Below are 72,089 nucleotides of genomic sequence, written 5' to 3'. Positions count from 1 at the left end.
AACAGGTGACACTGGTGAAGTAATAATGAAGACTCAACAAGGGTAACAAGGGGGCGGGGTTACGTGACGAGACAACGCAAGCACATGGCCAAACAAATGGCCATGTGCTGCACATGAAACATGGGCCTGTCATGATTCTGCCGCAAGACAAGAGAAAATCAAAGACAAGAAGGCAGAATCATGACAGAACCCCTCCCCTAAGGAGCGGCTTCCAGACGCTCCCTAAGGGAACACTAAACACGTGACATGACAGACTGAGACAAGGACACAAACCAACAAAACATGACAAACAACAACAACGGCAAACATGAATAAACAATGACAGGATTGGGGTGGAAAATCAAAAACAACAAACAAGGCAGGGGAGGTGGAGACAACACAGAGTTCATGGGGGGCAGTCCAGGGTGGATGGGAGGACTGGGGGGAAACACAAAGTCCTTAGGGGGCAGTCCAGGGTGGATGGGCGGACTAGGGGTCTTGGGTGGACAGGACGAGGGCTGACGGCGAGGGGTCCGGGCAGACATGGTTGGGGACACACGAGGGGATGACTTGGGGGAAACAGTCCGAGGCTGGGAACTCACAGGGGTGCTATCTGACAGAGGAACAGAAACAGAAAGCAGCGGGACAGGAATCTTGACGGGGGACACAGGAGGCGACACACCAGGAGATAAGACAGGGGATACTGCGGGTGACGATGGAACAGAAACGAAAACAGAGCTCCCCGAAGACGGCTCAGAATTAACGCTCCCCATCACAGAATCGGGGAGATCGTCGTCAGCAGCCAACTGGGGTACGGTGCTCATGGCAGCTGACTGGGGTACGGCGCTCACGGCAGCTGACTGGGGTACGGCGCTCACGGCAGCTGACTGGGGTACGGCGCTCACGGCAGCTGACTGGGGTACGGCGCTCACGGTGCACTTAGAATCAGTGGACTCAGGACAAGACTTGACTGACTTGACGGGGACTTCAAGAATCTGGACAAGACGTTTAAGGTATTCAGACATTGTCTCGGCAGCGACGAGGACAGGCATCTTTTGATGAGCAGAAACCGACCGCAAGACAGCTTCAGCAGCTGAATCGGCCGCTGCTCTCTCTGCAGCACTCACGACTGCGGGCTCTGGAACAGCGCTTGCAGGGGCGGGCTCTGGAACAGCGCTTGCAGGGGCGGGCTCTGGAACAGCGCTTGCAGGGGCGGGCTCTGGAACAGCGCCTGGGACAGCTAGAGATGAAGAGCGAGAGGCTCCCTTTCTCCTCTTCTTTCTCCTTGAACGCGAAGCCGAATCTGTAGCTGGGCTAGCGACCAGTTGGAGATGTTCAGCTGGAACCGTAACAGGAACAGGGATGGCGTTCTCGGGCAGCGCTGACTCGGTCGAGGAAGACTCAGACGGGGAATCCCAGGAAACTCGTCTCCCTCGTTTACCATGGAGAACAATGGGAACAGAAGAGGCCTCAGGAGAAGAAGTGGAACCAGCCTTATCACCAAGGGCAACAACGGCCAGGACGCGACCCTCTGGGATCACAGGAAGCTTGGCAGAAGGTGGAGAGGACAACCACCATTGTTCCCGGAGCTCCGACTGCCACTTGAGAAGAGACACACTGTCTGCTGGGTTCAATGTTGGCTGGTTCATTCTGTTATGTGGAAGCAGGAGAGAACCCAAACGCAGACAGTGTGCAGATATTAACACGGTTTTATTAAGACAAAAATGGGAAAACAAAACCCACGATGGGGTAAAACAAGGCTGGTGGGCAAAAACAAAGACAAAACTACACTGGACTGAGACTAGACAGCTGACTAGACAAATAACTAACAGCAACAAGATCAGGACTTTACTAGGCAGAGTTCTTCACAAATACTCACAGGAAGGTTTTCATTCAGGTAAAGTATCACGGAATACTCAGAATCAGAATCAGAATCAGAATCAGAAAGAGCTTTATTGCCAAGTGTGCTTGCACCCACAAGGAATTTTTCTTGGTACTGAAGCTTCCAGTGCACATATACAAATACAAATACAAATACAACAAGAACATAGTAATACAAATTCTAAGAATGAAAATATATAAAAAATAAATAAAAATAGTATAAAAGTAAAAAAGTAGGGTCACAGTTGGGTTTAGTCTGAATAAACATTTACAGATTATGAACATATTTACAGTATTTTGAGTAGTATGAATAATATAAATATCACCTGAATTAGAGAATATTACACTAGACAGTGGGAGTCTAGCGCATGTTACAGATTATAAACATATTTACAGTATTTTGAGTAGTATGAATAATATAGATATAAATATCACCTGAGTTTATTGCGCTAGACAGTGGGAGTATTGCACTTACAGGCATATGCTTTGGGGGGCATGTTAAGTGTTCAGAAGGGAAATGGCCTGTGGAAAGAAACTGTTCCTGTGCCTGGAAGTTCTTGTGGCCAGTGATCTGTGTCGCCGTCCTGACGGTAACAGTTCAAACAGGGGGTGTCCAGGGTGAGTGGAGTCTGTGATGATTTTACCTGCTCTCTTCCTCACTCTGGAAGAGTACAGGTCCTGGAGGGTTGGCAGGGGGGCACCAATAATCCTCTCTGCAGTCCGGACTGTCCGTTGTAGTCTCCTGATGTCCGATTTGGTAGCTGAACCAAACCAGACAGTGATGGAAGTGCTTAAAACAGACTCAATGACGGCTGAGTAGAACTGGATCAGCAGCTCCTGTGGCAGATTGAACTTCTTCAGCTGGCGAAGGAAGTACAGTCTCTGCTGGGCCTTTTTCACAATGGAGTCAATGTGATTTGCCCACTTCAGGTCCTGGGAGATGGTAGAGCCCAGGAACCTGAATGACTCCACTGCTTCCACAGTGCTGTTCATGATGGTGAGAGGGGGGAGTGCTGGGGTGTTTCTCCTGAAGTCCACGATCATCTCCACTGTTTTGAGTGTGTTCAGCTCAAGGTTGTTATAGCTGCACCAGACAGCCAGCTGTTCAACCCCCAGTCTGTAAGCAGACTCGTCACCATTTTGGATGAGACCGATGACAGTGGTGTCGTCTGCAAATTTCAGGAGCTTGACAGAGGGGTCTTTAGAAGTGCAGTCATTAGTGTACAGGGAGAAGAGCAGTGGGGAGAGAACGCACCCTTGGGGGGCGCCAGTGCTGATGGTGAGGGTCCTGGATGTGAGTTTCCCCAGTCTCACTAGCTGCTGCCGGTCCGTCAGGAAGCTGGAGATCCACTGACAGATTGTGGATGGCATGGAGAGCTGAGTCAGTTTGGCTGTGAGAAGATCAGGGATGATGGTATTGAAGGCCGAACTGAAGTCCACAAATAAGATCCGTGCATAAGTCCCAGGTCTGTCAAGATGTTGCAGGATATAGTGCAGTCCCATGTTGACTGCATCATCCACAGACCTGTTTGCTCTGTAAGCAAACTGAAGGGGATCCATCAGGGGTCCGGTGATGTCCTTCAGATAGGCCAACACCAGTCTTTCAAACGACTTCATGACCACAGACGTGAGAGCGACAGGTCTGTAGTCATTAAGTCCAGTGATTTTTGTTTTTTTGGGAACCGGAATGATAGTGGAGCGTTTGAAGCAGCAGGGAACTTCACACTGCTCCAATGATCTGTTGAAGATCTGCGTGAAGACTGGGGCCAGTTGGTCAGCACAGGCTTTTAGACAAGCAGATGAGATGCCGTCTGGGCCTGAAGCTTTCCTAGTCTTCTGTTTTTTGAAGACTCTGCTCACGTCCTCCACACAGACCTTAAGCTCAGGTTGGATGGCAGAAGGGGGGAGGAGAGGGGTTGCAGGAGGTGATGGTGGATGTGTGAAGTGCACATCAGGGCGGGTGTGAGGTGTGAGTCTGGGCTTCTCAAACCTGCAATAGAATGCATTGAGAGTGTCAGCCAGTTGTTGATTCTCCACAGATGGGGGGGATGGTGACTTGTAGTTGGTGATGTTCCTCAGGCCTCTCCAGACTGATGCCGGGTCGTTGGCTGAAAACTGTTTTTTCAGCTTTTCAGAGTAGCTTCTTTTAGCAACTCTGATCTCCTTTGTCAGTTTGTTTCTGGCCTGGTTATACAAGATTTTATCCCCACTTCTGTAAGCATCCTCTTTGGCATGACGAAGCTGTTTGAGTTTCCCAGTAAACCATGGTTTATCATTAGTGAATGATAAGAATGTCCTGGTAGGAATGCATGTATCCTCACAGAAACTGATATATGATGTTACAGTATCTGTGAGCTCATCCAGATCGGTGGCTGCAGCTTCAAAAACAGTCCAATCAGTGCAATCGAAGCAGGCCTGTAGATCCTGCTCTGCTTCGTTGGTCCATCTTTTTACAGTCCTTAATACAGGTTTAGCTGATTTCAGTTTCTGCCTGTAGGTCGGTATAAGATGAACCAAACAGTGATCAGAGAGCCCCAAAGCTGCCCGTGGGACGGAGTGATACGCATTCTTTATCGTGGTGTAGCAGTGGTCCAATATATTACTGTCTCTGGTAGGACATGTAACATGCTGTCTGTATTTTGGCAGTTCACGGGAGAGATTTGCTTTGTTAAAATCCCCAAGAATGATTAAAAGAGAGTCTGGGTACCTTTGTTCCATTTCAGCTATATGTTCAGCCAGCTGTTGTAGCGCCGCGCTCACACACGCGTCTGGAGGAATGTAAACATTCGCGAGAATGAATGAGGAAAACTCCCGCGGCGAGTAGAAAGGTTTACAGTTTATGAAATGCGCCTCTAAATTAGGAGAGCACATCTTCTTCAGTGTTGTTACATCTGAACACCAACTTTCGTTAATGTAGAAACACAATCCACCACCTCTCGTTTTCCCCGTTAGTTCCGCGATGCGATCCGCTCGGAACAGCTGGAAGCCCGGCAGATGTAGTGCGTTGTCCGGTATGGCTTCACTCAGCCAGGTTTCAGTGAAGCACAGAGCAGCGGAGTTTAAAAAATCCTTGTTAGTGCGGGTGAGGAGAAGAAGTTCGTCCATTTTGTTAGGAAGAGATCGGAGATTCGCAAGATGAATACTGGGTAGTGCAGTGCGGAGGCCGCGCTCGCGGAGTTTAACCAGCGCGCCGGCGCGCTTCCCGCGTTTGCGTCTGACCGCGCGTTTGAACAACACTGCTGCGCCTCCAACGAGAATGTCCAGTAAAACGTCTGAGTAATCAAAATCTGTAAAAAACTTGTCTGGTGTGTGTTTCCTAATGTCCAGAAGTTCGTCTTTGGTGAAACTGATAGGAAAAGAATGACTAAACGCAGAACAAACGAACAAAAACAACACAATGACTGGAGAGCTCCACACCGAGGCAGCCATCCGCGGCGCCATCTTGATCGTGAATAACAATGAACCAGCACAGGACGCGCTTCCCGCGTTTGCGTCTGACCGCGCGTTTGAACAACACTGCTGCGCCTCCAACGAGAATGTCCAGTAAAACGTCTGAGTAATCAAAATCTGTAAAAAACTTGTCTGGTGTGTGTTTCCTAATGTCCAGAAGTTCGTCTTTGGTGAAACTGATAGGAAAAGAATGACTAAACGCAGAACAAACGAACAAAAACAACACAATGACTGGAGAGCTCCACACCGAGGCAGCCATCCGCGGCGCCATCTTGATCGTGAATAACAATGAACCAGCACAGGACAGCAAACACAAGGGGATTAAATGGGGAACTAATGATAGCACAACAGGTGACACTGGTGAAGTAATAATGAAGACTCAACAAGGGTAACAAGGGGGCGGGGTTACGTGACGAGACAACGCAAGCACATGGCCAAACAAATGGCCATGTGCTGCACATGAAACATGGGCCTGTCATGATTCTGCCGCAAGACAAGAGAAAATCAAAGACAAGAAGGCAGAATCATGACAGTATAATTTATGGTAACAGAGATTGTTTTGGCTTTATAGCGGTTCTTTAATAAAGTTATTTTCCAGCTAAAGTTAGATATGATTGATTCGCTTCCATCGCAACGATCATTTGTTATTAAATTAGGGGCCGCTAAGACGACACCATTCTCTCTACACAGACTTTAAACGTGAACCTGTGAGAAACGCTGATGGCGTTCAGATGCGCATTTAGAATGGGTTCTATAGTTATGTGCGTTTGAATATGTGTGCAGGTTTGGAATTCACTATAAACCAAGCCTAAACAAAGTACTGGTACCGTATACATTTTGATACAGAATTTTATTTTATTTTATCAATTCGGGGTAGGTACGCGAAACGAATTTCCCGACAACACTTTATCTGTAGAGTGGTAAAGGGATCCTCCATAGGGAGAGACTAGTTGGCACTTCAGCACTGCGTTGTCATCGGTCCAGGCGAAGGTCCTTCGTCAGATCTGGATACGGCCTGGATCCGGCAGGCTGCAGAAAAAACCTCGGGATAAACACAGACACTAAAATTAGCGTAGATGCCATTCTTCTCATGATGTAATGAGTACATCAGGATTTATGGGAAGTGTTCCCGGTTCCGGCTGACCTGATCTATGCAGCCTAACATTAAATTATAGTCTATAATGTATTATGTGAATGCTAGGTCAGAGAGATGTGTCTTTAATCTGGCTTTGAACTGACAGAGTGTGTCTGCTTCCCGGACAATGTTAGGAAGACTGTTCCAGAGTTTTGGTGCTAAATAGGAGAAGGATCTACCGCCAGCAGTCGATTTAGATATTCTAGGTATTATCAAGTGGAGTTTTGAGATCGCAATAGACATGAAGGACTATAATGCGTTAAGAGCTCGCTCAAGCACTGTGGAGCTAAACCATTTAGTGCTTTGTAAGTAATCAGCAATATTTTAAAATGTATACGATGTTTAATAGGCAGCCAATGCAGTGTTGACAGAACCGGGCTAATATGGTCATACTTCCTGGTTCTGGTAAGAAGTCGAGCTGCTGCGTTTTGGATCAGCTGTAGTTTGTGTAGTGGCAAAAACAATGTTGGGTTTTTCCTGTAACCCCCTGTTATTGTTTCCAACCACCTGGAGAATGCGAGTACAGGGTCAGACTCACAGCCCAAATCCAAGAAAATCCAAGAGTGTTGTTGTTGAATGTTTAGCGATATTTATTGCAAATAAAAATAAAGTACAAAACAAACATGAAAACTTCCTTTGTAGCGCTTGGAGTTCAGCTTTCTCCTACAGGCCAAGCTCCAGTAAAACAGATCCAGGCCGAGGTCAAAGACTCTGGCTGCGTCCGAAACCGCATACTTCCCTACTATATAGTATGGAAAAAGCAGTAGGCGAGCGAATAAGTATGTCCGAATCCTTAGTATCCATAAAAGAGTAGGCGAGAATTACCAGAGTGACGTACTAATTATCGCGAGATTCGGGCGTACATATACTTATAGTGCGTCCGAATATTCCTACTTTCCTACTATATAGTATGGGAAAACAGTACGTGAACGAATATTCCTACTTTCCTACTATATAGTATGGGAAAACAGTACGTGAACGGAGTAGTATGTCCGAAACCTCAGTACTCATAAAAGAGTAGGCGAGAAGTTCCCGGATGGCTTACTGCTTCAACCCAGATTTTGAAGAGCTCGAAGATGAATACTTTTCTATCCCAGGAGGCCACGCGAGAGGATACATCATTATCAAACATCGCAGAGATCAGCGACGCGGGTGCTTTCAAATGTGAGTAAACACGGGTCCTTGTGTTAAAATTGCATGTGTTGAACTACTGTAGAGTAAACTGTTGAATTGTTGAAGGTGTAAAGACGTTACACAGTGTAGTATAGTTGTGATTTTGCTGTAAAAACACGTTTTATTATGTATAACGTTAGCTAACAGGCGAGCTCCAGTAAGGACACGTAACGTAAGTTACGTCTCTAAAGTGGATTTACATAAACCATATACATCCTAAAGACACTTATTTTAAATGTCTATTTACTTCTGACAGGAAAATCTTCTGTAAGTATTGCAGAAGAGCACATCACAACATGAAATAGACATCTGAGTGATGAATGTGTGCTATTATGTAGAACAAATCTATAAAGTAACTAAACATAAGTTATCTATTTTATTTGTCCATTAGTACTGTTGATAAATTGAGGAACATTTATGTTGGATAAAAAGTTAAAACAAGCTCATAAATCACAGAGGTAATGTGAATCTTGTCTGGATGTTACAGGGTAGATGAACAGATGTGTTTTTATCCGGTGGAGAGTGGCTCATGAAGCTGAATGCTGCCATCAAAGGCTTTGAGTGAGTATACCACAGAAATTAATAACAATAACTAATTATTGTAATTTCAAACAGAGCTATTACAGCACTTTTCTGATTCTTGGTTTCTGTGCATTAGCTGCAGATCTTCTGTGGTGGAGCAGGACCTGCAAGGTAAGATGATGGCGGCGTTTGTGAAAAAAAGTGGTTTTGTCTTCTAAATAATACTGAAATCATATGACATTGTGTGGTTAAAATGACTGCTTTTGTGTTATGTTTGTGCATTTTGTAGAATCTGAAATGTCGCTCAGGCTGGTGTGAGTGCTGAGGATGAGGAGCCCAGAGCTGAATCCTGGAGATGGTGCCATGAGTCCCTCCATCACTCCACCTGCCCTTACGAGACCCTCCATCACTCCACCAGCCCTTACGAGACCCTCCATCACTCCACCTGCCCTTACGAGACCCTCCATCACTCCACCAGCCCTTACGAGACCAGCCCTTACGAGTCCCTCCATCACTCCACCTGCCCTTACGATTCCCTCCATCACTCCACCTGCCCTTATTGCCTCAGATTGTGAAGCACAACACAACACGCAACAACCTCAGCGCCTTCAGCCTACATACATGATTGTAGTTTGAATAAAGCTTTGTTTCATGTGTTGACTTGTATATGCATTTGTTTATTGTGTGATGGTGACTTTCATTCATTCTTTTACTAATTTATTAATATTTCTCATTGTTGTCAGTAAATACAATATAATTATTTAATTAATGCTTTATTTAATTGTTTGAATGCAAATGTAGATATGTTCACTATATACTTTTTACTACTATTTTCAGTAAAAAGTAATATAATTAAGTATTGGTCAGCATTTATCGTTGTTATTATTGTATGTTTTGGGGTGGGATATCAATGCAATTCATTCTGGGGTAATATTAATTTTTAATATTAATGATACTTAAATTTATTTGAGTATAAAATCAACAGTTTTCTCCAAAGGCAAATCTTTGCACAGCTGCCCTTTGTGCAGACATTACAAACGCTGAGGAAACCTGTTCTAGGTAGGGCTGTTGAGTTGCTGATGTTATGAGGTGTATATATATATATATATATGTTACGAGGTCCGACAAAAGCTGCACCACCACAGCCAATTTTCGACCCGCACAATTCAACTAAACACACAGGGATTTAGTTCAATCATAGAGCACCTTAACCCCGCCATAAGATGCCCGGAGTCTCATCTCCCGCTTCATTAATTAAATAATATAGTAAGCCATCGAAACCAAGAATTATATTAAGAAAAGTATTTATTTATTACATAAATAAAGGAGACAAAAAAAAGGAAAAGAAAATAAGCGGAATACCTCAGGAGGGGGAAAAGCCAAAATAATAAACCAAACTCAGTACTATCTACCGCATTACACCTCTTTCCTTCTCAAAACAAAGAATAAAATAAACAACACAGTCTTACCTCCCTGCTAACCTCAAAACAGGAGAAAACGGAGGAAAAACAACAAAAGGCGCCCACCTCCCTACATACCTCTCCTTTTGTTACACAGGTGACTCAACAAGTTTTCACATTATAAATACAAACAAGGTTTCAAATGACGTCGATGATACAAACAAGCTTAGAAGACAACTTAAAGTAAACCACGAAGCCGGGAGAGAGGAGAACTCGTGGAGGAGACATCCAAACACGCTTAAATCAAAGCCGCCATGCCACTTCTGACGTCATCGTAATGCCGTGCACCTGTACGCGCTCTAACAAGCGCCACTGGGAGTGGGAGAGAGAGAGAGAGAGAGCCACAACAAAAACACATGCAAAAACACAACAGAAAAATAACATCATTCATCCAAAATCATTAAATTAAATAATGTAACATTTCTCCCCACCAAAGAAAGAGACAAATTTATTTCGTCTCGTCTATTTACAAATGGCATTTTCAGGACTAACTGCTCTGGACAGCGCATCAGAGAGTACCATCTCCGAGCCACGTTTGTGAACAATTTCAAGATTATATTCTTGAATGACCAGGGACCAACGCATTAAACGTTGATTTAAATTTTGCATACGGGACAGGAATACCAACGGGTTATGGTCTGTATATACTTTTACAGGGAAAGGGTTAGCGCTTAAATAAACATCAAAGTGTCGCAGGGCTAACAACAAAGCTAAAGCCTCTTTTTCCACTGTACTATATCGACGTTGACTGTCACTGAATTTTTTTGAAAAGTAACAGACTGGCAATTCCAGATTAGTTTCTGATGTCTGTAATAATACAGCTCCCGCAGCAACCCCACTTGCATCCACCTCAAGCATAAAGGCTTTAGAAAAGTCTGGCGCGGCCAAAATCGGAGCTTTGCACAGATGATCTTTTGCCCCATTAAAAGCATTTTCACATTCTGGTGACCAGACAAACTTTCGACACGACTTTAAAAGATCTGTCAATGGCGCCACCAGTGTTGCAAAATTACGACAGAATCCACGATAATAGCCCGTCATTCCTAAGAAGCGGCGTAACTCTCTGCGATTAGAGGGTCGGGGCAACTCTGTAATGGCAATTATCTTTGCGTCAACTGGTTTCACTTTCCCTTGGCCTACTTGTTTTCCAAGATATGTAATAGTGGCTTTAGCAAATTCGCATTTTGCCAAATTCACAGTCAACACTGCATTGGCCAAACGAGCAAACACGATCTCTAATGACTTCATATGTTCCTCCCATGTAGGGGAATAGATAACAATGTCATCTAAATATGCTTCACAGTCCGGTACATCCTGCAACACTAACCGCATTAGGCGTTGAAAAGTTGAGGGGGCGTTTCGCATGCCGAACGCCATTACAGAATATTGACCAAAAAAGTCAGGCGTTACAAAGGCAGATATTTCAGCAGCTCGCGGCGTTAATGGCACTTGCCAATATCCTTTTAGAAGATCAAGTTTTGTTACAAACTTCGCTGGGCCGACCTTATCGATGCAATCGTCAATCCTTGGGAGTGGAAACGAGTCAGGTTTTGTAACAGCATTGATCTTTCTATAATCTGTACAAAAACGGAATGACCCGTCAGATTTTGGTACCAGCACACAAGGCGAACTCCAAGCACTCTGGCTCGACGCAGCCAACCCATTCTGTAACATATACTTGACTTCAGATTTCATGATCTCTCTTTTTACAGGATTTACCCGATAAGGATGTTGCATAATCGGACTTGTGTTCCCCACATCAATATCATGAAATAAAACATTAGTTTGCGATGGAACATCATAGAAAATAATAGGAAATTTCTCAATCAAAGCTATAACATCGGCACGTTGTTGCTCGGACATGTAGTTTAAATATGAACTCAAATTCTGCAAAATATTAGAATTTTGCAGACTTCCTGTTGGAACGGAGACAGTTTCCACACTATCCTCCTCACTTTCCTTTAGTGCTGAAACTACAGCTACGGGAACTGGCACAGTTTCAGGTTCAACCGCCGATTTATTTCCTTTCTCTCTTTCATGATACTGTTTTAACATATTAAAATGGCATGTACGCAGATCTCTTCTGCGCTCAGGTGTACGAATCACATAAGTGGTATCATTCAACTTTCTCTCTACAACATACGGTCCGGTGAATCTATTTTGCAGTGCTGAACCAGGGACAGGTAGTAAAGCCAACACCAACTCTCCAGACTTAAAAGAGCGTTGAACAGCTCGTTGATCATATTGGGCTTTCATTACTGCCTGAGCCGAAGTCAAATTTGCTCTGGCTAAATTACATACATGTTTCAAGCGCTTGCGAAAAGTATCGACATACTCGGAAACAGACCTTGCCACAGGTTTAGTAGCCAGCAGTTGCTCACTTAAGAGCTTTAAAGGTCCACGGACAATATGTCCAAATACCAGCTCCGCGGGACTAAACCCAAGAGAATCTTGCACGGACTCTCTAATAGCGAACATAAGCAAAGGAAGACTTTCTGCCCAGTCACGTCCAGAATCCAAGCAATGTGTTTTTAACATTGTTTTGAGCGTTTGATGAAACCTCTCCAACGCTCCTTGCGATTGAGGATGGAAAGCGCTCGAAGTGACATGTTTAACTGCAAGATCGTCCATTACCTGGTTGAACAATTTTGACGTGAAATTAGTTCCACGATCGGTTTGTATCACTCGTGGTAATCCAAAATAAGAACAGAACTTTATAAGTTCTTTAATCACTGTTTTGGCCTTCAGATTGCGTAAGGGCACAGCTTCTGGAAAACGCGTCGCTGAACACATAAAGGAAAGAATATATTGATACCCCTCCCGTGATTTAGGCAACGGACCCACACAATCCAAAATTAACCTTTCGAACGGTTCCCCCATTACTGGTATAGGGCACAGGGGAACCGGTCGAACGACCTGGTTAGGTTTGCCTACCAGCTGACATTCGCGGCACGACCGACAATAATTCGCAACACTTGTTCGCAATCCAGGCCAGTAAAAATAGTGAGACACACGTTGGAAAGTTTTATTAACTCCTAAATGACCACCCATTATATGATCATGAGCTAACTTTAGAACCGCCGTTCGAACTACGGAAGGTAATACAATCTGATACCTAGGGGCCAAATTAGCTTTTTCATTTGCCACCGAATTCCACTTGCGCATTAAAACGTCGTCGTCCCAATAATAACCGGTCCTGATTCCATCTAACTTGCTTTTGTCAGATACTGCTACATCTACACAACTTGCTAAGGATGAATCAGTTTTCTGAGCAGCCACAAGTTCTGCTCGACCTAACCGAACTATCGGAACTTCAGCACCAGCATCCTTATCCAGCTTAACCGCAGTGTCCACGGATAATGCAAATTCGGTAGGACTCGAACGTACAAGAAATGAGTCAGACAAATCTACCTGATCTTCATATTCACGCGTCTGAGAACGTGTCACAGCACAGACGGGAAACACGTCCGGATACTGCAAAGATATTTTCGAATCACATACCGGAATTGTAGTCACAATTGGGGAAGGAAAAACTTTACCTCCCGCTAGATCATTACCGAGGATGACATCAACATCATCCACCGGAAGTTTTTCACAAACTCCCACATTCACCATACCCGTAACCAAGTCCGTTTTCAAATAAACAGAATGAATTGGAAGTTTAACACAACCTAACTCTATACCACGAACAAGAACGTCCATTCCAGTGTACGTATCAGCCGAGAGTGGCAAAACTCCCTTCCTAATAAGGGATTGCCCCGAGCCAGTATCCCGAAGAACGGAAACATGCTGGTTACTTCCATTATCCGAGAGAGATATCGTTCCTCGTGTCAGAAACGGGTTAAAGCCGGGCAACTCCAATTTAGTTTCTAACTTTTCTTCTCTCGGAAGAACTACCACATGCGCTATTTTTTTTACTCTCGACGCATTCTTTTGTTTCCACGACTTACAGTCAGCTATAAGATGGTCAGACTCAAGACAATAGAAACAAGAACGCGTTCTATCCGTACCTTTCTCTGGACTTTTTGGAACACTTTTTGTCCGCGTCTCCGATTTTTGCATATTTGAGAACACTAGAGTTTTATTTGGCACCGCTTTTACATTTGAATACGAACGTGTCACAAAAACATTTTTATGAGTTAGCACATACTCATCAGCCATAACGGCTGCGTCCGCCAAAGATGTAACCTTTTGTTCGTTCAGATGCACTACTAAACTCTCGGGAAGACAGTTCTTAAAATCTTCCAGCAGAATTAATTCCTGCAGACCCTCGAAAGTATTCACTTTTGACGCAGCGCACCATTTTTCTAACATGTTTCTCTTGTCTCTGGCAAATTCGAGAAAAGTGTGTTTGTCAGATTTACTATAACCTCGAAATTTCTGCCTATAGGCCTCAGGCACAAGCTCATAAGCCCTAAGTACCGCAGTCTTTACTAGGTCATAATTCAGAGAATCCTCGATAGGCATCGCTGCACAGACTTCTTGAGCCTTACCGACTAGATTACTCTGCAACATAAGTGCCCACATATCCCTCGGCCATCTTAATTTCCCAGCTACACGCTCAAAAGCTGTGAAATAAGCGTCGACCTCCGTTTCCCTAAACGGTGGGACTAATCGAATATATCGACTTGGATCAAATTGATCAGAGTTAACAGCACCAACAGGTTGAACATTATGAGCACCCTCATCAAACTCTTCCTGTTTCGTAACACGGTGCAACTCCATCTCTCTTAAATGCAATAAACGATTTTTATGCTCTTGCTGCTTAATTTGGAGTTCTAACTCTTTCAATTTTAACGCAACCATCGGGTCACTTTCCCGTTCAGGGGAGACAAACTTTAACCTTTCACTCGGTTCTTCCATCTCCTCCGCAACTTCACTCGCGACCGGGGATTCCTCTGGCAAAATGCCAAGAGCTATCATTTCAGAAAGAAGATCAGATTTAATCACTTGTTTTTTTACATTCGGCACAACTTCGATTTTTAAAGCATCTGCCAACTGTAAAAGATCTTTCTTTCTAAATTTATCTAGCTGTTTAGCAGTTGGATTCCCAAGAAAAGCCTCAACATTCACTTCCATACTAAAAAAACATTAGGCTTGTTCCCAACTACCCCCGTACACAAAAAAAGGACAGTTAATAAAAACTGTACTTAACACTTTTCAAAATTAGGAAAAAAAAGTACAAATTATATAAACACAATGGTGTATGGTTTGATAGGTCACTTTAGCTCGCTAAAAAAAAAAAAAAAAAAAAACACAAGTAAGGGGAAAAAAAGAAAGGACGAGCCCCCATTTGTTACGAGGTCCGACAAAAGCTGCACCACCACAGCCAATTTTCGACCCGCACAATTCAACTAAACACACAGGGATTTAGTTCAATCATAGAGCACCTTAACCCCGCCATAAGATGCCCGGAGTCTCATCTCCCGCTTCATTAATTAAATAATATAGTAAGCCATCGAAACCAAGAATTATATTAAGAAAAGTATTTATTTATTACATAAATAAAGGAGACAAAAAAAAGGAAAAGAAAATAAGCGGAATACCTCAGGAGGGGGAAAAGCCAAAATAATAAACCAAACTCAGTACTATCTACCGCATTACACCTCTTTCCTTCTCAAAACAAAGAATAAAATAAACAACACAGTCTTACCTCCCTGCTAACCTCAAAACAGGAGAAAACGGAGGAAAAACAACAAAAGGCGCCCACCTCCCTACATACCTCTCCTTTTGTTACACAGGTGACTCAACAAGTTTTCACATTATAAATACAAACAAGGTTTCAAATGGCGTCGATGATACAAACAAGCTTAGAAGACAACTTAAAGTAAACCACGAAGCCGGGAGAGAGGAGAACTCGTGGAGGAGACATCCAAACACGCTTAAATCAAAGCCGCCATGCCACTTCTGACGTCATCGTAATGCCGTGCACCTGTACGCGCTCTAACAAGCGCCACTGGGAGTGGGAGAGAGAGAGAGAGAGAGCCACAACAAAAACACATGCAAAAACACAACAGAAAAATAACATCATTCATCCAAAATCATTAAATTAAATAATGTAACAATATATATATATATATAGCCTATATATATATATATATATCATGGGTTTGCATACATAATATGAGATTTTTTACACAGGAAAAAATAACCTAGTACAAGGTTGAATATTTTAATATATTTTTTCTTAAATAATTCAATATAATACATTTAAAAATGCATTTAAAAAAAATCTATATTTATAGGCCTAGGCCTGAGGGATGAAACGAGAGTTAAATTCAACAAGAAAAAGAGGAAAACATAAAGCAGTTAGCCACTTTTGCTTGTGGATAAAAATGTTTGGATATAAAATAAAGAAATTAACAACATTCAAGAGATGACCATTTTGGGATTTCGTAATAAAAATAAATAATATTGTAAGGATAAAACGGTGGGTCACATTAGTAGGGTTAAATATAAGAACTTTAATCAACCCTAAATGTATTCACAAAATAAATGGCCAGCAGTTTCTTCAAAATGAGCAAGTTTAATCAATATCAATATTTACAGATAGATGAATTAAACGTGTCGTTCAAATCTTTTAAGTTGTTGCGCGTGTGATAATGCGTCGTAGGTCACATGATAACGTCAACATGGCAGATGTCCGGTTCGCATTCATACTCAACGAGATTTGGCTATAAAGTACCTACTCTTTTAGCGCTCGTTAAGTAAGTACTCATTGAAAATAAGTACCTACTCATTGAGTACGCGGTTTCGGACGCAGCCTGTATCTGCTGGCACGCCTTCTCCTTCTGTGTCTCCTTCTGCGCTACATGCTCCAACTTATAGGATAGCGCCCTCTCTGGCTGTAGAAGGTGTACCACTCAAATGCAATAGAAAAGACAATTATAAGTAAATTATGAAACCAAAAATAAACTCAAATGCGGCTCCTACAGTTTGTTTATTAAGCGTGCAGGGCAACCACCCAGTAGAGCATTACAATAATCTAGCCTTGAGGTCATGAACGCATGAACTAATTGTTCCGCATTGGTCAATGAGAGCATATGGCATAATTTAGATATATTTTTAAGATGGAAAAATGCAGTTTTACAGATACTAGACACGTGACTTTCAAATGAAAGATTGGTATCAAAGAACACACACACACACACACACACACACACACACACACACACACACACAGGTTCCTAACCGACGACGAAGACTTAACAGAGCAGCCATCAAGTGTTAGACAGTATTCTAGATTATTACGTGAGGAAGTTTTTTGTCCAATAATTAGAATCTCTGTTTTTTCAGAATTTAGTAGTAGGAAATTACGAGTCATTCAATTTTTTGTCAATGTCAATGTCAATTGACTGTTAATTTAGTGAATTGGTAAGTTTTGTTAGGTTTTGAAGAAATATAGAGCTGAGTATCGTCAGCATAACAGTGAAAACTAATTCCATGTTTCCTAATGATATCTCCTAATGGTAGCATGTACAGAGATATAACATCTCACTGAACTGATTTATCATGAGGCTCAAAGCATTATGGGTAGAATCTCTCTACAGTCTGTTCTCATTCATCAACAGTTTCAATGATGCTCCAAAAGAAGCCCCAAACCCCGGATAGAGCGGTTCAGTGAATGTGGTGTTCTCTGTGTGGATGAGGCTCATTTTGTCTCTGTAGACTCTGTAGAAGGACAGAGTTCCTGCACTGGGATCCACATACACTCCTATTCTCCTGCTGCACACTACAGGGAGATCACTCTCTATGCCATTGTGTAGGAATGTGGATCTGGAGCGAGAGCAGGACAAACTCCAGGACTGATCATTACGTCCAAACCGACACTCATAACCCGATCCCTTCCTGCTGATGCTCTTATATGACACTGATGTAACCACACCACCAAATATACCAAACCACTCAATCTCCCAGTAAGAGCGTCCTGTCACACTCTCTCCACACAACACCTGATGATACAAATCAAATCTGTCTGGATGATCAGGATACGACTGAAGATTTGGGTAAGTGTTAGTAATCTCTCTGTTCCCCTCAGACAGACGGAGGTAATCATTCACTGTGTTCAGATCCAGAGTGGGCTGATGGGAATCTGATGGAGATAAAACACATCACAATCAGGAATTATGAATCTGATCTTTTAATGTATCTGAACTCATCATGTTCAATATATCAGCAGTGTCTCAGTGCCGATTAATCATCATTCACATGATCAATTCTAAAACTCTTCTGTCATGTTTTCTTTCAGCTTCTCCAGGAAGAACATGAACACACTCAGTGAGTTTCTCTGCTTGTTTTCTGACTTACATTGAAGGAACTCTCTCCTGGTCCTGGGAGCAGTGGCTGTGGAAATCAACAGACATGAAGAGTGTGATTATCATGTCTAGAGAAAGTGATCCTGCATCCATTGCTAACACATGCAGAAATCCTCCAACACAGAAGATATTTAGAAATGTCTCACAGACACAGCCACTGTTGAGGGTTTGATATTATTGACATGTCACCATATTTGATTTGACTTCTGTAGACATGACCTGAGCACAGATTTGATCAGAGGGAATATGGTTAATCATATTAATCATATACAAAGTAATCATATTATCGTTTGTCTAGATAAGACCCTAATTTCTCGACTGGGATCGTGTCGAGACTTTGAAGCTGCATTGAGACGGACATTTGAACCTTCAAACCGTTGGTTGCCATTGAAGTCCATTATATGAAGAAAAATCCTGGAATATTTTCCTCAAAAACCTTAATTTCTTTTCGACTGAAGAAAGAAAGACATGGATATCTTGGATGACGAGGGGTGAGTAAATTATCAGGTAATGAACAACCTGTGAATGTATAATCCTGTATCTGAGGCTAAATTACTAAATATGCAGTGTGAGTTATATATTTCTAACTCCAAACAATTGGCCACTGAACCAGCTGATAAAATGTTGCTTTGATTCAATGCGTGATTACAACTTGTCACTCAAGTTAACCGATCGCATTTTACTGATGCGCGCGTGCACACACTGGCCCTCATTTATCAAAAGTGCGTACACCAAATTTCCAGCGTACACCTGGCGTACACCCAAAACCACGGTGACTTTGAGATTTATCAATATGGACGTTGGCGTACGGCACGCTCAAATCCTACGCCAGCTCAGGAGGTGGTGTACGCACGTTTTGAGTGCGGGAATGCGCAGAAAAACAATTCCTAACACCACAAAACGCACTGACAAACTAAAAGATATGATATATTATGACCCACTGTAAAAAAACAACAACATAGTAATTATAAACTTCAGTGTTTATTTTTGTGCAACATGGACTTCAATGTTTAATTTGTGTGACTTTACCAAAGCATTTGATTTGTAGGCATATGTATTCCTTAAGTTGCGAGCCTGTGCGCTTTACCTGACGTTTCAAGCCTTGTTTATACTTTCGCCTGCAGGCTCCGCAGCGCGAGTCTCCGCAGACTGCGCGCGCAGCTCCCCAAACGGACGAGGCGTTTATACTCGACGCGCTCGCCGTTGTACTATTCTTTGAAACGATGGTTAGGCCAGGGTTAACCCTCTGGGGACCAAAAACGCGCCCGCGCGTTTTGCTCGTTTTTTTTTTTTAGCAATGAAAATAAACACTAAATGCTCTGTTAATTTTGATCTTTCATTTTCGTGTAATACATCAATCGATCCTGTTCAGTTTCTATTTTTTTTCTGTATACTCTCAATAAAAATAAAGTGTTTTGCTTTTTGACAAATAAAGAAACTTTAACATGATGCTATTTCTGCCTTCTCTCTGTCAGTAAACTCCCATTTGAAACGCGTTCGAAAATGATCTATAACTCCGCGAAAATTCAGTCAAACAGGCAAACAGACCCACAGGCATAAAGCTTGAGATCGCAGCTTTTAAATGAAGTAATTTATATAAAAAACAAATATTATCAGTTTCTGTAATCTGTATAAAAAGAGAGCGACTCCAGTCGAGCTAATTACGAGCCATTCAAAAGTAATTTGACCACTCCCCGGAGAGCGCGTGCTATTCAAATGCAAATTCTGAGAACCATTTCAGTCTGTGAAACGCCCCCACATCAGCTGTAAACAAAGCGCGTCGCAATCGAGTGAGGCATAATAGCCTACCTTATGGACAAAAGTTTCCTCAGAACAGTGCTGATATGAGGAGCAATAGATCCCGCTGAGGAGTGAGGTAGGCTGTTTTCTTTTCTCAAGTGTTGATGTGGAATAACGTTATGGAATAACGTTAGTGTAGGCCTATGCAAACCGCAAAAAGATGAATCGCATTTCTATAATATGACTCGCCTTTCTGTGAGATGAATGAAGGGTACATATTTGTAAAGACTGAAAGAATAAACTGCTTTGCTATAGCCTACTGAGATGAGTAAAAATCAACTGGAATATGTTGAAATAAAATGTATTTGTATAAGCAACGTATTAAACTGCAAATTAGCATTTATATGCCCTAATATTTCATAAAAACAACGTTACAGTCAGTCACTTGTTGACTAGATTTGGGTACAGTTTTTAGGCTACTGTAGAATATACTGCCACATCAAATAAGCTTTTGTTTAGCAATTTCTGCTCATATCTAACGTTATATATATATATATAACTATATATATATATATAACTATATATACATATATATATAACTATATATATATATATATATATATATATATAACTATATATATATATATATATATAACTATATATATATATATAACTATATTATTTATATATATTATATATATTTATATATATTATATATATATATATATATATTTGCTATATTCAAACTAATGAATACATATGATAAAATGTAGGCCTATAATCTTTTTTCTTTTTCTTTTTTACAAAGAAAGAGTACACTTGAAATATTGTTGAAATTGTAATTATTGTTGTAATTGTAACATTTTTAATAAAATAGCAAAACATATTTACAAGATAGATGTAAGCGAAATCTTAAATGGTCAATATAAGTCTTCTTCTAAATACATCTTTTGTCCTTGCATTGTGGCTCAGTCAGTGTCACACCTGAATGAATGGCTAATTAGGCTATGCAGAGTCATTATGCAGAGTGGGTGGGACATTGTAATCTAAGGTGTAAACTACTCCTCCCCCTCGCATATTGGCTTTCCAAGCAAAACCTGTTTTACACCATTTAAATCAATGTATTTTTTTTTTGTGAACGATAAAGCAAGACTATTTTCACATAATTTTGAAGCTAGAACACAAAGGGACAACATCCATTAGTCAAAAGTCTTGTGGACACATATTTAATATGTGTTTTGTGGTCTTAATTCAGCAACTTTCATTTTAATTTTTTCCAATAACCACGCATAAACATTATTCTCTTAAAAATACAAACATCTACATACACGTTGCTCGCATATTATGGTAGCCCTGTTTGTGCTATATAGAGTGAATTTACACCTTTGCCATTAACATGTTTATAAATAACTGAAAAAAGCACAAATGTCAGAGCATGTCAGAACATCTCAAGGGCCCCAAAAACAGCTTGGTCCCCAGAGGGTTAAGCCCGGCAGGTGTGCACGGAATAGGTTTAGTAATGAAAGGCTTTCAATGACCAAAAAAATAATTCAGACTGACAAAATAATAAAAATGACATTCTTCTTCTTTTAAATAATAATAATAATAATAATATTACAAATAATAATAATAATAACGACATTCTTCTTCTAAATAACAATAAGCGTCATTAATAATAAAAATCTAGAAATCAATTTTGTTTCTTTCCACTTCCCTGGTTTCGCTTTCTCTTTCTCAAAGAAGTTTCTCTTCTTTTCCGTCTTCCGTGTGTCCATGGCGTAAAATGAGGGCGTGGGGGGAGCGGAGACTTGAATATATAGGGGCGTGTTATTCTAATGACGCTCATTTTCAGCCGCGGCATTTATCAAGCGCAGGTATTGCGTACACCTGGATTTCAAAGGTACGCACAGCTTCATAAATCAGGCGGTGAGAAGAGTGTAAGCATAATCTTACGCCAACATATACGCCCGTTTCTACGCAAGAATGATAAATGAGGGCCAATGAGAGGGAGCGCTGTGTGTCGGTGTTCACTGGGCTATGTAAAATAATGGCGCAGTTACAAGCTGTGTATAATTTACACTACTTAATCAACACTAACAGTAGCTGCTGTTCGGTTTTCATACTGCTGTTCTCCTAGTCACTAATGAACTTGATGAACTTGACACTTCTGAACCTCTCTTGATTAAAGCTTTAGGTGACGGGTTGCCAGATATCACAAAAAGAGCAAAACAAGCCCTTTAAAACGCAGTATAATAAGCAGACATGCTTAAAAAAAACATTTAAACATAACGTACTCTGTTACTAACGTAACCCTGGTTCTCTCTAGAAGAGGGAACGAGTACTGCGTAAGTATCTTACGCTAGGGGAAAATCTCTTTTCCGCGAGATATTGAAGCCAAAAATTATCCTTCATTTTGTAATAATGTAAAACGCGTTGCGGCAGCATGCAGACATAGGCGAGACAGCTCGCGTGCCTATTGGCTGACCTGCGGCAACTGCAGCAGCCTATCGAGAGAGGCCTCTCGTGACGTCAGATCCACTGCATCACGTCCCGCTGAAACTCACGTGGCTTAGGCCTATAAATACGCTCGACAGGCTGATATAATCTGTTTTTTCATCGCTGAAGCGAACTTCTAGAGAGAACCGAGGTTACGTTAGTAACCGAGTACGTTCTCTTACGAGAGGTTCTCTCGTACTGTGTAAGTATATTACGCTAGGGGAACCCAATGTAAAACGCCGTGTGTGCTGAGATCCAAAACCAACGTCCCAAGGGCAGGTGCCCGGGGCTCATATAGTGCATGATCACCAGGGAGTCCCGGAAACACACAGAGAGTCCGGGAAAAAAGGGGCTAGAACAGCATTTTTTCCCCAGATTTAGTAGCGTCCTATAAGGCGCAGATTACATAAATAGTATTCCATACAGACAGGGCAAAAGACTTGGCCTGAACTGATGAATATTGTGGGTCTTACACACTGCCCATAGAGTTATTCAGTCAATCAGCCAGCAGCGCTCAGCAGTTTCAGTATTCTGAGCCGATAGCATCAGAACAGACAATACTGATTTATTAGACCGACAGCAGCTTGGCCTGTAAGGCGGGAACTTCTAGGTTATAAAACCTTATAAATGTAGACGGGGAGGCCCAGCCTGCCGCCATACATATATCTTGCAAGGCAATCCCACTGGACCAGGCCCACAACGAGGCCATGCCTCTTGTGGAGTGCGCTCTGACACCTAATGGACACTGCAGGCCCTTAGAAGTGTAAGCCAGTGCTATAGCATCAACTATCCATCTGGATAGACTCTGTTTCAACGCAGCTAGTCCCTTAGAATGTCCGCTGAACGAAACAAAGAGCTGCTCCGTCTGTCTGAAGACAGTCGAGCGAGACACATAATGCTTCCTTAATGCCCTGACTGGACAAAGGAAGCTGGCGTCCTTCTCCTCATTAGAGACCGGCAGGGCTGACAGGGAAATCACCTGCGCCCTAAACGGTGTGTTGAGGGATTTTGGAACGTACCCGTGCCTTGGTTTGAGTATGACTTTCGAGTCATTTGGCCCAAATTCCATAAACGTCGCGCTCACTGAGAGCGCTTGTAAGTCCCCTATGCGCTTACTGAAGCGAGAACCAGAAGAAACACTGTCTTGAAAGACAAGTGTTTAATATCTATCGTTTGGATTGGCTCGAATGGGGCACCTTTCATGGCCTCCAAACACGTAGAAAGGTCTCACACGGGGACTGAAGGAGGTCTAGGAGGATTCAGGCTCTTAGCTCCCTTAAGGAAGCGGATGACTAAATTGTTCCTTCCAAGTGACTGGCCGAGCGCCGGTTTAGTAAACGCTGCTATGGCCGCCACGTAAACCTTGAGCGTGGATAGGGTCCTGCCCTTATCCAGCATCTCTTGTAAGAAGGAGAGAACGCTCTAATTCCTGAGGCAGGAGAGAGACGGGGGGGAAAAGCATAGAGCGGGCAGCAGGGCCAAACATGAGCCAGCGCGTCCCTGCTCTTGGAGAAAAACTCTGGACAGTGAGCGTTTTCCTGAGACGCAAACAGGTCTACCTTCGCTCTGCCGAATGTCTCCCACAGCAGCTGGACTGTCTGCGGGTGTAGAGACCATTCTCCTGCCGGAACATTGTTCCTGGACAGTCTGTCTGGTCCTATATTCAGAAAGCCTGGCACGTGTGCTGCTCTCAGCGAGCGCAGATTGTGCTGAGCCCATACCAGGAGGCGTTCCGTCAGCCTGTAAAGGTTGCGGGACCTGATACCTCCCTGGTGAATTATATAAGCCACCACTGACATGTTGTCCGAACGGACCAAGACGTGGTGTCCTCTTATCTGGGGACAAGACGCGTCAGCGCGTTGTCTACCGCCAACATTTCCAGGCAGTTTATATGCAGAAGCTTCTCCCGTTCTGACCACTGGCCGAAGAACGGTCTGCCCTCGAGCAGCGCTCCCCATCCTGAGGTGGAGGCATCCGTAGACACCACCTTCACACTCGAGGAAGTCCCCAGGCTTACACCTGATTGGTACCAGTCGGTTGCTTGCCAGGGATACAGAGTAGAGACGGATACGAGTAAAAAGACTGGAGGTCCACGCTCGACGCGGTACTCGCGCTTTCTACACCCACTCGAATAAGTTATGGTGTTGTCAGAATTTGAGCCTTTATACTCTAGTAAGATGATTCATATAGTAATAATCATATCATTGCAATCTATTATCGAGATTCTACTCCGTTAGATCTCAAGATTTAAAATGATATAAAACACGTCATATGAAAGATTAAGGAATACAAAACTACGTAAGATATGCCCTATTATAAGCATTTAAAGTTCACTACATGGCTAGAAATAAGGTTTACCCAAACTGTGATGTACACTAGGCTACAAATGGAGATGAAGCTTGAAGGACTAAACACGGTACACACCTGATTTGTCTAACCTTATTACCAAAGTTTACAAGAATACACAAACTACACCACGTAGAAGGAAAATGATGAGATGGGAAATTACATCTATGTTTACACATTTCTCAAGTGGTTATATATAGAATACATAAGACTGCAGGGTCTATTTCTCTTCCTTTACAAGAATTTAAGTGAGCATTGTGGTTCTATGACAATTCGTTTGGGGTCATAAAGTTAATGGTCTAGCAGGAGGTAGGGTTACAAGACAATATTGGGGAACATTCTTACAATAAACACTCAGAATTCAAAGCTATACACTAGAGAATCACACTATAGAATAAAACAACAACTAATCAAGCATGCATGCTTTAATATGTCATCTACAGATTCTGAATCACTTGTATTCTGAATTAAATGCAAATGGATGTTTGCGTGTGTGTGTTTGGAGAAAGTTCCGTTATCTTTTCTGTGGATCTCTCTGAAGCTCACCATAGGGGAAGCAGGCATGTTAGTTTTAGGTCCTGGAGTATCTCTGAGAGGATGCAGAGTCGTAAATGAGTGTCCGAGAGCAGTCTCAACCCAGACCTGGTGGCTCCATCCCAGTAATTTAGATGCTCGAGAGTCCTGATTTACATTCAATGAGTTCAGAGTGTCAAAGGCTTTGGGTTTCAGAAGGAATGTGCTCAGAAAACACAGAGTCAGAATTGTTAATTCAAAACAAATGAAAGAATGATTCATAGCCCAGTCGTTACACCCCTTTGCTCAACAGTTTCGCTATTTCCGCTCGAAGTAGATGTGCTACTTCCTTTTCTACCGTAGTTTCAATTTGCGCTGCGCAACGGCGGGGATGTCGAGCAAACTGTAGCGAATAGCCTCTTTTATAGTGTTCAGCACCCATTCTCAAGTCAAGTCAAGTCATCTTCATTTATATAGCTCTTTTAACAATGTAGATTGTTTCAAAGCAGCTTTACAGAGATAAACGTATAATTTAAGGTAAGATTGTTTTGGCTTTATAGCGGTTCTTTAATAAAGTTATTTTCCAGCTAAAGTTAGTTTTGATTGATTCGCCTCCGTCGCAACGATCATTTGTTATTAAATTAGGGGCCGCTAAGACGACACCATTCTCTCTACACAGACTTTAAACGCGAACCTGTGAGAAACGCTGATGGCGTTCACAAGCATTAAGAATCGGTTCTATAGTTATGTGCATTTGAATATATGTGCGCAGGTTTGTAATTCCCTACAGACCAAGCCTAAACAAAGTAGAGGATGGATACCCGACCTGAGCCCGACGGGACCCGCCTGATATCATTCTGATACCCCAGGAAGCTTTGCTCATGCACTTGCATGAATAGCTAGGGGTTGAATGAGATCTGGGCTTTGGCTCATGGTGGCAACCGGAGAGCTTTGGTATGCTGTAACATAGACGCCGTGCTTGCAACATTCGAGGCGGGGGGCGCGCTGATCACAGCGGGCAGCCTGCCCACGCTCGACTCTCCTACGGCGGCTTGCTGAGAGAAAGCGCGCAGGGCGAGCCCCGTGGGGCTTGTCATGTCTGTGAGTGAATGTGGGCGCGGGACAGCGGGCACATTTACTACACTGAAAACACCGTCTGCTTGAGCAGACTGTATGTGCGTTGGTTTCGTTTTTACAGAAACCGTGAGACATGCAGTGAGACTCATTGGATCTGACGTCACGAGAGGCCTCTCTCGATAGGCTGCTGCAGTTGCCGCAGGTCAGCCAATAGGCACGCGAGCTGTCTCGCCTATGTCTGCATGCTGCCGCAACGCGTTTTACATTATTACAAAATGAAGGATAATTTTTGGCTTCAATATCTTGCGGAAAAGAGATTTTCCCCTAGCGTAAGATACTTACGCAGTACGAGAGACCTCTCTTAAGATAACTAGTATTTACTAATATCCTACCAAATTAAAAGGAAGTAACTCATTTATTATGAATAGAATAGTTCAATATAAAATACTCAGATATTACAAACTGATTGATGAAGTAAAGCAATAACATGAGATTGAAAAATTATTCAGCAACACTTTTTTTTAAAGTTTAATTGCACCTATGAGTTGTATTTAATATCAATCAGTTGGGGGCAGTTCATCTTAAAGTTGATGAGAGTGTTTTGTTTACTATATTTAGCTATTAACAATAGTTTACCTAAGAAATAATTTACCAAATAAAAGAAAAAGAAAATCAAACAAAGTGAAGTAGCCTACTTTTCATTTCTAAAGTATTTGGGATTATTTATTATACAAAGTCCTTTTTGTCGATTTTTTGAGAATAACTACATAAATAACTATATTGTGAAATATATTGTTACCGTGAAATAAAATTAGTCATACCGTGAAACAGAATTTTGGTCATACCTCCCATCCGTATTATGTGTAACAAAATGTCTCTGTATTCAGGTTTGACTGTAGTTATAATAATGCAAAAACATGTACACTTCACATGTACACTACCCCCTTGACTTGAGTAGTTATCGTCCGATTTCAAAATTGCCATTTCTAAGATACTGGAAAAAATTGTGAATGCACAGCTTAATGACTTTTTAACGAGAAATAACATTTCCGATAGATTCCAGTAAGGTTTTAGAGCTGGTCATAGTACAGAATCTGCTCTTTTGAGGGTTTCTAATGATATCCTGTGAGGTGTCTATAGCCTATCCATGTCACACAGTAAGATTTAGGATTTTGACCATATACCTCGCAGTCACAGACCGTATCAACGTCAGTGAGCTTAGCTATACTTGCGAATTGTATTTCGCCACAGGGTGTCACTGTGGCCTCAACCCTTCGCCTTCGCTTACTCTGAGCTCGATTGCTATGTCTGAGGTAAACCATGCCCTCCTCATTACCCTACACAGGAAGATATGTAGGAAGAAATAAATGAAGAAATAAATAAATGTAGAAATACATAAATGTATAAATAAATAAATGTAAAAATAAATAAATGTATAAATGAATAAATGTATAAATAAATACAAGAATAAATAAATAAATATGGAAAAAATAAATATATACATAAATAAGGAAATAAATGTAGAAATAATTATTTATTTTCTTTTTTTGCTTTTCTATGTATATTTTTTTATTTTTTTATTTATTTATTTATTATTTTTTTTTTTTTACATTTATTTGTATATTTATTTATGTATTTATTTTTAATATTGGCAGCTTTGGAATTCCATACTAATCTGCCTTCAAAAATGTATTTAAAATGTAAATGTAAAATGTAAATGTAAATGTACTTTATTTATATAGCACCTTACATGGACCGATAGGTGAACCAAGGTGTTGTTACAACAGATTAAACAACAATTTAAAACAACACACCAAAAAACAAATACAGTAATAAAAGTAAAAAAATAAAAATAAAATAAATATAAATAGTTTGACCTGGGCACTTCCAACATAAGTTGATTGGACGACCTCAAAGTCCTACCGTAATTACGAATAGTCAGCATGTCTGATATGTAAGATGGAGCGAGGCCGTTAAGAGCTTTAAAAACAAACAATACAATTTTATAATGAATTCTATAATGTACCGGGAGCCAATGGAGGGAATAAAGAATCGGAGTTATGTGCTCTCGTTTTTTAGTGCTCGTTAACAGCCGGGCAGCTGCATTTTGGACAAGTTGAAGACGGCCAACAGAGGACTGAGAGACACCAGTATACAGGGCATTGCAGTAGTCCAGTCTGGAGCTAATTAGAGCGTGAATAGCCTTCTCAAGGTCATGACGATTTAAAAAGGATTTTACCTTTGCCAGAACGCGTAGTTGAAAAAAGCTCAACTTGACAACGGTGTCAATCTGTTTGTTAAATTTAAACGAACTATCAAAAATCACTACTAAGTTCCTTACCGTCTGCCTGGCCGTTGAAGGCCAGATACCAAAACCGTTAGACACAGATTCTCCAAACACAATATATTCAGTTTTATCCTCATTTAAATGCATAAAATTTTGGGCAAACCACTGCTTAATGTCCGCAATGCAGTCAACTAAGGTACCTTGTACATCACCGGGCTTCAGTGGCAGATAGATTTGCAGATCATCTGCATAACAGTGAAAAGATAGGTTATGCCTGGCTATAATTGACCCTAGTGGTAGCATGTATAATGAAAACAAAATAGGGCCAAGAATGGAGCCTTGCGGGACTCCACAGGAAAGAGAAACACAAGACGAAGACAAATCACCAATCATCACAGAGAAAGTTCTATTGGATAGATATGACATAAACCACTTAAGTGCAGTGCCATGAATGCCAACATAGTGCTTCAAGCATGACAGGAGGACTGTATGGTCTACCGTGTCAAAGGCTGCTGTGAGATCCAGCAGCACTAAGGCAACAGGACACTTGGTGTCAACAGAAAGTGCAATATCATTGTGTACCTTTAATAATGCAGACTCAGTGCTGTGGCGAGGCCTAAACCCGGATTGAAATTTTTCAAGGACAGAGTTGTTTTACAGAAAGGGCTGTAACTGTATGAGAACAACTTTTTCCAAAACTTTAGAAAGAAAGGGAAGATGGGAAACTGGTCTAAAATTAGATAGCGCTGAGGAGTCAAGGCTAGGCTTTTTAAGAAGGAGCCTAACCACAGCATGTTTAAAGGCAGCTGGGACGGTTCCTAGACTAAGACAGCTATTGATAAAAACCACAAGCCCAGGCCCTACAGCGTTAAAAACCAGTTTCAGCACTCTAGCGGGTACAATATCCAGTGGACAATTTGTAGGCTTCAAAGATTTCACTATGTCGCCAAGGGAAGAGAAGAAACTAACTCAAACTCCTCAAACACAGCAGAATGAGCTGGGGCAACAGAAAAATCCCTATTAAAACCTTTCCTGGTACTCTGTCTGACAGAGTCAACCTTGTCAACAAAAAAATGGAGAAAATTTTCACAGGTGATAGTTGAGACATTAGCCAGAGCAGAAATAGGTGGATTTACAAAGGAATTAGTTGTAGTGAACAGGACCCTGGGACAGTGACTGCTGCTAGAAATTATATCAGAGAGATACTGAGATTTTGCCTCCCGTAGGGCCCTCTGGTAATCAGCAAGACAGGCCCACAAAATGTCTAGAGAGACATGCAGTTTATCCTTTTTCCATCTCCTTTCAGCCTGCCTGCAACGTTGCCTAATAGTACGAGTATTGTCATTAATCCAGGGATCCGTTCTAGGTTTAGCTAATTTATGTCGAAAAGGAGCAATAGAGTCCAGAATCCCGGAGCAGGTGGAGTGGAAGGAAGAAAAAAAATTGTCTGGACAGATAGGAGAAACCATGCCATTCAAGATAAAAAACTGAGAGTCCCTGAAAGCAGCAGCAAATTCATCTGCTGTGGTGGAAGTGATGATGCGACGCTGGCACGATGGAGCAAAAGACTTTCTAGCTGGAGGGGGGGCTGTATTTTCAAAAACAGGAAAATGATCTGAGATGGCAGTCTCAGAGATCTCTTTGAGGGAAATTGAAAGCCCAAAAGAGATGATGAGATCCAAGGTGTGCCCGAGATGGTGTGTGGGTTTATCCACTGACTGAATTAGGTTAAAAGTTTCTAAAAGTCTTTTAAAATCAGTGGCAAATTGGTCGGACGGGCCTAGTAAAAGGCCTAGTCTCTATATTAATCTGAAATACTGCATTAATTGAAAAAATATTTTAAAAAATTTGAATTTGTTTTTAAATTATTTTCAATATTTTACATTTTACAAATTTGACAAAATAAAACAATTTCAGGTGTCCGGTCACTTTTGACCGCAAAGAGAATAAGTGTGACTCCCAAATGAGGAGCACCAGAGGGTTTTAAATGTCCTATTGGTTTTCATACAGTGACATGTACGTGTCACTTGTTCAAGGCTTTGTATTGTTTATTGTGAATGTCATATGATTAAGTATAGTAGCCTACATTAGACATCAAATACTTAATATACTCTGCGGTTTTATGGACTATTTGTAACAACATGAACAAAGGAAATAATACGTTCATATATACAGTCAAGTGGGAAACACTTTACAACATGTTACACATTTAATTATAGCCACACATGTTAGGAAATATGGTTGTCAATGCAAACATTGACTGTGAATGAAGCGAAATATTAGCCTAGAAATCTAGACGCACCCTAGCGGCAGCAAAATGTATTTCGCAGCCAGGGGGTCTAGCAACTCTCAATAAACCTTCTAGCTGCAAAAACCTAAATTGGGTCAGGCCAATCACGTTGTGTATAGAGTAGGCGGGGGCGGGCTTAACATATGATGACAGAGTTGCAACGGTTACCTGGCTGCCACTTGAAAACAAAGAATGACAGCTGCTGATGGAGAACAATGGTCTTTCGAATCGGCTTTGGCCGCGACTCTGGAGGACTTGGAGTTAAGTTTTTCTTTGAGAAAAGAGCAAAGAATGGCACTTAAGTCATTCTTAAAAAAAGGAAGATGTGTTCGTCATTTTGCTGGCCAGATATGGCAAAAGTTGAATCTATCAACTAAGCTCGGCTGTTGGGAAAACGCTCTGGTTGGTTGAAGCGCTGTCCTATTGCGTGCAGAGAGAATTTGAAAGACAGCCATTTATCCCACCCCTCGGATTAAACCGCGTCTATGGTGAGTTTCCAGACCTAACATCTTGATGTAGGTCTGGCTTGCCAGGCTAGCGAAATATACAGTATATATATTTTAAAAGCAAAAAAGAAAGAAAAAAAAGTGCATATAACACTTACCTGAAGACTGTATGGGGCCGATAGTGTCACTGGCTTCACTCATTCCCACTTTACCCACTATCCTGTAGCGGATCGAGTACTGCTTTCTAAACTCCAATCTAGTCAGATTAAAGACTTCATCAGCGGTGTTCATGATAATCCACTTTTTCTCAGTGCCAGAATCTGCTTTCACCTGCTGGTACTCCACTCTGAACTGCACAGTTTCTCCAGTTGGGGACTTCTGCAGTTTCAGGGTCACACCGCGCTCCAGGACCTGCTTCCCTTCTGGTGGAGGAGGCTTCGACACAGGCTGGAACTGTGTGTCTGTCAGCTTCCCTGATTCATACAGATAGATAGAGGAGCCAGGACTGGAGGCATTAGAGATGGCTGAAATAATGAATCGATATCTCTTTTTATCTTTATTAACCTCTGAAAAACTTCTGAAAAGAGATAAGTTCTTTCTCATCTTTGAGCTGACATCAGGATCGTTGAACCCCTTTCTGACAGACAAAGTGCTAGAATTGTGTTTCATTCCCATATTTAGCCCTTTAAACTCATCAGATTCCAGAAACTTCTTCATGGCTGAAAGATACGGGTCTTCATACTTCAGAGATGTGAAGGTCAAGCACACCACAACATCAATATCAGGATCAAGGAGGATGGTGTTGAGACTGTTAGAGTCTTCAGTTGTGATTCCCTCCAGCCTCTTGGTTTGAGAACTCAAGAGGTTAAGTTCAGCCTTTGCATGATCTAACCAATGGTTAAGCATGTCAGCATTAAAGGGGGAGCTGTAATGGATCTTCAGGATGTCTTCCAATGACTGTTGCTCCTTCTCTCCTCCTCGTATAGCAGGCAAGACCTTGGCCACTTCTTTCAGGAGCACCGTTTCGTAAGTGCTAAGAGAGCCCTGAAATAAATGGAGCCTCTCATTGATGTCTTTGAAAACATTTACCAGAGTTTTTCTGGAGAGGTCGTTGCATGTCCTCTCTACTTCTCCCAGCCCCTCTATTATATCTTCAGTGTTGGAAACCAGACTTGTGCTAATTTCTCTCTCCAACTTAGCAGCTTTTGTATCCAGTAGAGAAAGAGGATAGAGCCAGACTTTTATTGGAACTGCATTCTGTGGATTCTCCTTCAGTATAGTGGGGAGCTTCTTGTACACCTCTACGGCCTCCATGTAAGTGGTGGGGTTCTGCTCAAGGCGGACGTCACCATGAAATGTGCAGGCAATATTCTCAGCCACTTTCTTTTGAGCATCTGTCATATTTACAGCTCCTTGTCCCTGAATGGAAAATTGAGGAATCTTCTCGACCATGACATTCAGGTCTCCCTCAATCTTCTGCTGTTCTTCCTCTTCTGAAAATGTCCGATCAAACACCATGAAGGCCTGAGCTCCGTATAGTACACCTGTGACCACATGAGTTGCAGTTTTCAGGTCAAAGACCTGAGGGTAGGTGATGTGTCCCACTCCCAGCTGAGTCATATTGAGCTGTTCGAATCTAGATGTTTCACTGTAATACATTGTAACTCTGGATTGTTGGTTTGAGGATTTGGTGTCACGCAGGAACTCGGCAGATCCTCCCACCTCCACCAGCCCTCCCAAGAAGCTGGCCTTCAGGGAAGCACTCACATCCAGGAGACTGGACTTACTGGACAGAGAGTCGGAGCTACTGAACTTCAAATCTGTCCTTGGCTGTGGACGACTGTCCAAATCTTCTCTCAATGATTTCTTATCCCACAGAGTGACACCTGAAATGAGAAATTACTTTTAGAGTTACTAGTGCAAAATGCCCATGCAAAATCAGTTTTTGTGTGTGTTTTTAGTAATTGTTGGTTTGGTGTGTTTGAGTGCTCATTGTTACAATTACACAGAAAAAGTTCAGTGACATTTTTATTTGTGCATGGTAGAAAGCAGACAGTGAATCCGAGAAAACGCTATGCTTGAGCAAACAGTTTGTGAATAGGCAACTACAAATGATGCCAGTGAAAGAGACTGTGAACATATTGAATAGGATATGTTTAGCTGGTGAATAGCATAGGCTACAATTACACAGCAAAAGTTCAGTGACATTTTTATTTGTGCATGGTAGAAAGCAAATACTGATACTGACATAGTGTCATACAATAAATGTGGAAAATTGAACTACACGATTCAGGGAGCAGGCTACACAGTGAACCAACTGCCAACCGCCAGTCGGAGATCACCAAAATTAATATTAAAGAGGTGTGTGAACTTGCAAGTACGATGTCAAGGACTGTAATTTGCTCTGGCCCCCTTCCTGTTCGCAGGAGTGATGAGATAGTTAGTAGATTGTGTTCGCTTAACGGTTGGCTGTCTAAGTGGTGTCCGCTTAATAATATAGAATTCATAGACAATTGGAAAAGTTTTTGGGGCAAACCTGACCTGTTGAAAAGAGATGGTATTCATCCCTCCTGGGATGGTGCTGCTCTTCTCTCTAGTAATATGGCTCATAGTCTTAGAGCTCAAACATGACAATCTGGGGCTCAGGTCAGGAAGCAGACAGACTGGCTTAACCGACTGTCTGCTAGCGGCCTCGCGTCACCAAGGTCAGATAAATCCCATCACATAGAGCCTCTTTCACCTAGCTATCATCATATAGAGACTGTGTCTGTTCCCCGAATTTGGAAATCCAAAAAACGTTTAAACCCAACTAAGGTTAAAAATTTAATTGATGTTCAACAAATAAAAAACAGCTATAATACAGATGAGCAAATGCTAAAGCTTGGGTTGCTGAATATTCGATCGCTTACTTCAAAAGCACTCGTTGTTAACGATATGATTTCAGATAATAACCTAGATGTGCTGTGTTTGACAGAAACCTGGCTAAAACCAAACGATTACATTACTTTAAATGAGTCCACCCCGCAAGATTACTGTTATAAACATGAGCCTCGTCTGAAACGCAAAGGGGGTGGTGTTGCTGTAATCTATAGTAATAGTTTCAAAACCACTAAGAAATCAAGTTTTAAATATAATTCTTTTGAAGCATTGGTGCTTAATGTAAAAATATATAGTGTAAACGATAAATCACGTTTGAGATTTGTGCTGGCTACTGTATACAGGCCACCAGGGCACCATACAGACTTTATCAAAGAATTTGCGGACTTTCTATCAGAATTAATATTGACTGCAGATAAAGTACTAATTGTTGGTGATTTTAATATACACATCGATAATGAAAAAGATGCATTGGGATTGGCATTTAAAGACATTGTAAATTCAATTGGAGTTAGACAACACGTGTCAGGACCTACTCATCGTCGTAATCATACTCTAGATCTAATATTATCACATGGAATAGATGTTGATGCCGTTGAAATTCTGCAGCAGAGCGATGACATCTCAGATCATTATCTAGTCTCGTGTAATTTGCATTTAGCCAAGGCTGCAAAGCCGACTCCGTGTTTCAAATATGTGAGACCTATCACTTCTGCCACTAAAGATTGCTTTATTAATAATCTTCCTGATCAGTTTCATCATCTCAGCATCCCAGATAGCTTAGAAGAACTAGATATTACAACAGAAACTTTTAACTCTCTCTTTTCCAGCACTTTAGACACAGTTGCTCCGTTGCGCTTAAAGAAGATTAAAGAAAATAGTCCAACGCCGTGGTACAACGAGCACACTCAGGCCCTTAAGAGAGCAGCCAGAAAAATGGAGCGCAACTGGAAGAAAACAAAACTAGAGGTATTTCGCATTTCATGGAAAGAGAGCTCAATTACTTACAGAGAGGCTTTAAAAGCTGCTAGATCTGCTTATTTTTCAACCCTATTAGAAGAAAATAAACATAATCCTAGGTATTTATTTGAAACGGTGGCTAAACTAACGAAAAATAAAGCTTCAAGCACCGAAGTTTCCAAGCAGCACAGCAGTAATGACTTTATGAACTTCTTCACTTATAAGATTGATAATATCAGGGACAAAATTATAACTATGCAACCGTCTACTACAGTATCGCATCAGGCAGTGCATTGTAGTCTCCCTGAGGAAAAATTTGATTCATTCGTTGCTATAGGAGAGGAAGAATTTACTAAACTCGTTAAATCATCTAAATTGACAACATGTATGTTAGACCCTACACCGACTAAGCTACTGAAAGAAATACTTCCAGAGGTCATAGATCCTCTTCTTAATATCATTAATTCGTCTTTGTCTCTAGGATACGTACCAAAAAACTTTAAGCTGGCTTTGATTAAACCGCTTGTTAAAAAAACGCAACTTGATCCTTCAGAATTAGTCAATTACAGGCCGATCTCGAATCTACCTTTTCTGTCAGAGTCACAAATGATTTGCTCTTATCATCCGATCGTGGTTGTATCTCTCTATTAGTGTTACTCGATCTTAGTGCTGCGTTTGACACCATCGACCACAACGTTCTTTTAAATAGATTAGAACATTTTGTTGGCATTACGGGAAATGCACTAGCATGGTTTAAATCATACTTATCTGACCGTTATCAGTTTGTAGCAGTAAATGATGAGATGTCTCATCGATCACAAGTTCAGTATGGCGTACCACAAGGCTCAGTACTAGGACCGCTGCTGTTCACTCTGTACATGCTACCCTTAGGAGATATCATTAGGAAACATGGCATTAGCTTTCACTGTTATGCCGATGATACTCAGCTCTATATTTCTTCAAAACCTAACGAAACTTATCAATTCACAAAATTAACGGAATGCATAGCGGATATAAAAAATTGGATGACTTGTAATTTCCTACTTCTAAATTCTGAAAAAACAGAGTTTCTAATTATTGGACAAAAAACTTCCTCACGTAATAACCTAGAATACTGTCTAACACTCGATGGCTGCTCTGTTAAGTCTTCGTCGTCGGTTAGGAACCTGGGTGTGCTCTTTGATACCAATCTTTCATTTGAAAGTCACGTGTCTAGTATCTGTAAAACTGCATTTTTCCATCTTAAAAATATATCTAAATTACGTCATATGCTCTCATTGACAAATGCGGAACAATTAGTTCATGCGTTCATGACCTCAAGGCTAGATTATTGTAATGCTCTACTAGGTGGTTGCCCTGCACGCTTAATAAACAAACTACAGCTGGTTCAAAACGCAGCAGCTCGAGTTCTTACCAGAACCAGGAAGTATGACCATATTAGCCCAGTTCTGTCAAAACTGCATTGGCTCCCTATTAAACATCGCATAAATTTTAAAATATTGCTGATTACTTACAAAGCACTGAATGGTTTAGCTCCGCAGTACTTGAGCGAGCTCTTAACGCATTATAGTCCGTCACGTCTATTACGATCTCAAAATTCCGGCCAGTTGATTATACCTAGAATATCAAAATCCACTGCTGGCGGTAGATCCTTTTCCTATTTAGCACCAAAACTCTGGAACAGTCTTCCTACCATTGTCCGGGAAGCAGACACACTCTGTCAGTTCAAAGCCAGATTAAAGACACATCTCTTTGACCTAGCTTTCACATAATACATTATAGACTTCTATAATTTAATGTTATGCTGCATAGATTAGGTCAGCCGGAACCGGGAACACTTCCCAAAAATCCTGATGTACTCGTTACATCATGAGAAGAATGGCATCTACGCTAATTTTAGTGTCTGTGTTTATCCCAAGGTTTTTCCTGCAGCCTGCCGGATCCGGGCCGTATCCAGATCTGACGAAGGACCTTCGCCTGGACCGATGACAACGCAGTGCTGAAGTGCCAACTAGTCTCTCCCTATGGAGGATCCCACTACCACTCTACAGATAAGGCGTTGTCGGGAAAATTCGTCTTGCGGTCCTACCCCAAAGCAACAAATAAAATAAAATTCCTTATCAAAATTTATAAGGAAAGACAAGTATTTTGTTTAGGCTTGGCTTGTAGGGAATTCCAAACCTGCGTATATTCTAACGCACATAACTATAGAACCCATTCTAAATGCGCATGTGAACGCCATCAGCGTTTCTCACAGGTTCGCGTTTAAAGTCTGTGTAGAGGGAATGGTGTCGTCTTAGCGGCCCCTAATTTAATAACAAATGATCATTGCGACGGAACCAAATCAATTAAAACTAACTTTAGATGGAAATAACTTAACTCTGCTGTAAAGCCGAAACAATCTCTGTTACCTTAAATTATACGCTTATCTCTGTAAAGCTGCTTTGAGACAATCTACATTGTTAAAAGCGCTATATAAATGAAGATGACTTGACTTGACTTGACTTGAAGTCAAGTGAATGGCTATGACCTGGTTATATTTAACTTTGAGATGTATTGTTTTATAAAAAGACTATATGCTGCTATGACAGTACAGATTCAAACATGTTACTGCACTATCATTAGCAGAGTTATTGCGACATATAAAACAATATGCTTCAGAATATAAAAAATATAATAATAAAAAAATTGCAGTTATTCACAACCTAACCATAAGCCCTACTCTTCTGCACAATGGTAACGATCAAATCTTGAACATAATAGAAACTCTTTCAAATGTCAAACATACCTGAACATTAAACATTAACCCTTGTATGGTGTTCGGGTCTGTTGGACCCGTTTTCATTTTTTATCAAAAGAAAAATTATACAATTAATTATTTTTTCAAACTGAGACTTATTGGCCTTGGCTCATTTTCTGTGAGGAATATATATCAGAACACATTTTCAATGAAAACACACTGTACACATTTATATTACACACAGGATGTTCGGGTCCACTGGACCCGGAGCTAATAAAAGTGTGGAAATTGTAGGTCCTGTGAACCTTTACTCTGTCCTCCTCCTGTCAGGGCCTGCTGTTAGTGTGTGTGTGTTCTTGTATATGGTTTATGAGGACACAAATGTGTATACTGACATGGGTATTACAACGTAAACATGGTTTATGACGACATCTGTGTCCTCATACTAAAACATACTAAATGGTGTTTTTTGAAATTCAAAAAATGGCAAATGTTTTCTGTGATTGGTAGGTTTAGGGGTAGGGTTAGTGTAGGGGGATAGATTATACAGTTTGTACATTAGAAAAACCATTATGCCTATGGAGAGTGACCGTACACCACATATCCAAGTGAGTGTGTGTGTGTGTCTGTGTGTGTGCATGTGTGTGTGTGTGTGTGTGTGGGTGTGGGTGTGGGTGTGTGTTTTGTGTATGTGTGTGTGTGTGTGTGGGTCGGGGTGTGTGTGTGTGTGTGAGGGTGGGTGTGGGTGTGTGTTTTGTGTGTGTCTGTGTGTTTGTTGTGGGTGTGTGCGTTGTGGGTGGGTGTGTGTATGTGTGTGCGTGCGTGTGAGAGAGAGATTGTGTGTAAGTGTGAAAGAGTGCAAGAGTGAGTTTTGTGTTTCTACTCCATGCCAGATTTACTCTCCATTTCCAGCCATGTGCAAAGCATGCTGGGAACAAACAATGGTGTCTCTAAATAAAACCGCATAAATGAGCTAATTCTCTTAAAATAACTAGGTAGCCCCTTTTCCTTAATTTTATGAGGTTTATCAGTTCCTCAATTCAAGCCTTACAATTGTGTATGTTTCCTTAAAAAACTAGTAAAATGCATAGGTATTAGTGAAATGTTCTCAATATTTTCAATAAAACACTGAACCACAATTTTCTTAATAAAATATACATAATATTTTTAATGATCACCTTAATTTTTGTAAAGAAAATGACAAGACTCATGATTTTTTTTTTTTACAGTGTAGCCTATAGTTAATGTTAATTATTGTTTTCTAAGAACAGAATGTCAAGTCAACGACATCCCATATTAAAATGATTTTTTTTTATATCAATCACAACTCTTCAATCATGTCCATATATTTGACTGGTGGTGGTGTCAGTATGGATAAATGTGAATTTTTTTTGTTATAGGATGTTATCTAAAGTGTCAGGGACAGGCAAGAAAAGAACGCTTGTATCAATGTGGGCAGTTTATCAGCCCTCCAAGAAGTCCTGTGACCCTGAGAAGCAGCAGGAAAAGACACAGGAGGAACATGAAAGTCTATCTGAGACTTTAGAGCAGGAGACAGATGAGCCCTCAGATAAAGAAGAGAGACCACCAGGCCAAAAGATTAAAGCCCAGAGCGGAGCTCCGTCCTATCGATGCTCCTTTAAAAATGCATGGTCAGAAAAATGGCCATTCATAACAAAGGGGACACTAAGTACACATTATTGGTGCTCTGTATGTAGGATAGAAAATGCTTACAATAGAGCACAAGTTAATCTGTGAACATGTTATCACATGTTAATCCTATTTTTGTAAAATGTTTGTGAAAATTAAATGTAATGTAAATCTCCCAAGAAATTCTGTACAGATACCAAATACTTTGACAATCAATATATACTTAATACACTTCTGCTAATGCAAGGATTTTGTGTTTGTATTTTTTTCCACACCAAGCCACGCCCCCCAATAGCCCCTCCCCTAACCAAGCCCCGCCCCCATAATCTCACTCTAAGTTGAACTCAAAAGTTGGCAGCCCTGTATATATATTAACGAAATCTTTTGCATTTCTAATCCAAACAACATCAAACTTGGCACTGCACTTAGTCGTGCCCATAGCAAGACACCTGTCAAGTTTGAAATCCATCTGACTAACGGTTCAAGAGATATGAGAATAATACACACACACAATGTAGATTTCCTGGGACTTTCAGAAACTTGGCTTAAACCCTCTTCCCCACAATTAGTGGTATCATTACAAGGTTACAATGTCTTTAGAAAGGATAGGCATCAAGCAAAGGGGGGAGGGGTGTTACTGTATATGAAGGACTCTTTAAAATGTACACATAATTTGGCCTAATGAAATCCCAATTGAATGTGTTGGAGTTAAAGTGTCACTCTCAGCAGAAATGTCATTTACTTTTTATGTCTTGCCCGCCTTCAGCAAAAGTAGATTTTTATGATCAATTTAAGGCACTTCTGAGTTGTTGTGACTTTAATAATGAGGTTATTCTAATGGGAGAAACAAACTGAAAGAAATTACAGATATTTTTGGACTAACACAAATGATCAGTGATCCTACTAGAAAAACAAATCACTCTAAAACTCTAATAGACCTGGTGTTCTCTAACAAACTAGATAGAATGATAAAAACATAAAAAATTTGACTGGCTTGTCTGACCACAATGCCATATTCTTCTCTAGAAAGCTGACTAAAAAACGATTTGAGAAGTGTCAGTAAAAGCACTAATATAAAACAAACATTTATTCCAAAGAGGCAAGAACAACGTTTAACTGCAGCTCTAAATAATCTTGATTGTTCTAGCATACTATCTTGTGATGACACTAATAAATGTTGTGATCTACTATACTCCTCTATTAAAGGGGTTCTGTCTCAGTTTTCACTGCTACGCTGATGACACACAACTCTACCTCTCATTCCAGCCTGACGATCCGACGGGAGCTGCTCGTATCTCAGCCTGCCTGACAGACATTTCTGGCTGGATGAAGGACCACCACCTTCAACTAAACCTTGCGAAGACAGAGCTACTCGTGGTCCCGGCCAACCCAACACTTCACCACAACTTCACCATTAAGCTAGACTCGTCATCCATAACTCCATCTAGGTCAGCCAGGAACCTTGGTGTGGTGATTGATGATCAATTGAACTTCACAGACCACATTGCTAGAACTGCCCGGTCATGTAGATTTGCCTTGTACAACATTAGGAGGATCAGACCCTTCCTATCAGAACATGCTACTCAACTCCTTGTCCAAGCGCTTGTTTTATCCAGACTTGACTATTGTAACGCTCTCCTGGCTGGTCTTCCAGCTTGCACAGTCAAACCTCTGCAACTGATTTAGAACGCCGCAGCTAGAGTGGTCTTTAACGAGCCGAAAAGGGCACACGTCACTCCTCTCCTCACAAAACTGCACTGGTTGCCAGTTGCCGCTCGCATCAAATTTAAGTCACTGACGTTTGCCTACAGAACATCCACTGGTTCTGCTCCCTTTTACTTTAACTCTTTACTTCAGACTTACGTGCCATCCAGGAACTTGCGCTCTGCAAGTGAACGGCGTCTTGTGGTGACATCTCAAAGAGGCACAAAATCTCTTTCTCTGCCCTTTACCATGACTGTTCCTTGCTGGTGGAATGATCTGCCTATCTCAACCAGAGCGACTGAGTCCATAGCAACTTTCAAGAAACGGCTGAAGACGCTTCTTTTTCGACAGCACTTGATCCATTAATACTAACACTTTCTCTACTACTCTATTCTATCTGTTCTATAACTATAACTATAAAAAAAAAAAAAAAATTGTGTTAGACTAAACTGAGAAGGGTCATAGCACTTGCATTTTGTTGTCCTACTGTTAGTTTAACTGCTTCTATTGTTCTCATCTGTAAGTCGCTTTGGATAAAAGCGTCTGCTAAATCAGCGGTCCCCAACCTTTTTTGCGCCACGGACCGGTTTAATATCAGACAATATTTTCACGGACCGGCCTTTAAGGTGCGGCGGATAAATACAACAAAATATAAAAAAAATATAAAAAATAATTAAATATAATAATAAACGTGAATCCAATGTGTAGGCTTACTTGCAATTTTATTAGCAGGGTACTCGTAATATCGCAACTGAGAAAGCCTGAACACAAACAAAAAAAAACCCAAAAGAAAAAAATCTCCATGTTTACGGATGCGATGTAAGGGTGGCGCTGCCAATAAAGCACCTAAAAGCTGTCACAAAGAACCGATTTTAAGAACCAAAATTAATGATTATGAATATGTAAAATATAGCAGGAGACATTTTAATTGTTTAATAATAAACAAGTTTTCTGTGCAAAGATGAAGTTGACAATGCTGACTCGATCTTCACAGTATGCCTAGTGAACGCGCCAGAGAGAAATGCGAATTACATAAGCAGAGAACAGTCAGTTTTCTTTTGTTTTGAATTGTTCTGTTTAAAATTAGACATTTCAAGCTTTCTATGTCTCAGGTCTGTGAGGCAAGTAGGCTACCTTATACGCTGAATTTCGGTTAATTTATGAGATCAGCTCCAGTTCACGCGCCCGCGCCTCCGTGTCCTGATTAAATATTTTCTATTATATTTACTTCTTATTAAATCCAGGCAATTGGGTGATGAAACATTGATTAAAATTAAGATACAATTAATACAAAACGAAATACAATTTAAAGACAGGCTTTTTGCTTTCTGTCTGAGGTCTCTGTGAAAGTTTTAAAGCAGTCTTTTTGTGCCGCTTTCAGAGCGCTCACGTTCACCCTTACGGACGTGAGCGCTCTGAAAGCGGCACAAAAAGACTTTCAGAGGCCCGGTACCAAATGTCCCACGGACCGGTACCGGTCCGCGGCCCGGGGGTTGGAGACCTCTGTGCTAAATGAATAAATGTAAATTTAAGTTTTGATCAGCTTTCTCTATCAGAGCCTCTAAGTACTGGAACTCAGTCCCAAACGAGATTAGAGACATCAGTACATTTTCTTGTTTTAAATATAAAACAAAATTATGGCTAAAATCTATACAATCATGTACCCATTAATCATAAACTCAAAAAACGTATTTTTTGTCGTATCCTAACATTGCATTGTTGTGTCTATTAATATTGCACTTTATTTTGTTCTGTTGTTTTGTTTTATTGTGTCTTGAAGAATGTGAAACTTTGTTGTTGTCCGAAAGGCTACTTGTGTGATGATGTTTTATGGTATATTTATATGTGTTTGTTGGATTCTTCCTGCCCAGGGACTACAGATGAAATTTAGCTTGTAGCTAATTCTGGTATGGCTGAGTGCCATGCACTGTCCCTGTTAAATAAACAAATAAATGAAAAAAAAATTTTTTTCAGAAAGCGGGTCATTTACAGAAACGAGTTTATTCCTCGCCTTGGATCAATAGTGAGTGTAAACAGCTTATGACACTCAGAGACAAATTACTTAAAAAAATCATTACAATTTGGATTAATTACTGATCGATTAAATTTTGTATCCGCAAGGAATAAAGTCACCCAAACTTTGAGAATGGCAAAAGCTAATTTTTTCATGACTGTAATTAATGGTGCCAAAGGAAATTGTAAGCTAATTTGGTAAAATATTAAACTCCTTGGTAAAAGTAAGCACAATGCTGATAAAGACCTTGAACTCAAATTTGTCAATGAATTGGTATCAGAGCCTCTCAGCCTAGCAACTAAATTAAATTATTATTTCCAAAGTACCATTGATGAGATTTCACATTCTAATTCTTGTTACTCTCAACAAAATATTGGCAAAACCGACCCCCATATGGATGCCTCAACTCAAAATTCAAAGTTTAATATTCAAATAATTACAGAAAATTAAAACAACCTCTAAATTGAAAAGTTCTAAAGCAAGGGATGTGTTTGGATTTGATACCAATCTTCTGAAGCATTATAAATCTTGTATCTTGGTGCATGTGACCCATCCATCTTATTAATTTATCAATCACGCAGACAGTCGTCCCTTTGAGTTGGAAAGTGGCAAATGTCATACCAATATATAAATTGGGTGATAAATTAGACCCTGTTAATTATTGACCTATTAGCATACTCCCTATCTTCTCAAAGATAGCAGAAAATGGGTCGCTAACTCTATTATTGCACATATTAATGAATGTAATCCGGGTTTGCACCCTATGCAATTCGGATTTCAATCTCTTCACTCAACTGAAACGACTGTCTTTGTTTTTGTTGAGAAGGTGAAGTCTTATTTAGACAAAAACAGTTATGTTGTGGCTGTTTTGTTGACTTTAAGCGTGCGTTTGATACTGTGAATCACCTTAAGCTCTTGCCTAGACTGTCAACATTTAACTTTAGCAATCAAACCGTTAAATGGATACAGTCTTATCTATCAGATAGAAAACAATGCGTGCAAATAAAGAATAGTAAGTCACCCTATCTTCACTATACGCAAGGTGTCCCTCAGGGATCAATTTTAGGTCCCCTGCTATTCTCACTCTATGTAAATAACTTGCCCAATGTGTGCAAAAATGTGGACACGATTATGTATGCAGACGATACGGTAATTTTTACACAAGCAAAAAGTGCTGATGATGCAGCCCATCAGCTTTCATTAGCCTTAAATGACTTACAAAAATGGCTGAATGATTCATGCCTGTGCCTTAATGTTAAAAAGACCGTATCAATGTTTTTCAGTAAACCTAAAACAACCGTGGCCGCAGTAAAAGTTCGCGTGGGTGGACAAGAATTAATTTATGTTGAGGAATTTAAGTATTTGGGAGTGCTAATAAACTCGAAATTATCCTTTAAAAACACGTTAAAAAAGTAGTGAAAACTGTAAATGTTAATATACGGAACTTTAGACATATTCGTACATCATTAACGGATACAGCAGCGATTACATTCCTGCACTCTATGATTCTGGCTCATATTGAGTACTGTATCACAAGTTGGTCCTGTACGAGTCATGCTGCTATTGGGCCAATCGAAGTATGCTACAAAAGAGCATTGAAAATATTAGACAAGAAACCTTCGTCATATCACCATTGTCAAATGACATTGACAAATGACATTAAATTTTTAAATTATGCTAATTTCATTATTTAAATCAGCCTGTCTAATCTACAAGGTTATACATGGTCTGGCGCCTCCACCATTGAGTGATTTTATTCAACAAAAGTCTAGCAGTGTTGCCGGGTCTCGAGTGACTAGAGCCACTATGAGAGGCGATTGTGAATTGGCCTTTTCACAGAACGTCCTGTCATATCAGGGAGTGAGCTTCTGGAATAGTTTTCCACTATCAGTAAGGGAAAGCACATCTTCCTACCTTTAGGAGTCATTTAACAGTGTGGCTGAGGGACACACAAACATGTGATCATGTTTAGTTAATCATTATATATCAGACGTAAAACAGAGTTAGTGCATTACAAAAAGGGATACAGTTATCAGTGTAATACGGGTTGTGCAATAAGAGACAGTATAACATGGGTTGTGCAATAGGGGTCAGTGTAATGCGGGTCAGTGCAATATCAGGTCAGTCAGGGCATGTGCAAAGTTGTGGTTTGTGCAATACAGTCGATGCTTTCCTGTTTTCTATATGTCCTGTTGTCCACTCTTGTTGTAATCGTTTGTTCTAACATGTATGATAGAAATTTTACATTTAGATGTGTTCTTTTACTTTTAGATGTGTTTTTACTTTTAGAAGTGTACAGCTTGTATTAACATCTTTCACTTTATTTTTACTCATGAGCATTTAAAGAAATATATTCATATAAGCTAAAGCACGTTATTAAAGATGTGTAATCAAGTGTTTAGAAAAGCATAAGTTAAGACAAGCTTGCAGGGACAAAATGTTTTGAGTTATAGGAGACTTAGTAGCAAAGAGACTAAGAGTACTCAAGTGACCTATTGTTGGACTTCAAGTGTGAAAATATATGTGCGCAGCTCAGATCAAAATAAAGATAGACAAAAGGTGTGAATTTTGAGCAGCAGCTAAAAACAGGAACTTGTATGTTGGCACGATATTGTTTTGTTTAGATATAATTTATGCCAGACAAAGATTTTGAACAAGATGTATCCTTTTAAGGTAACGAAGGCGATCTTTTGAGAAAACCAGGATGTGTTTTGTGTATATAAGCTGGGCAAAAAGCAGAAGTCGGGGCCTTCTCATACCAGATGCGTTCTGTATGTGAACAGCCTTTCTTATAAGAAATAAAGATCTTTATAACTTTTGATATCTCCAGCTGTCTTCCAATTATTATTTAAAGTTGAGAAAGAATTTCCATGACACATGATGTGATCACTGTTCTTGTCCTTGTCTCTCTGTATATAGTCTGTATATAGTGTATCTGTATGTATTTATTAACTTGTGTGTAACACCAACCTGCCAGGGGGTCTGCAGATGGAAATTAGCCTAAGGCTATCTGACATATTTACATTTGTGAAAATGTTAATTAATATGTATTGTCCCTTTTGTTTTTCACATAAATAAATAAATAAAACACACAGACACACACACACACACACAGACAGACTGACAGTCAGACGTTGCTGTAATTTATAGATAGATGTATGAAGAAGTGATTTACTGTTGAAGAAACATGCAGGTTTTATAGTGTTGTTAAAAACAAGGATTGGTAAGTAGTGATGCAATATTTGATGAAGAGGGGAAAATAAAATTTTATTTATTTATATATTGTAGGTTTGTAAAGCACCTGGAATGAAGGTATCCTTGCGGCAGTCATACAGCATACCAGGAAACAGAGGTCTTCCTAGAGCTGCCACTTCAATGGTCTGTGATGTCAGGGCTGCAGTAAATAACAAATAAAAGGTATAATTTATACTTAGAATATTTATCATATATTAACAAAATTATTTCTGATGATAATGAATACTGTTTAATTCTTTACCCGCCAACATTTTTGAAAAAAGTTGCTAGCCACTGCCAGCAAGTTTTCATGACCCCCAGAATATTTTGTTGTGTGAATATCTCAAGCATGCAAAATCTCAAAATAAAGAGGTTTTATTCTAGCTTTATGCATTTCCTTTTTAAGTAAAAAAAGCAACAATTTGAGCAAAAAGCTGAAAAAAAAATCACGTTTTTGTCAAAGACTACATCTAGATCTAGATCAAACAGAGTAGATTGAGTCAACACCCTCGTTTAGCTTGTCCTGGGTCGACTTTTCATTCGGTAACATTAGGCAATTTGATTAATGTGATGTTTAATATTGATGTTTCTAGTTCTTTTTCACCTGCGTTTTGATCAGGAGATTCAATACTCTTTCAGAAGATGTGTAATAGTGCCCCCTACCGTAAAACATGTGAAAACGACTTCCGGTTTGAACGTCACCGTGATGGCAGCACTGTGAACGGGCTCCTAAGGAAACCTATGAAGTTTAAAACTTTTAAGGCTAAGCAGGGTCCACCTCAGGGACCCCTACCTTGGAAGTTAGAACTACTTCAGTTTGATTTTTGTCTTTTTTTTATGTTATTTGTTCATGTGTTCCATGTTCAGTGTTTACAAGGGTGTGCGGGGAGCCTATTAAAATGTGTGTACTCGTTCTATAATTTAGATGAGTAGCAGATCAGTGAAAATGGTATCAATCAATATTAATGGCTTACATAACCCGGTAAAAAGGTGGAAAGCCCTATCTAAATTTAAAAGAGATAAAGCTCAGATTGTTTTTATGCAGGAAACACATCTGTCTGTTAGCGAACATGAAAAATTGAACAAGCTTGTCTTCTATTCTTCTCACAGTTCGAGGAGGCGAAGAGGTGTGGCGATCCTGGTGTACGGCGCTCTAAATTATTAACATATATCAGAATATAAAGATAAGGAGGGTAGATATATAATGGTAACTGGTAAGATTGATGGTATTACTCTGAGTCTCTTAAATGTGTATATTCCCCCAGGAAGCAATTGGTCCTTGTATAAACAGATCCTAGAATTAACAACAACAAGGAGTCAGGGAATTTTACTATGCGGTGGGGATCTAAACCTCACATTAAATGCTAAATTGGATTCTTCGAACGGGAAAGGTGATGCGAGAAATATTGGAAAAGGAATGGTACACCTTATGGACGAATTAGGATTAGTTGATGTGTGGAGAGATTGCCATTCAACGGATAGGGAATATACCCACTATTCATGCGCACACAATGTCTACTCAAGGTTAGACTATATCTTCATGTTCAGAAATGATCTCTTTAGGTAAAAAAATTGTGAAATAGGTCCCTGTACTATATCAGACCACAACCCGGTTTACGCTAATATCAGCCTGAACAGGAAGAATAGATCTACCTTATGGAGGTTGAACACAAACATTCTTAATTACCCAGATATTAAAGAGCGTTTGAAGAAAGAAATAGAGGAGTACTTAAAATATAACGATAAGGACGAGGTGTCACCGGGAATACTATGGGATGCACTTAAGGCAGTGATTAGGGGGAAAATAATTGGTATTTCCTCTCACCTGAAAAAAGTAGGTCAGCAAAAACTCCGGCATTTAGAAGATAAGTTGTTAGATATGCAACACCAACACACTAGGTCTCATAATGGTAATATTAAATCGGATATAATAAAAAAAAAAAAAGAAGATGATTTGAACACCACTGACGTACAGAAAAAACTCATTTTTATAAAGCAACAGTAATATGAAGTAGGGGGAAATCACTGAAACTTCTTTCATATAAGCTTAGGAAACAGCAAGCAGAGAGATCTATTTACAAAATTAAGAATCCCTTAATGATCAAATAGAAAAAATTCAACAATGCTTTCTGGATTATTATAAAACATTATATTCTCAACCTCATATAGACAATAACCAGGACATCAATACCTTTTTGTCTGAACTCGAGTTACCAGTTACTTTAACAAAATAAAAAGTTATTATCCACAATAACTAAAGAATAAATTCAATTAGCAATTAAAAGATTAAAGGGAGGGAAGATGGCAGGGGCAGATGGATTTGGTCCAGAATGGTACAAAACAATGCAGGTTTTTCTGGTCCCAATGTTGCTGAAAACATTTAATTGGGTGATGGCAAATAAGATAGTCCCACCCTCATGGTGTGAAGCAATCATTTCTATCATCCCAAAGAAGGAAAGAATAGATTGCAGTGTAGTAACTATCGCCCAATTAGTGTTCTGAATATAGACTATAAGTTGTTCACCTCTGTTATGTCAAGAAGATTAGAAACAATTTTACCAGGGATAAAACATAAAGATCAGACGGGTTTCATCAAACAAAGACAGACTCAAAACAACATTAGGAGGGTTTTACACATAATGAGGCGTGTGGATAAGCAAAAATTAGAGACCTTAGTATTGAGTTTAGGCGCCGAAAAGGCATTTGATTCAGTGAGGTGGTCCTTTTTATATAAGGTGCTTGAAAAAAAATTCAAGCACCTTATATAGCGGTTTTGATAAATCTGTAATTGAGGTTATCTCAGGGTTATACAATAACCCAACTGCTAGGATCAAAATTAACGGAGACCTCACTGAATCATTCATATTGGAGCGCGGGACTCGACAAGGGTCTTCGCCTTGTTTATCGAACCTTTAAGCCAGTGGATCAGGCAGAGAAAGGATATAACTGGAGTAAGAACAGTAGGAGGGGAGCAAAAATTGGCACTTTTTGCAGATGATTTACTATTGACTATATCTTACCCCACACAAGTTGTTCCTAAAATCATTAAACTACTACTAGACTATGGCTTTTTTTCAGGGTACAAGGTTAATGTAAATAAAAAAGTCATTAAAAATCCCATGGCACTTCTCGTAAAGAGTAGGGGTGTAACCCCAGTGTCCTAGCCACATTCCACCCATTGGCCCTTACCAATCATGGCCTCCTAAGAACTTGCAAGTACGATGTCAGGCACTGTAATTTGCTCTGGCCCCCTTCCTGTTCGCAGGAGTGATGAGATAGTTAGGGCCCGAGCACCGATGGTGTGAGGACCCTCTTGGAATTGCTCTGTTTATTAGTAGATTGTGTTCACTGAATCGCTGGCTGTCTGAGTGGTGTCCGTGTAATAATATAGAATTCATAGACAATTGGAAAAGTTTTTGGGGCAAACCTGACCTGTTGAAAAGAGATGGTATTCATCCCTCCTGGGATGGTGCTGCTCTTCTATCTAGTAATATGGCTCATAGTCTTAGAGCTCAAACATGACAAATTGGGCACCAGGGGCCAGTGGCACCTAAGCCTGGTCCTAACTGCTAAGTAGGTCTTAGTTAAGACCAGTCTTTAGAGTTGACCTAACGTCTGTTGCACCAACCAAACTTAAGCCTAGGCTTACCTACGCCTGGTCTTAGCGTTGCGCGTTCATGTGTTGTTGACCAGCAGCGCGCGTTGCTAGGTTACGCTGTAAACTATCTTCCGCTGTTTTGTTAACTTGTAACGTTAGCCGTATCAATGGAGGAGCAAAGAAAAAGAAAGGTCAGGAAGCAGACAGACTGGCTAAACCAACCGTCTGCTAGCGGCCTCGCGTCACCCATTTGCGGACTTTCTATCAGAGTTAGTATTGGCTGCAGATAAAGTACTAATTGTTGGTGATTTTAATATACACATCGATAATGAAAAAGATGCATTGGGTTTGGCATTTAAAGACATTGTAAACTCAATTGGAGTTAGACAACACGTGTCAGGACCTACTCATCGTCATAATCATACTCTAGATCTAATATTATCACATGGAATAGATGTTGATGCCGTTGAAATTCTGCAGCAGAGCGATGACATCTCAGATCATTATCTAGTCTCGTGTAAACTTCATTTAGCTAAGGTTGCAAAGTCGACTCCGTGTCATAAATATGTGAGACCTATCACTTCTGCCACTAAAGATTGCTTTATTAATGATCTTCCTGATCAGTTTCATCATCTCAGCATCCCAGATAGCTTAAAAGAACTCGATATTGCAACAGAAACTTTTAACTCTCTCTTTTCCAGCACTTTAGACACAGTTGCTCCTTTGCGCTTAAAGAAGATTAAAGAAAATAATCCAACGCCGTGGTACAACGAGCACACTCAGGCCCTTAAGAGAGCAGCCAGAAAAATGGAGCGCAACTGGAAGAAAACAAAATTAGAGGTATTTCGCATTTCTTGGAAAGAGAGCTCGATTGCTTACAGAGAGGCTTTAAAAGCTGCTAGATCTGCTTATTTTTCAAACCTATTAGAAGAAAATAAACATAATCCTAGGTATTTATTTGAAACAGTGGCTAAACTAACGAAAAAGAAAGTTTCAAACACAGAAGGTTCCAAGCAGCACAGCAGTAATGACTTTATGAACTTCTTCACTTATAAGATTGATAATATCAGGGGTAAAATTATAACTATGCAACCGTCTACTACAGTATCGCATCAGGCAGTGCATTGTAGTCTCCCTGAGGAAAAATTTGATTCATTCATTGCTATAGGAGAGGAAGAATTTACTAAACTCGTTAAATCATCTAAATCTACAACATGTATGTTAGACCCTATACCGACTAAGCTAATGAAAGAGATGCTTCCAGAGGTCATAGATCCTCTTCTTAATATCAGAATCAGAATCAGAATCAGAATCAGAAAGAGCTTTATTGCCAAGTGTGCTTGCACCCACAAGGAATTTTTCTTGGTACTGAAGCTTCCAGTGCACATATACAAATACAAATACAACAAGAACATAGTAATACAAATTCTAAGAATGAAAATATATAAAAAATAAATAAAAATAGTATAAAAGTAAAAAAGTAGGGTCACAGTTGGGTTTAGTCTGAATAAACATTTACAGATTATGAACATATTTACAGTATTTTGAGTAGTATGAATAATATAAATATCACCTGAATTAGAGAATATTACACTAGACAGTGGGAGTCTAGCGCATGTTACAGATTATAAACATATTTACAGTATTTTGAGTAGTATGAATAATATAGATATAAATATCACCTGAGTTTATTGCACTAGACAGTGGGAGTATTGCACTTACAGGCATATGCTTTGGGGGGCATGTTAAGTGTTCAGAAGGGAAATGGCCTGTGGAAAGAAACTGTTCCTGTGCCTGGAAGTTCTTGTGGCCAGTGATCTGTGTCGCCGTCCTGACGGTAACAGTTCAAACAGGGGGTGTCCAGGGTGAGTGGAGTCTGTGATGATTTTACCTGCTCTCTTCCTCACTCTGGAAGAGTACAGGTCCTGGAGGGTTGGCAGGGGGGCACCAATAATCCTCTCTGCAGTCCGGACTGTCCGTTGTAGTCTCCTGATGTCCGATTTGGTAGCTGAACCAAACCAGACAGTGATGGAAGTGCTTAAGACAGACTCAATGACGGCTGAGTAGAACTGGATCAGCAGCTCCTGTGGCAGATTGAACTTCTTCAGCTGGCGAAGGAAGTACAGTCTCTGCTGGGCCTTTTTCACAATGGAGTCAATGTGATTTGCCCACTTCAGGTCCTGGGAGATGGTAGAGCCCAGGAACCTGAATGACTCCACTGCTTCCACAGTGCTGTTCATGATGGTGAGAGGAGGGAGTGCTGGGGGTTTTCTCCTGAAGTCCACGATCATCTCCACTGTTTTGAGTGTGTTCAGCTCAAGGTTGTTATAGCTGCACCAGACAGCCAGCTGTTCAACCCCCAGTCTGTAAGCAGACTCGTCACCATTTTGGATGAGACCGATGACAGTGGTGTCGTCTGCAAATTTCAGGAGCTTGACAGAGGGGTCTTTAGAAGTGCAGTCATTAGTGTACAGGGAGAAGAGCAGTGGGGAGAGAACGCACCCTTGGGGGGCGCCAGTGCTGATGGTGAGGGTCCTGGATGTGAGTTTCCCCAGTCTCACTAGCTGCTGCCGGTCCGTCAGGAAGCTGGAGATCCACTGACAGATTGTGGATGGCATGGAGAGCTGAGTCAGTTTGGCTGTGAGAAGATCAGGGATGATGGTATTGAAGGCCGAACTGAAGTCCACAAATAAGATCCGTGCATAAGTCCCAGGTCTGTCAAGATGTTGCAGGATATAGTGCAGTCCCATGTTGACTGCATCATCCACAGACCTGTTTGCTCTGTAAGCAAACTGAAGGGGATCCATCAGGGGTCCGGTGATGTCCTTCAGATAGGCCAACACCAGTCTTTCAAACGACTTCATGACCACAGACGTGAGAGCGACAGGTCTGTAGTCATTAAGTCCAGTGATTTTAGTTTTTTTGGGAACCGGAATGATAGTGGAGCGTTTGAAGCAGCAGGGAACTTCACACTGCTCCAATGATCTGTTGAAGATCTGCGTGAAGACTGGGGCCAGTTGGTCAGCACAGGCTTTTAGACAAGCAGATGAGATGCCGTCTGGGCCTGAAGCTTTCCTAGTCTTCTGTTTTTTGAAGACTCTGCTCACGTCCTCCACACAGACCTTAAGCTCAGGTTGGATGGCAGAAGGGGGGAGGAGAGGGGTTGCAGGAGGTGATGGTGGATGTGTGAAGTGCACATCAGGGCGGGTGTGAGGTGTGAGTCTGGGCTTCTCAAACCTGCAATAGAATGCATTGAGAGTGTCAGCCAGTTGTTGATTCTCCACAGATGGGGGGGATGGTGATTTGTAGTTGGTGATGTTCCTCAGGCCTCTCCAGACTGATGCCGGGTCGTTGGCTGAAAACTGGTTTTTCAGCTTTTCAGAGTAGCTTCTTTTAGCAACTCTGATCTCCTTTGTCAGTTTGTTTCTGGCCTGGTTATACAAGATTGTATCCCCACTTCTGTAAGCATCCTCTTTGGCATGACGAAGCTGTTTGAGTTTCCCAGTAAACCATGGTTTATCATTAGTGAATGATAAGAATGTCCTGGTAGGAATGCATGTATCCTCACAGAAACTGATATATGATGTTACAGTATCTGTGAGCTCATCCAGATCGGTGGCTGCAGCTTCAAAAACAGTCCAATCAGTGCAATCGAAGCAGGCCTGGAGATCCTGCTCTGCTTCGTTGGTCCATCTTTTTACAGTCCTTAATACAGGTTTAGCTGATTTTAGTTTCTGCCTGTAGGTCGGTATAAGATGAACCAAACAGTGATCAGAGAGCCCCAAAGCTGCCCGTGGGACGGAGTGATACGCATTCTTTATCGTGGTGTAACAGTGGTCCAATATATTACTGTCTCTGGTAGGACATGTAACATGCTGTCTGTATTTTGGCAGTTCACGGGAGAGATTTGCTTTGTTAAAATCCCCAAGAATGATTAAAAGAGAGTCTGGGTACCTTTGTTCCATTTCAGCTACATGTTCAGCCAGCTGTTGTAGCGCCGCGCTCACACACGCGTCTGGAGGAATGTAAACATTCGCGAGAATGAATGAGGAAAACTCCCGCGGCGAGTAGAAAGGTTTACAGTTTATGAAATGCACCTCTAAATTAGGAGAGCACATCTTCTTCAGTGTTGTTACATCTGAACACCAACTTTCGTTAATGTAGAAACACAATCCACCACCTCTCGTTTTCCCCGTTAGTTCCGCGATGCGATCCGCTCGGAACAGCTGGAAGCCCGGCAGATGTAGTGCGTTGTCCGGTATGGCTTCACTCAGCCAGGTTTCAGTGAAGCACAGAGCAGCGGAGTTTAAAAAATCCTTGTTAGTGCCGGTGAGGAGAAGAAGTTCGTCCATTTTGTTAGGAAGAGATCGGAGATTCGCAAGATGAATACTGGGTAGTGCAGTGCGGAGGCCGCGCTCGCGGAGTTTAACCAGCGCGCCGGCGCGCTTCCCGCGTTTGCGTCTGACCGCGCGTTTTAACAACACCGCTGCGCCTCCAACGAGAATGTCCAGTAAAACGTCTGAGTAATCAAAATCTGTAAAAAACTTGTCTGGTGTGTGTTTCCTAATGTCCAGAAGTTCGTCTTTGGTGAAACTGATAGGAAAAGAATGACTAAACGCAGAACAAACGAACAAAAACAACACAATGACTGGAGAGCTCCACACCGAGGCAGCCATCCGCGGCGCCATCTTGGATCGAGTAAGTAATTAATATCATTAATTCATCTTTGTCTCTAGGATACGTACCAAAAAACTTTAAGCTGGCTATGATTAAACCGCTTGTTAAAAAAATGCAACTTCATCCTTCAGAATTAGTCAATTACAGGCCGATCTCGAATCTACCTTTTCTGTCAAAGATACTAGAAAAGGCAGTATCTTCACAACTATGTTCCTTTCTAGAAAGAAATGATATCTGCGAGGATTTTCAGTCCGGATTTAGACCATACCATAGTACTGAGACTGCTCTCGTTAGAGTCACAAATGATTTGCTCTTATCATCCGATCGTGGTTGTGTCTCTCTATTAGTGTTACTCGATCTTAGTGCTGCGTTTGACACCATTGACCACAACATTCTTTTAAATAGACTAGAAAACTATGTTGGCATTAGTGGAATTGCACTAGCATGGTTTAAATCATACTTATCTGACCGTTATCAGTTTGTAGCAGTAAATGAAGAGATGTCTTATCAATCACAAGTTCAGTATGGCGTACCACAGGGCTCAGTACTAGGACCGCTGCTGTTCACTCTGTACATGCTGCCATTAGGAGATATCATTAGGAAACATGGAATTAGCTTCCACTGTTATGCCGACGATACTCAGCTCTATATTTCTTCAAAACCTAACGAAACTTACCAATTCACTAAATTAACAGAATGCATAGCTGATATAAAAAATTGGATGACTCGTAATTTCCTACTTCTAAATTCTGAAAAAACAGAGATTCTAATTATTGGACAAAAAACTTCCTCACGTAATAACCTAGAATACTGTCTAACACTTGATGGCTGCTCTGTTAAGTCTTCGTCGTCGGTTAGGAACCTGGGTGTGCTCTTTGATACCAATCTTTCATTTGAAAGCCACATGTCTAGTATCTGTAAAACCGCATTTTTCCATCTTAAAAATATATCTAAATTACGTCATATGCTCTCATTGACAAATGCGGAACAATTAGTCCATGCGTTCATGACCTCAAGGCTAGATTATTGTAATGCTCTACTGGGTGGTTGCCCTGCACGCTTAATAAACAAACTACAGCTAGTTCAAAACGCAGCAGCTCGAGTTCTTACCAGAACCAGGAAGTATGACCATATTAGCCCGGTTCTGTCAAAACTGCACTGGCTCCCTATTAAACATCGCATCAATTATAAAATATTGCTGATTACTTACAAAGCACTAAATGGTTTAGCTCCGCAGTACTTGAGCGAGCTCTTAACGCATTATACTCCTTCACGTCTATTGCAATCTCAAAATTCCGGCCAGTTGATAATACCTAGAATATCTAAATCGACTGCTGGCGGTAGATCCTTTTCCTATTTAGCACCAAAACTTTGGAACAGCCTTCTTACCATTGTCCGGGAAGCAGACACACTCTGTCAGTTCAAATCTAGATTAAAGACACATCTCTTTGACATAGCGTTCACATAATACATTATTCTATAATTCAATATTAGGCTGCATAGATTAGGTCAGCTGGAACCGGGAACACTTCCCATAAATCCTGATGTACTTGTTACATCATGAGAAGAATGGTATCTACGCTAATTTTAGTGTCTTTGTTTATCCCAAGGTTTTCCCGCAGCCTGCCGGATCCAGGCCGTTTCCAGATCTGATGAAGGACCTTCGCCTGGACCCGATGTCAACGCAGTGCTGAAGTGCCAACTAGTCTCTCCCTATGGAGGATCCCTTTCCCACTCTACAGATAACGCGTCGTCGGGAAAACTCAATTTGCGTATCTACCCCGAATTGATAAAATAAAATAAAATTCTGAATCAAAACTATAAGGAAACACCAGTAATTTGTTTAGGCTTGGTTTGTAGGGAATTCCAAACCTGCACACATATATTCAAACGCACATAACTATAGAACCCGTTCTTAATGCGCATCTGAACGCCATCAGCGTTTCTCACAGGTTCGCGTTTAAAGTCTGTGTAGAGAGAATGGTGTCGTCTTGGCGGCCCTAATTTAAAAACAAATGATCGTTGCGACGGAAGCGAATCAATCAAAACTAACTTTAGCTGGAAAATAACTTTATTAAAGAACCGCTATAAAGCCAAAACAATCTTACGTTAAATTATACATTTACCTCTGTAAAGCTGCTTTGAGACAATCTACATTGTTAAAAGCGCTATATAAATGAAAATGACTTGACTTAATAATCCCCTTCCATTGAATTGGCTCTATCACTCTCTCTCCTCTCCACCTATAGCTGGTGTGTGGTGAGCGCACTGGCGCCGTTGTACTGTGGCTGCCGTCGCATCATCCAAGTGGATGCTACACACTGGTGGTGGTTGAGGAGAGATTCCCTGATATGATTGTAAAGCGCTTTGGGTGTACAGTAGTACATATGAAAGCGCTATATAAATGCCTCATTCTATTCTATTCTTCTAAAACCCAGGTATTAACTCTAAACTATGCCCCACCAGAAGAAGTCAAGGATATTTATAAATGGAAAAGGGAGGCAGACAGTATCCGATATTTAGGGGCGGTATTGCACCGAGACTAATTATGGCCCTCTGAATATAGCAATAAAATCGGATATACAAAGATGGAATACCATACCTTTTTTGGACTTACATTCTAGGATTGATTCAATAAGATTAAATATTCTCCTCCCCTGAATGCTCTACTTATTCCAGTGCTTACCAATTTTCATACCTCAAAAACAATTTGTAGAGTGGGATAGACTGCTGTCTAAATATATTTGGAAAGGGAAAAAATCCAGAGTTAAGTATAAAACCTTACAATTGAAGAAAGATAAAGGAGGTCATAGTCTTCCTTGTCTATGAGAATACTACTGTGCTGCAAAGTTAACCATTTTTATGTTTGTTTTATTCATATTACACTGCAGGATGGAAGGATGTAGAGGGGACAACTATTTAAGCAATACTAGTTGAAGCTTTATTAGCAGACATCAAACTGCAGCATAAGATTCATTTAACAGACAAACCCATTTCACATATAATGATAGCAGCTTGGAATCAAGCAATTGAGATTTGTGGTTTGGAAGACAGACACTTCTAAAAACACTTCATACACTTTTCCTGTTGACGAATGCGAATTTGTCTTTGTCTCTGACCAAGGCTGTATCTCAATACTAGTTTTACTTGATCTAAGTGCTGCGTTCGATACTATAGATCACACAATACTCTTAGATCGACTACAAAATTATACTGGTGTTCAAGGACAAGCATTAAGCTGGTTCAGATCATACTTATCTGACCGCTACCATTTTGTCTATTTAAATGGAGAAAAATCGATCATAACTCCAGTAAACTATGGAGTGCCGCAGGGATCTGTGTTAGGCCCTCTATTATTCTCAATATATATGATGCCACTTGGAAATATTATAAGGAAACATGGAATTAGTTTCCATTGTTATGCTGATGACACTCAAATCTATATTTCATCACGGCCGGATGAAAACGCTAAATTATCCAAACTGACAGAGTGTGTTAAAGATATAAAAGATTGGATGACGTGTAATTTTCTTTTATTAAATCCAGACAAGACAGAGGTACTACTTATCGGTTCAAAAAACCAACCATTTCCACATTTTTTGGGACTGCCAAGTTATATCTCAGTATTGGTCTAGAATTCATGAGCATATACAGAATATTTTTGCATTTGTTTTTCCATTTCCATTTGAAACCCTATATCTAAGTAATATATCAACGAATAAATTGGACTCGAAGGACAAGAAACTTCTATAAATCTTATTGGTAGCAAGTAAAAAGGTTCTAACGAGGAGCTGGCTCAAACCAGAACCACCAACAACTGAGGACTGGATAAACATTGTGCAAGAGATCAACACAATGGAAAAACTGTCCTTTTCACTCAAAGTACAGAGGGACACTTTCTATAGGATAGGGTCCAAGTGGACGGAATATGTTAAGCCGGTTAGATCTGATTTTTTGTAAACACTGCTGCTTCTTACTAATTGTGCACAGATTTAAAAGTTTAAATGAATAACATAAATAATATGGAAGTAATTTGGTTACCCCGCCACCCACACCTGAGTTCTGTTGTTCCAGTATATAGAAAGTTAAAAATGGAAAGCAACGTAATGTACTTCATATGTCAAACAACTGTAAAATTCAACATGCTTTCTCAATAAAAGTTAATTTAAAAAAAGAAAACACGAAATGTCGGAAATTCGTGAAAACACGAAATGCCGGAAATTTCCGCCAATGGCAGGGAAAGAGTTAATACTGAAGAAATCCATTTTAAAAAAAGATGCAAGCAGCAATATGGGGTCAAGCAAGCACTGAAGCCATAGCAAGAATAGGGTTTGTGCTGCAGCCGGCTGGCCCTCTCCGCACACATTACTCAGGATTTACAGTCTGGACATGGGCTCAACCCCAGGGTCACAGGTCCTTCAGGGTTTACCAAGTCATGTCTGCATTCAACAGTTGTCTGTGCCAGTATTACACAGCCTTGTTGAGCAGACAATCTTCCTTAGTGTGGCAGAGTTGGTAATGACATTCCCATAGTGTCAATGCCATGACAGAGTTGAGTTCCGAAAGGGAACGTTTCCAGTTACGCATGTAACTTGGTTCCCTGAAAGGGGAACTAGATGCTGTCATGGTGTTGACACTATGGAAATGTCATTACCAACCCCTCTTAGGGAACCAGGTTATATACGTAACCTGAGACATTTTTCCTTCAAATGATATTGAATCTGTCCAGTGATATTTTTGATAGCACATTCACATTTTGTAACAACATTTCAATCTTACCTGGATGTTTTTTGTTTCCTTCGTCTGCTAAGAAATGAAGTCCTCTGGTGTCTTTATTTAAAATCTGAAGTTCATCAGGTTTGGGTTGTAACACTTCCTATTTTTGAAGGAATAGTTAAAAAAAAAAAAAAAAGTAAAAAAAAAAAAAACTCCCACAAAGGTTTTTTATCCTTAATTTCATGAAATACATCTGGTTACACTTGCACACTTACCTGTGCATTCACCGCAGCTAGGGTCGCCAACCATAGATATGTACAGTAGATGCAGCTCGGCTGCTTCTGGTACGTCAAAAGTGCCGCCATCTTGGAATCGTCAACAAGGAGACCTGTTAGAATGTCAGTGTGAAGGAGATGCCTGTCACGAACATGTCTTGTTTAGTTTCATGGTCATATTCTGCTTAGTTTCCCCTGTCACCCTTTGTTCTCATTCTTTGTTTGTTGTTTCTTAAGTGTTCCTTTCTAATTATTTATAGTTATAGGCTGCCTGCATTTTTCTTATAACCCAGTTAACAAAGAACGTTCCCCTAATGTTATTTTTTGGTTATTTTTTTGGGAACCAAATACTTACGTTAGGGGAACGTTCTTTTTTGGTTTTATTTTTATGTAACAATAAAATAACGTTCCCAGAACGTTGCTGGGTGGTTACCATAAAAAATATCGTTCTGGGAACCATAAACTAACATTCTGAGAATGTTCTGGGTACCAAAAACTAACGTTATGGGAACCAAAAATTGTTAGCTGGGAAAATAAAGGTAAAATTATTATTATTATTTTAATTACTATATTATATTTATTTTTAAATACTGTAATTTTATAATAATGAAATAGTGCAACCCTACAAGTAGGCACAATGTGAATGTCAAATCGCAATTTTAACCAGAATTTAACCAGATTTCCCCCCTAAACTGTGCAGCCCTATTTGCTCCTGATTTCAGCAGGTTCACATGTATATATGTGATATATGATATATATATATATTTTTACAGGGACCAGATGCCACTGATGAGTCCTGCTGACTCCTCCTAACCTCTCCTAACCTTCTCTGATCAAGTCAAGTCAACCTTTATTTTTTATAGCATACAACCGAAGTTGACCCAAAGTGCTTTACAGATCAAGCAAGAATAAACTTTTTTCTTTTTAAATACAACATCAGCTTCAAAAACCCATTTCATGATCTATTCAAAGCCAAAGAAAACAGATATGTTTTTAAAGAAGACTTAACCCTCTGGGGTCTGAGCTGTTTTCTGGAGGTGTTCTGACATGCTCTGACATTTGTGGTTATTTCTGTTACTTGTGACATTTTCATGGCTAAAGTCTAATTACACTGTATTCAGCACAAACTCTGCTACAATAATATATCAGCAGCATGTGTGTAAAAGTTTGTAGTTTTGAGATAATGACATTTATGCGTGGTTTGTGAAAATACAAAAAAAAATTGTCACTGAAATAAGGTCATGAAACTCATACTGATTATTTCTTCACAAGACTTTTGAAAATTGTATGACGTAGCCTAGAATATTTGCTCTAAAACTATGTGAAAATCACCCTGACTGCTCATTCAGAGAAGACAATATATTGATTTAAAAATTTTATGACGTGTTTTGTGTGATAAAGCTTTATGCGGGAGGGGCGGATCACCTCATTAATATGTAAGCTTTCCACACCTGAGAAAGACAAAGACACTCCCTAATGGCCCTATTAGGAGCTTATCAGGGCCCATCATTCTGACCAATCTTGCACAAAGAATGAGGAGATTTAAAAAAGAATGGCTTTTAAAATTGTTTGGATTTATTTACAACACAACATAATCCAAAAATACACAACAAAAAAACACTTATTGATAACAATGATCCAAAGAAAGAGACCTTTGTGCCATTCCTAAAAACATTGTACATACCTTTCATTTCCAAGATGTTTGATTTTCACTTTACCATGTTCATGTACAGAGACATGTACTGTGAATGTTGAAGTCAGCAGGACTCAGTGGCATCTGGGCCCTGAAAAGAAACAAAAAAGTGAACATACTGATATCAAGAGAAAGGCCTGCACGATTTTGGGAATACATTTTAGATTTTTCTGGTTAAAATTGCTTTTTAAAATTCACAGAATACACACACACACTCACACAAATGTTTCCAACAATATATTATATAATGAACACCAGGTTTGTTGTGCCTTGTAGGTATAGGCTATGCGCAGTGCTGCATAAAATAATAACAATATAGCAGCCTATATAAATCTTCCAAATATTTCAGTAACAACTAAGCTAGAGAAAAATATATTGATTATCATGTTACTTCAAATGTTTCCATTCGTTATGATGATATGAAATGAGATAATAGTAAAAACATGAAGCCGTTTGGAGCGTTTTGCTTTTCCAAAATGTGATACATTCAAACGCGATCGCGCTCAAATATAAAACATTATGGTTACCATATACATATCTACGTTTGAGCAGATATCCACAAACACAGTAACAGTAAACACGGGTCTAAATATTATAATATTCACCATATATCTAGCAACAGTTCAACTGCAATGTGAAATTTATGCAACAATAAACTAATATGTAAGAATTTCTTACCTTATCTTTCTTGTCTTCAAATCACGTTCTTCTTCTTCTGGGGTAAAGCCAATGTAAGCTCACGACGCGTCTTTCAATCTCGACGAAAAGCAGAGACTGATGAAGTGTTTTGGTGTTTTGTTTTTGAGGTAATGAGCGCGTTCGTGTTCCATGTGGAGATTTGCATGTGAATATCTTTTGCGCGAGTAGGCGTGGTCAAATTAAAACTAATTAGGAAGCGTTTGAGAAGCTGGACATCTTGTTGGTTTTATACAAATTACTTAAACAGAGAATATTTGTTTTCAGTTTGAATCCGATCATTTAAAAGTACACACTTCAATGTTTATAAAGGTGTATTAATTTGTTAAACAATGTTCATGTTAAACAAGCTGTTTTTGAAATAAAGCTGTTTTTAATTTTTTATTGGTGACTGTTAATGAATTAAAATGGAACATCATAACACATAAAGACCACAGAGATTCAGTGACGGAGCATAAATGATTTATTTATAAATTATTTAAATAATCAATAATTTGTCATAAGCAGAGCATGGTGGTAAAAGAAAGTAATAAAACAAACAAAAAGATTACCCTGCACCCACATATCTACCGGAGAAATAACACTTGCCTAACTCCCATTCGAAAACAAAAGACAATGTTCTCCGTGAGTCCTCCGGGTCCTCTGACTGCTACCCTAACAGATCTTAAACTAATTAACATGTGAAAAACCCATCACCAATTACCACCAGCTCTAAATAAAGATATAAACTGAATCTAACAGACGTGCATTCCACTCCGGGAACGGGCTTATGAAACACGATCATGAAGTCGACACAAGAAACTCCATAAAGAGGCACAACGGGCCGAGCACACGAGACACCTAACCTTAACCCTAACCCTCACCCTAACCCATCTGAAAAATGCATTAAATATAATTCTGAAGAAAGATTGGCAGTAGACGAGTGAATAGACTGGGCTTTACATAAAGGCTGTGTATGTAGGGCAAGGGCAGGTTGACACAGACTCAAATATGATTGAATAATGGTCAGAAAATTTCTAAATTGAACACAGAAAGACCATACAATAATACCAGATCTAATGTATGACCCTTGTTGTGAGTAGGATCAGTGATGTGCTGTACAAGGTTTAGTGACTCAGTGAGCGAGATAAATTCATTTACCAGCAGTTTTGATGGACAGCATACATGGATAATAAAATTCCCAAGAGTGAGGAGTCTGTCACCATGAGTCACCAGTCCAGAGAGGAAGTCCGAAAATTGTTGAATAAAATCCTTGTTAAATTTGGGAGGTCTGTAGACGAGTACACAGATCATGTGTACTCAAGTCATTCATTCACTCATCAGTCATCTTCATTTATATAGCGCTTTTAACAATGTAGATTGTTTCAAAGCAGCTTTACAGAGATATTACAATATTTTCACAATTACTAATGTCTATCCTCTGAAAACTTGCTTTAACTTTTTCTTTCAGTGAACATGTAGATTGATTTGCTGAGCATTGTAATAACCTTCTCTTAACCTTTACTCCAAAACACACTGACACTGCCTGTTGATATTGTTTTAAAATCACATCTTACCTGCAGTCTCTGTTCCTGATATCGTAAGAAGTCTGAGGGTGTAGTTCTAGTTAAGTTCTGCTACTGATGAAATGTCTCATGAAAAAGTGTGTTGTCAGAAAAAAGTGTTCTCAGAAATGTTGAGAAAGTTTGGAGGGGAGGTGGCCCAGTGATCATTGCCCCTTTGACCTTGAAATGCTTTCTGGCAGTATACAATCATTTTTGGCAGTATACTGTGTTTGTGTGGCTACAGTGCCAGGGCTGAATTTTTGTCCCAGTCCGCCCCTGCATGAAGGCCTACAATATACATTATATTCTGTATAGCAGACAATATAATCAGGGCATGGAGGCGCCGGCGCGATCACTTGCATTGCACGTGAACTGAAGCTCGTCTCATAAATGAACCAAAACTCAGCGTATAGGCTACATGCCTCACAGACATGAGAAATATATAATTTGTGCCAATGAGGCCACAACTCGTGTGATGTGTAGTCTGGTAAACAGATTCACATACTGATCAATGATATAAAAAATATACAAGTATGTGACCATAATTAAATGATGTTTTATAAACAAAGTTCGGGAGGAGCACGTTCAAATAATCAATCCAATCTACTCGTCATCAAACAATTATATCTACCCTAATCAGCATGACAAGAAGTATATATATATCCACTCTGTCAACTCACCTAATATTCCTTGACAGTTTTCCAGCATCCCTCCACCACCCCGACTCCTCACTCTTGGCTCAATCTTTACAGCCAGGAATACGGGGGGAGTACTCTGGGTTCGGGCCGAATACTGAGCCCGGAGCCTCTCCTCGGACAGCACGCCAAATACGCATTTATTCTATCTGACTTATTTGTAAGTGTGAACTAGTGAAAGTAATTGAGAAGAATATTTAGGTGTTCTGTTTAAAATATATATAATTTTTATTATAGGGATGTGTAGTGTTAAATCAATTAAATAATGCTTCCTCAATAATCATTTCCCTTTTTATGCATCGGATGAGGTTTACTTTTTTTATATACTGCATGACATTCAAAGCTTCTAATGTCATTAATCACATGGTAGTGTCATTTCGATACAAGCATCATTACAGTGTGTGATACAATAGTGCTACAAGGCTTAAAGGCAGGGTAGGCAGGTTTTTTCTAAAAAACTTTTTCCCACTTTTTCTCTGCCATAATTGCGATTCTTCCTAGCTTCCATGCCTCTTCCCCTCCTGCGAGTGTGCGCATGTGGGCAGCTCCTGTAGCGGCAGGGGTGGTAGCCATGGTAGCGAGGGAGAGTGACAGTCACCCAGTGTTATGTGGGAGTGTTCTAATCTGTGTTTCGTTGCAGTTTTCCTGATAGCTCACCTGCAATCAATGGGTTAATTGGTGCCACCTGAAGGGAGCCACTTTAAATCTTGGACACATGCTCTCACTCTCTCTCTCTCTCTCGTCTTGCAGCCAGCACTGCAGCAGTAGTGTTTCTGCTTCTACAGTCCCCCTTTTTCTTTAATATTAAATAAACTTTATTTTGATTGGCAAACTTTTGTTGTCATGTCCTTTATGTTGCATCCCTAGAGCCAGGGTTGTAACATAATGGGGGCTCGTCCAATTTGGTTGGTAAAAAGCATTTGTTTCTTTTGATATTTTGGGGACTGTATTTGTTTATTCCCTTTGATTGAGATCATTTGGTGAGTATGGTTGTTTGAGTATTTTTGAATATATGCATGAGTTTTCCCGGTTAGGAAGGGTGAGAGTTCCAGCTGGGTTGATTATTCGATCCTTCCATCGGTTCACTCTTTTGTTATTTTTCCTTTTTTGTTTTCGAGGTTATTCTGGGTGGAGACTTGTTCTCTGTCGGGGGTAAGCATTTCAGAACTGTGACCTTTGATTAAATGGCTCACAGTTGCTAAGGTTTTGCTTTTAAAGTCGCCTCGTGCCCGGTACACCTCAGAAGATAGTCAAGTCAAGTCATCTTCATTTATATAGCGCTTTTAACAACGTAGATTGTTTCAAAGCAGCTTCACAGAGATAAGCGTATAATTTAAGGTAACAGATATTGTTTTGGCTTTATAGCAGAGTTAAGTTATTTCCATCTAAAGTTTGTTTTGATTGATTTGCTTCCGTCACAACGATCATTTGTTATTAAATTAGGGGCCGCTAAGACGACACCATTCCCTCTACACAGACTTTAAACGCGAACCTGTGAGAAACGCTGATGGCGTTCACATGCGCATTTAGAATGGGTTCTATAGTTATGTGCATTTGAAAATACGCAGGTTTGGAATTCCCTACAAGCCAAACCTAAACAAAGTACTTGTCTTTCCTTATAAATTTTGATAAAGAATTTTATTTTATTTTGTTGCTTTGGGGTAGGAACGCAAAACAAATTTTCCCGACAACGCCTTATCTGTATAGTGGTAGAGGGATCCTCCATAGGGAGAGACTAGTTGGCACTTCAGCACTGCGTTGTCATCGGTCCAGGCGAAGGTCCTTCGTCAGATCTGGATACGGCCTGGATCCGGCAGGCTGCAGGAAAACCTCGGGATAAACACAGACACTAAAATTAGCGTAGATGCCATTCTTCTCATGATGTAACGAGTACATCAGGATTTATGGGATGTGTTCCCGGTTCCGGCTGACCTAATCTATGCAGCCTAACATTAAATTATAGAAGTCTATAATGTATTATGTGAAAGCTAGGTCAAAGAGATGTGTTTTTAGTCTAGCTTTGAACTGACAGAGTGTGTCTGCTTCCCGGACAATGGTAGGAAGACTGTTCCAGAGTTTTGGTGCTAAATAGGAAAAGGATCTACCGCCAGCAGTCGATTTTGATATTCTAGGTATTAGTAACTGGCCGGAATTTTGAGATCGCAATAGACGTGACGGACTATAATGCGTTAAGAGCTCGCTCAAGTACTGCGGAGCTAAACCATTTAGTGCTTTGTAAGTAATCAGCAATATTTTAAAATTGATGCGATGTTTAATAGGGAGCCAATGCAGTTTTGACAGAACTGGGCTAATATGGTCATACTTCCTGGTTCTGGTAAGAACTCGAGCTGCTGCGTTTTGAACCAGCTGTAGTTTGTTTATTAAGCGTGCAGGGCAACCACCCAGTAGAGCATTACAATAATCTAGCCTTGAGGTCATGAACGCATGAACTAATTGTTCCGCATTTGTCAATGAGAGCATATGGCGTAATTTAGATATATTTTTAAGATGTAAAAATGCAGTTTTACAGATACTGGACACGTGACTTTCAAATGAAAGATTGGTATCAAAGAGCACACCCAGGTTCCTAACCGACGACGAAGACTTAACCTGTTAACCGTTGCCAGTGCGCCCGCGCACTGAAGCGTTATTTATTTATTTAATTCAAAATTACTATCAGATTTAATGTTATACCTTGACAAACTATACATAATTAAAAAGATATAATACTCAAGTTTCAGTATTTGACCACTATTGTATTCTGAGAAACTCATAGTGACAGTTATGTCTTAATTTGTGTCAGGAGTTATGAAATGAAAAAATGAGTCGATACCTTTAATATGAATTATGCGCGTCAGCCGCTTTCATTCATAAAAAACTCTGTGCTGTCGTCATGACAGCGATACACAAAACAACGTCCCTCAGGGCTTTAGCTCAAAAATGTGCAGATTTGGAGAAATATTGATAGATTCTCATAGATTTACATCATATTTCTATAGACAGGAATAATATTTATTGAATTTATACCCAAATGCGTCGATGTAATCTTTATGAGCATTTGGTATTCCGATAGCCTACTGTGTTTTTTAATTCATACCAATAGCCTGAGGGCGCTACATGCACAATAATAGTCCATATATGGAACATGAAGAAGAGCCATGACCATGTGACATTCCAGGACGTCACTGATACCTGACTGATACACACAAAGCTACAGAGATCGCGCTGTAACATGCAGATACAGATGTTTTGAAGACAATAAACATGATTGCACTGATATTTGAGTTACCTGTGTTTTTCAAGCCATGCCAGGTATTTTCATAATAATAGATTATATTTATAATGTAATGCTAATCTATATAGACTATCATTGTGCAGAACACTATCCAATAGTATATTTTCTGTCTGATTTTTTTTATCTGAAGCCAAATTAGATCACAGAAGATTATTTAAAATACTCAACGTGCGTTAAAAAGTAAGTTTAGAGCACAAACATGGTTTTAATCTCATAAATTGTCGTGGATTGATGGTGTGCTAAACTAACATGCTAGCTAGCCCTAGGTGCACCTGCTACCTAGAAGTTATACTTTTATTATTTTTTGAATGCTACCTGAAATGTGTCTTTATTCAAGAAATGCATTTGATACAGTTTAAAATGTGGGGTAAACTTTGAGAAAAGAAATTAGGGACTGAAACCCTATGAATAGCCTGTGAATAGCCAGTCGTTAGTAGCTATAATGCAGACAAAAGAAATGCATATTTCGAGCCATAACCAGGCTGGAGAGGTGTGAATGTGTGCAGGGGGAGACTGAGACTGAATGGGGATCGTCTGCACCACAAAACAATAGAGACAATATACTGGATAGATGGTTAGAAGATGACAATAAACATCAGTAGCATTTTAGCGTCAAATCAAAATAAAGTCATTTGACATGGTCTTGAAAAACATTTAACTAAATACAGAGTTTTGGACTTATTATCTTCAGATTTTAAACATAGAATGTTTAGACATATGGCTTTAGCTGTAGTGCATTTCTAGATTGCTCCAGTGCCAACTTCAATTTTATTTTCATGAGGATGTTTCATAAAAATTAATTTCTAATAATTTTACAAAACTTTGAAGCTATTTATAACAATTTTTGTCATTATGACAATAATTAATTCTACATTTACAATAAACTGCCAGGTGTCAGCTTTCAAATGAGATCATACTTGTGCTTTTAATGCAAAGGGTTCATGAACTGTATCTGTTTCAGTTTGGGTATGTCATTTCTGGGGATTTTTCAAAAGTGGAGTTGCAGCTTAACAGGTTAACAGAGCAGCCATCGAGTGTTAGACAGTATTCTAGGTTATTACGTGAGGAAGTTTTTTGTCCAATAATTAGAAACTCTGTTTTTTCAGAGTTAAGAAGTAGGAAATTACGAGTCATCCAATTTTTTATATCTGCTATGCATTCCGTTAATTTTGTGAATTGATAAGTTTCGTTAGGTTTTGAAGAAATATACAGCTGAGTATCGTCAGCATAACTGTGAAAGCTAATTCCATGTTTCCTAATGATATCTCCTAATGGTAGCATGTACAGAGTGAACAGCAGCGGTCCTAGTACTGAGCCTTGTGGTACGCCATACTGAACTTGTGATCGATGAGACATCTCATCATTTACTGCTACAAACTGATAACGGTCAGATAAGTATGATTTAAACCATGCTAGTGCATTTCCCGTAATGCCAACATAATGTTCTAATCTATTTAAAAGAACGTTGTGGTCAATGGTGTCAAATGCAGCACTAAGATCGAGTAACACTAATAGCGAGATACAACCACGATCGGATGATAAGAGCAAATCATTTTTGACTCTAATGAGAGCTGTCTCGGTACTATGGTACGGTCTGAATCCGGACTGGAAATTCTCGCAGATATCATTTCTTTCAAGAAAGGAACATAGTTGTGAAGATACTGCCTTTTCTAATATCTTTGACAGAAAAGGTAGATTCGAGATCGGCCTGTAATTGATTAATTCTGTAGGATCAAGTTGCGTTTTTTTAATAAGCGGTTTAATCATAGCCAGCTTAAAGTTTTTTGGTACGTATCCTAGAGACAAAGATGAATTAATGATATTAAGAAGAGGATCTATGACCTCTGGAAGCATCTCTTTCAGTAGCTTAGTCGGTATCGGGTCTAACATACATGTTGTCGATTTAGATGATTTAACGAGTTTAGTTAATTCTTCCTCTCCTATAGCAACGAATGAATCAAATTTTTCCTCAGGGAGACTACAATGCACTGCCTGATGCGATACTGTAGTAGACGGTTGCATAGTTATAATTTTGTCCCTGATATTTTCTATCTTATAAGTGAAGAAGTTCATAAAATCATTACTGCTGTGTTGCTTGGAAACTTCGGTGCTTGAAGCTTTATTTTTCGTTAGTTTAGCCACCGTTTCAAATAAATACCTAGGATTATGTTTATTTTCTTCTAATAGGGTTGAAAAATAAGCAGATCTAGCAGCTTTTAAAGCCTCTCTGTAAGCAATCGAGCTCTCCTTCCATGAAATGCGAAATACCTCTAGTTTTGTTTTCTTCCAGTTGCGCTCCATTTTTCTGGCTGCTCTCTTAAGGGCCCGAGTGTGCTCACTGTACCACGGCGTTGGACTATTTTCTTTAATCTTCTTTAAGCGCAACAGAGCAACTGTGTCTAAAGTGCTGGAAAAGAGAGAGTTAAACGTTTCTGTTGTAATATCAAGTTCTTCTAAGCTATCTGTTCGGACGCTCTTGCTTCGCTCTTGCTTCGGACGCTCTTGCTTACTGCTCCGCGCTTTGCTCTATCGCTTTTACATTTTATCTCCTATTTTTTCTATATTTGATTTCCTTTATTTTATTTCCTTTTATCACCTAATTTTACCTTCAGCAAATCAGCACAGTGCTCATACGACAAAGTTTGGATTACTACAAAAACTGAGAATTCTTTTACCCGACCAGCTTACATACCGGGAAAGGAAAACACAACTGCCTACAAGGATAAGAGAAAATGCCTCTTCTGGAATCTACTTGCTGCACTAACTGCCACAGACTTTTACAAAGGATTGCAGTTCTAGAAACAAAGTTACTTACGGGACCACCAAACCAGACGGAGCACACAACAGAGCTTCGTCATGGACACCCTCAGCATACAGCCGGTGAGTCCCATGAAACTAGTACTCCTCGACAGGTAGAGAAACAAGCCGATCGACTTACTAATCGATGGCACAAACAGGGAGCTAAACCCAAAGGCACTCGAGACATCAGATTGTCACGAGCATCACATATTACCGCAGTAGCATCCTCTACCCCAGATACAGCTCTGACAAGGATTGCAAACACTGGCCTCCTACCACCGCCTATACATCTTGAGAACAGATTTGAAGTACTAATGAATGTAAATGAGGAATCCACAAATGTGATGAATGTGATCGAACACAGACTGAATGGGCCAGTAGCTAACACTGATGCTAACTGGCGCTCAAGGTCGAGCAGACAGCGGCACTCAGCTCAGAGCGCAGCCGAGCCCAGGACTCTGATAGTGGGTGACTCCATAATCAGAAACATTAGCAACAGGGATACAACTACGTGCTGCCTTCCACAAGCAACAACTTCTGATATAAACAGGGAACTTCAGAACATTCTGATGAAACATAAGACTGCAAATCGACTCATCATACATGTGGGGAAGAATGATATTCATAAAGAGCAGTCAGAACTCCTTAAGAAGGATTTCAATGAACTTTTTGAAACACTTAAAAGACTGAAAGTTCAAACATTCATCAGTGGACCACTCCCAGCAAGAGGAACAAACAGGTTTTCACGGTTGCTTGGGCTTAATACATGGCTGCAAAAAACCTGCAATATAAAAGCAGTGAACTTCATTGACAATTTCAATCTTTTCTGGAGTCAACGACAACTGTTTCATCGGGACGGCCATCACCCAAACAAACTTGGTTCAAGAGTGTTAAAGGACAATATCTACTTCTCCCTAAATCATCCTTCTGCGGTTTGTGCCAATCCACTCAATCTGAATGGCACACACACACCTGGACACAGTATGAATGACCACGGGACTTCACTTCAGCAGCAAAATGGACATGATAACACCACTCCGCCACAACAACCTCTGCTCACGGACACAATCTCAGCTGAGCCCTGCACACAGAGCTCACCACAGACAGCCATATCAGAACTGCTTGAAGATTCAGCACCCAAGGACGACTTCCTGGAAAACAGCCAGGGAAGCCAGGACAGCATATTACAGCCTCCTATAACACCAGAGCAACAGCCCCTTTCACCAGACACTTTCTCCCTCTCTCCTGCAACGCCACTACTGTGCTTCTCACAGAAAATGGAAGAACTGGTGCATGCTGGAACCAGACTATCCCACTCTTTTGCTGCAAGCCCCCAGATACCAACTAAAAAAAGACAGGCACCACTACCACCAAAGCCTGCGGGCCCAGCTCGCCCTCCCCCTCCCCCTCCTCCTGTGAGAGCTCTTCGGCCTCTGCCACAACGCCAGGGCCCACACCCTCCTCCTTCTGCTCGAGGTGAACCAAAAACAACTGATACCAGCTCTCAATGATATGTGTCGGGTCCCCGTTTTGATAACAGTAACTTTCTAAAATGTTTACAAAACAAGCGGGAACCCAGTGTGCCTGTATCTTTCTCTATTGCTGTTCTATTACATGATAGAAAGTCTAAGGCCTTCAATAGCCGTACAGCAAACCCAACTAATCTGGTGCCTATTACACGTCAAACTAATATTGCTGTGGGGAAAAGTAAGTCTGTTAAGTTAGCTCTTTTAAACATTCGCTCACTTAAAAATAAATCACTTCTAGTCAACGACTTAATAACCACAAACAACCTGGATTTTATGCTTCTAA

General features: G+C 40.3%; 1 protein-coding gene and 1 long non-coding RNA gene across 5 annotated transcripts; one reads left to right on the top strand and one right to left on the bottom strand.

Annotated features, from left to right (window-relative positions):
• Nucleotides 1-7,381: 7,381 nt before the first annotated feature.
• Nucleotides 7,382-8,806, top strand: LOC311290596. The gene is made up of 3 exons (XR_014627414.1): nucleotides 7,382-7,609; nucleotides 8,106-8,179; nucleotides 8,277-8,806. It is a non-coding gene; the product is annotated as an uncharacterized lncRNA (long non-coding RNA).
• Nucleotides 8,807-16,192: 7,386 nt separating this feature from the next.
• LOC311301385 (stonustoxin subunit beta-like) lies at nucleotides 16,193-63,590 on the bottom strand. Of its 4 annotated transcripts, none has more exons than XM_084426425.1 (7): nucleotides 63,501-63,590; nucleotides 59,556-59,668; nucleotides 59,344-59,440; nucleotides 46,357-46,449; nucleotides 31,269-32,996; nucleotides 17,908-17,943; nucleotides 16,193-17,692 (listed from the first exon to the last, which is right to left on the bottom strand). In XM_084426425.1, exons 2-7 carry the CDS (start codon nucleotides 59,643-59,645, stop codon nucleotides 17,145-17,147), a joined length of 2,592 nt encoding a protein of 863 aa, XP_084282551.1. In that variant the 5' UTR covers nucleotides 59,646-59,668; nucleotides 63,501-63,590; the 3' UTR covers nucleotides 16,193-17,144. The 4 variants fall into 4 exon arrangements, with proteins under 4 accessions (XP_084282551.1, XP_084282549.1, XP_084282548.1 ...); XM_084426423.1 differs by lacking the exon at nucleotides 63,501-63,590 and adding an exon at nucleotides 63,085-63,219; XM_084426422.1 differs by lacking the exon at nucleotides 63,501-63,590 and adding an exon at nucleotides 63,085-63,164 and having other exon boundaries at nucleotides 59,556-59,697.
• Nucleotides 63,591-72,089: the final 8,499 nt, after the last annotated feature.

The sequence above is a fragment of the Rutilus rutilus genome, assembly GCF_951802725.1.
Source record: "Rutilus rutilus genome assembly, chromosome: 1".
Taxonomy (NCBI): Eukaryota; Metazoa; Chordata; class Actinopteri; order Cypriniformes; family Leuciscidae; genus Rutilus; species Rutilus rutilus.
This window is presented reverse-complemented; position numbering and strand designations above follow the sequence as displayed.

Coding starts and splice junctions, on each gene's coding strand:
- LOC311301385 (XM_084426422.1), bottom strand. CDS start 63,149: ATGGTGACAGACTCCTCACTCTTGGGAATTTTATTATCCATGTATGCT. Junction 59,441..59,555: donor TAGCTGCGGTGAATGCACAG/GTAAGTGTGCAA, acceptor CTTCAAAAATAG/GAAGTGTTACAACCCAAACC. Junction 17,944..31,268: donor CGGCCCCATACAGTCTTCAG/GTAAGTGTTATA, acceptor TGATTTCCACAG/CCACTGCTCCCAGGACCAGG.